Raw genomic sequence first — 72089 nt, forward strand, 5'->3', positions numbered from 1 at the left:
TACAACACTCACACCAGCAGATGGTGCCATTCAAGGGCCCATCACTTTCACACACCTACATTCCTGACACAGCAACCACACCAGCTCATGGATTGCTTGGAGTGGCGTTTGGCTAGCAGTGTGTGTAGTGACCAGCAGCTAGTCACTACTCACTCACTGCCAGCCAAGCGCCAGTCCATGTACACCACCAGCTGAGCACCAGTCCACGCACACTGCCAGCCAAGCTCCAGTCCACACACACCACCAGCCAAGCGACAATCCATACACACTGCCAACCAAGCGCCAGTCCACGCACACTGCCAGCCAAGCACCAGTCCATGCACACCACCAGCCAAGTGCCAGTCCAAACACACCGCCAGCCAAGCGCCAATCCAAACACACCACCAGCAATGCACCAGTCCACGCACACTGCCAGCCAAGTGCCAGTCCACGCACACCGCCGGCCAAGCGCCAATCCAAACACACCGCCAGCCAATAGATACAAATCTACTAGCACATAATCTGAAACTAAATACACTACACAAATGCCAACCTTGAAACTGAACAAAATATATTAAACAATAGAGGCCAGGCAGTTCACTTTACCACTCATGGATGCGCCCCAAAATTATTTTGTGTGTGGTACATTCTAAAACAAGCAGGCACACACAGCCGAGGGTTAGAAGGACACTCGGGCATTATAATACGAGTCTCCTTCCGCGTACCTCTTCACCAACAGACTCTACATCTCCTACTGGGAAAATCTTTTGAGCGCGTGGGAGGAATGTGATCAGGAAAAAGGCGATCTTTCAATCTAGCCACATCCTCCACCACTCCAACTCTAGGAACACTTGCCTGCTCCACTAGAACAAGGCTGCCTATTACAGACTCCTGAAACTTAGCAAAGGTCATCTTTGACTCAGGACAAGAATCCTTGAATACAACAAAAGCATTAAAGGTTGCCAAGTGGAAAAGATGGATTGCCAACTTCTTATACCAAATGTAAGCCTTACGAAGAGCAGCGTAAGTTTCCAACCTCTGATCTACTCTATCAACTCCACCCATGTGCCTATTAAAGTCTAAGATGCACACAGGTTTGCGCACTTCAGCAACCTGACCCCAAAAAGTCACAGGTGACGTGCTTTCATCATGGATGGTATTCAGCATGTAGACATCTCTCCTGTCTAAAAACTTCACAGCTAGAAGCTTCTCGCAACGAAACGCACTGCACTGTCCCCGTACAAGCTTTTGACAAACAAGTTATTTTGGGAAACCTTTACGGTTAGAGCGGATTGTGCCACAAGCAACAGTGTCCACTTTGGCCAATTCCCTGAACAACCGCACACCATTGTAGAAGTTATATACATATAAATGGTGGCCTTTGTTAAAAAGTCCTCTACCAAGTTCCCACACAATTTTCTCAGTCACTCCAAAAGTGGACGGACAACCAGGGGGGCTACTCCTGCATTCCTTACCAGTGTACACCCTGAAATTAGAGACGTATCCAGTCCTACTGTCACACAGCATATACAGCTTAATTCCATAGTGTGCCCTCTTACTAGGAATGTATTGCCTAAAAACCAAGCGGCCCTTGAACAACACCAAAGACTCATCCACTGCTTTTTCTTTCCCTGGACCATAGATCTCAGAAAATCGATCAACAATGTGATCAATGACATGCTGAATCTTAAAAAGACTGACACAATCAGGGTGATCTCGTGCCAACGCTAAACCATTATCGACAATAGGCAGCATCAGAAGCAGAAGCAAATACCTATCACGACTCATGACTGCCGGAAATATAGCTGTTGCCATCAAGGGACTAGTAGACCAATATGAAGACATTGATGGCTTCCTTAGCAAGCCCATCAAAAAAGTTAAACCCAAGAACTTCTTCATCGCTTCCAGATTTGTGGGAGTCCACCGGGTACCTCTTGAGTGGGGCTTAAGGCTGGCACTGCTGTCCCTCAAAAACCGTTTGGCATACAAATTAGTCTGCTCAACAATTTCTGCCAAAAATACATCGTCCATAAACAACTGAAAAAAATGTATCGGCAAAAGGTTTTCAGTAGTCACTCTACACCCTGGAACACCAGTAAAGTATGGCAATGCCGGCTGCACCATGCCTGGGGCAACCCAGAGGTCAGCACTTTCAACGGGAAGCCTTGCAGCCCCAGGCTGCAGCCCAGATGCCTCTTGCCGCACTATGCCAACGGTAAGCCTTGCAGCCCCAGGCTGCAGCACAGATGCCTCTTGCCGAACTATCGGCACATCAATGTCCTCCTCTAACACATACACTTCATATGCACTAAGAGTAGCTTCATCCGCACTAAGAGTAGCTTCATCATCCGATGATTCCATGTGGAGAGAAAACTCACTGCCTGAATCTTCCCCTCCCTCCTCTGCCTCAGATGCAGAGTCAGTCTTTGAACCATGGTCAGAGGAAGACTCAAAAAGCATACCAACAACCTGCTGAGCAGTAATCCTGCGGCTAGCCATTATCCTTACTAACAAAGGAGACTGCACAAACAAGTCAACAACAACCAACACTGTGCAAAATAAGTAAGTAAAAAAAATGTGTGCCTTTACCACAAAGATCTATATACTCAAAAACTATCTGATTCACTTGCAAGAGACAGCTACACTCACCAGCACCTACTCTGCAGAGACGCAGCAAAAACCAACGATATCCCACTAGAAAGAAAAAAACAAAACCAATTACTCACAAGGCAACAAAATACACATCGAGCACAAATGCAAAAAGTTTTGACACTCAAAAAACAGAAGCCAAACATACTGCTATTATTACACCATTTGCAAAAAACACATTCATGCAGACAAATGAAACTCATGTACATTGTACAAAAAAAAGTCTCTTACCAAACACATGCAACTACACAAACAGCAGAACCACCAGTAACGAAACCGCAACCTGGAACAGTCTAAAGAGCAAAAGCCTTGAACTAGAACAAAAAGGGAGAAATAAAGCATTACAATTGTAATTCACAAGTAATAAAACAATTGACGTTATAACACGCTATGTCACTACCCAATTGGTCAATCGGCAAGATGGGCCTTCAAATAGGGCTAAGAAAAATGGGGGTGATCTTGCCCAAGGGATCGGGTGAGGTTGTCTGCCAGGCCAATCTGTCCCTCAGGTGGGGCAGAAAACAGCAGACAGAAATGTGCCCCGCTTGCAAAAGTAATAAATCCCTGGTGCCTAGTAGGGTTTTCTGCCTCCCCCCCGCCTAGGGCAGAATGGCCAAAAAAAGGGGCAGATCTGTCCCCAGTAGCGGCAGAAAAAACATTAACCAAATGTTACCCCCATGGAAGCAACCATGTCGCTTCCATTACACACAAAACAAAATCAAATCTCTGGTGCCTAGTGGGGTTTTCTGCAGGGGCAGAAAGGGCAAAAAAAGGTCTGATTTGCCCCCGGGGGGGCAGAAAACACATATAAAATAAATCTGCCCCCTGGAAGCGACCCTTGGCCAAGGGGTTGCTTCCTTTTTAATTTAAAAGAAGTCCCTGGTGTTTAGTGGGGTATTCTGCCCCCCCCCCGGGCAGAAAGGCAAAAAAACAGGCCAAGCTGCCCGGGGGGGGGGGGGGGAGGGGGCAGAATACGCATACAAAAAATATATTGCCCCCTGGAAGCGACCAACTAAGTTTTACATAACACCCTGTGGTCTAGTCGGGAGTGGCAGCGGAAGATCTTCCGCTGCCACCCCCCTTTGTGCCAACATGTTGGGCTGCCTATGGGGGGAGCGCCAGAACTTCCCCCATGGGTGGGTGCCATGACGGAGCGGTTTCGTCATGAGCATAGCCCAACCGATGCTCATGACGGAATTGCTCCGTCATGAGCATCGAAGGGGTTAAAGATGTTTTTGCGTCAGTGGAGCTGCCCTGAAACTGCAGAGCGCCCTGTTAGTGCCATAAACCCCTATGGCCAGACCTTGCCAGGCATCGCATAGTGTACTCTGAAGGTGCTTTAAGTCTACCTCGTGCTGGGACTTGACGATCCTCTCCATAGTGGCTCAGCCCCCTACTACACTGCATCAGCTCCTCTAAGTATTTGTTGCAACATACAGGGAAGTGTGGAGTAAATCACCCTCCATCTCATCACCATGATCCATAACCCAGACTACATGATTGAATAGGGCACAGCTTTCACAACTGTGCGGCACCATGATGACGGATAGCGGCTTGCACCTGATGCAATCCAATAGCCTAATCCAGAAAATCTTGTAGTGTGAAATATGGAGGTGCCCTTTTCTGCTTGGCGGGTCTCTTCTAGGCGGGCCCCTGCCTACAGAGCTGTGCCCACCCTATGATTCTGTGCTTCCACATTATGCAGGAAGGGTGGATTTGACCAACCCCTCTGCCACTCGAGGCCCTTCTCTGCAGACAATTGCCGCTCCTCTGTAACTGGAATATCTGTCACCTTGCAGATGATAGACAGTCCCGGTGTCAGTCAGACACATTATCTCACAGCACTATTATCCCAGGGCTGAAATCCTCATTGCCTCATGCACCTGGGTTGTGAGAACAAGTATTGAGTGCCTGAGTGTCCACTGTGTACTTGTGGCTCATCAATCATGGCCATTACATTTATATCTTCCTGATGATTTGCTCCATCTGCGAGTGCCCCCAAACCATAACTCTAAATGCTCTCAGACACTTTGAATCCAACTCCCTTCACCACAGTGGGTGCAGACCTTGGCCCCTAAAGATCGATGGTCAGTCATTATTGCTTCTGCACTTGTCACTCCAGTCCTTGGGACAATGGTATGCACCAGAGCCAAAGTGGCAGACCCACTGGAACAATCCCAAACTCACTCCATATCATCTGACTGCTTCCTTGTATTGACTACGGAAGACTTTATCCCACCAATTGTACCAGGCCATCAATAGATAAGATAGATGCCATACTTCAAGTGATCAGAGTCTCCAGAATGCTATCGAACAACGATTGGGTGTCTTACCACAGACACCAGTCATCTCAAAGACGATAATAAAAAAATTGAGTGACATAGTCAAATCAAACAAAATGGCCATTACCTCACTGACTCCTTGGTAAAATAAACAATCTAAGGCCATGACCCTCCTACAGCGGCAAATGGAAACTTTGCAGGAGCATGCAAAAGATGTGGAGGGGCAAGCACACCGTAATAATGTCAGGATAATTGGTATACCAGAGGGACAAAACGCCGTAATACCACACAATTTATCCAGGATCGGCTCTGCAACCAAGTAGCACCGACAGGCCTGTCCGAACTGTTTACGGTGGAAAGAGCACATAGAGTGCCTACAAGGAGACTAGCTCCAGGTAAACCACCTTGACCGTTTGTAGCCCGTATACTAAATTACAAGGATAGAGACGCACTTCTCAGAACTGAGAGGGACAACAAGCTGATCCTCATGGATAATTTCCGTATCCCCATTTATCCTGATTATATACTTGCAGTTCAACGTAAAAGATCATCCTACCAAGCAGTAAGGAAACAACTGCACACTGTAAGAATTAAATTTGCCTTATTATTTCCAGCCAGGCTCAAAGTGATCCATGAGCAGGATACTCAACTAGTGTGGCACTGGGTGGAGCAACACTTCTCCAACTCCCGGAGACCCAGCACATCACAATCCATGATGCCCAAACTGCAGAGACCGCTCGCAGCCGAAGAGGAAGGGCACTTATCAATGCCTGGAAAGGTATAGCTCCATCTCTACAACAAGCATGAGAAAGTCAAATAGCTGCACTGCTATCCGCATCCAATTATTCCAATTATCAGTCCCCGTCTCTGATTAGACAGTGCAACAGAATCCGACTCAGGAGGTAGCTACGCACTGTTTCGATCGTTCATGCTACAGATGGCTGACAAACTGTTGGGCTAAGCACTATGTAAGTACCTTGTTCTTTTGGGAATACCCTTGACATCAAGCAGGAAACAAGGAACCCATAAAATACCAGCACTATTGACTTGTTATTCTGCTGGGAAACTGTTTCCCCTCCCCACCAGATGAGCTACTATCCATTATCAAAACTACTACCTACATTGCATAAAGCCCACGCATGCTCAGCATCCTCAGACGATCTGTTGAACTCTATTTCCAGCTCAATCAAAGCCATTCTTCCATATTTGCATTCTCATCCATTACTGCTCAACCTATCGCTGATGATGTGCATAATCCTATAATTTGTTCATTACTGAGTACAACCAGATAAACACTCTGCATGATTCCCTGTCTTCATGGTGACTTCTGACAGTGTGGTGCTTCTTTGATTTACCCTCTTGACGGCGTTCCGGGCCCGGGACGATGGCATTATAAAACTGGACTGCCTACACTAACTGAAAGACTCCCATAGGCTATAGGCCATGTACTTCAAGAGCTATAGCACAACATTTCTTGTTGTTTCTTGGTTTCTTTTACAGTATTGGTCGAAAGAGTTTCCTTCCCTGGACCTTGCATTGGGGGTTGTTTCTGGTTTTGTTCCTGTTTGCATATATATATAATATCGTCACTACAAGACAAGGTTGCTCTCAATCACCACTCCTCTTTATGTGGGCATTAGAACCCTTAGCACAACGATTCTGACATGACGCCCACATCTGAGGAATCCCAATATGGTCCACTACCTATGCAATATCATTGTATACTGATACTATGATTCTCTATGTGAATGATCTCCGCACGGATATGGCCAAGACTGCCAAAGTGATTGACACATTTGCAACACTCTTAGGGCTATATATCAACATCGAAAAATATTATGCATTCTAATTCAACGCTGTCTATGATAGGCCCTTCTTCTCCTTCAGCGACATGAATATACAAATTACGCCCCCTGCATTCCGATACCTGGGAATATAGGTTTATCGAGATAAGGTGGATGTTCTGAAGGGCAATCGTCCAAATACCATCACTGCTCTTAAGTCCCAAATCAGTTTCTGGAATACTCTACCACTCGCGGTGACGGCCAACTATAGTCCTTGGCAAAATGGTGATGTTCCTACATCTACTTTATCATACTGGCTGTAATTCCTGCTCACATTTTCAAATTACTCAATAACCTGTTAATTGATCTAACATGGGGCAATAGCCGCTGCAGGGTTAGTTTAAACCAAACTTCAATTGACGCCTGACAGAGGGGATATGGGTGCCGCAGATTTCAAATTGTACTATTTAGCTGGGAAACTGCAGTGGCTGTCATACCAGCTGGTCAGACATCGGCTACACCATAGCCATGCTACATTGAAGCAACCTCCATAGTATATTCTGTCCAGGCTCCTCCTTACCAGCTGACAGCCCTCTACTACCGCGGATGGCCTTTGCATACTGGAAAATGGCACTTGACTGCACCGCTCCTCAAGTACCCTATGCTCCAAACATACCCCTCCTCAGTCTCCCCACCGTATCTGGGAACCAGACTGTGACTGTGAAAAGATTACAACCCTGGATGCAAGGGCGGGTTACCAGGTTAGGCTACCTTTTTACGAATGGCCTCCTTCTGAACCATATTTATTTAGTCACATCCAAGGCCTGCTGAACACACTTTTCTTGACTCATGCCAGCGTCACCTGGTATGTGCGGTTTTACAGGGTGCCCGAATGCTCTAAACCCCGACACATGAATTAGTCCAGGCACCACATACAATGGGAAATGCAAGACACCTGATGCGCTGGATAAAGCGGGGCCTTCGTACACACCTTCTGCTTTCTCTGTCCACATTACGAATGCAAAGGGAGGACAACTTGTCCCGTGGCCTTCAAGACAAGGAATGGGCCTTCCTTCTAGAATATCCCAGGAAAGTCTCACGTAATTACCAATTTAAATTCATTCAATTTTCCATATAACATCGGGCTAACCTCAAGCTGCACAGAATCCACACCATGTTCCCTTCAGCCCCATCTACATGACTGCGGTGTCAGGCCCCAGATGCCAAATTTCTGCACTTGTATGGGACAGCCCCTAATTATCGCCTTACTAGGCACACATTAGTGCCACCCTGGGGGAACTCACTGAACTGAACTACTGGCAATAGATGAAGCACTGCATTTTAGGCCTCTTTCTGAGACCCAAAGGACATAAAGTGATGGCTCGTTTTGTGGAGCTCGTGCTCTTGTTAGCAAAACGCCTATTAACAACCTGCTGGGAATCCTCAACATCACCTTTAGTTTCCCAATGGCGAGCAGAAGTAGAGAAATAGGGACTTGCAGAGATTGGGGCATTGTGCCGAGAAGAGTACAGCGGTCTAAGGAAGAAGCCCATAGCCTAGAATGGGATGCAGTATTGGAATCCTTCAAAGCATTGGACCCGATAGATAATTAGAATGCACAACCCGCACACCTCAGCAGAAATCCACTATCACCTGCATTGCACCAAGACTACAGCACCACATGTGTGATACACAAGGGCAGCATACCAGTAGGAGTGAACTGGGTCTAACTCCCCATGCTGCAACTGAGACCGGAACCAGGCATACTCCTAGTTTCTGTTGATTATACTCCCACCACGCCATCATGGTTAGGCTAATGCAACAGACACACTTCTGTTCACTATGGCAATGTCTAGTTTATGGGTGGGTAGGGGGTATTAGTTTGAACAAGTCTTTATTTGTATTTTTAAGTGCACCTTGATGAATCCACGGCACTGTTCAGTAAATGCTATAATGTTGGGTATGATACTATGCTGTAAGATGCTTAACAAGACCACTTCTAATGCACGTTAATGTAATGTGTTGAACTGCTGTGGTTTATCAGAATTTGTCACCAGTGTCTATGAAAAAATGCAATTCAGTTTGTTTTACAAAAAATATGTCTAATTAACCTTTGCACCACTGCACGCGAACCCACAACGTCATGTTTTTAGTAACTTTTGACCTGTCTGAATTAGAATATTTTTGTTGCTAAAATCTGCAGATTATACAGCAGCAGATGCATTAAGTGGCAAATTCGGCAAATCCATATTTAGGTGAAAAAAGCAATGGCTGTGGAATCGCATAATTCCAGTGGGCCTGGCTATATTCTTTCTGTGGGACAGAAAATATAGCATTCCTGATATCTAGATTGACACCACCAGAGCTTGAACTACAGCTATGAAGTGTTGGCATAGGCCATGACATTGGACCATTTTGCTTTCTAAGCAGTTGGAAAGAGGTTATTGGTTTTAGCTTGAAGTTATGTTGGTTCATAGCAAATCTTTACTTGATGGGGTAACGAAGGGACTTTGAGAACTGTACCAGGAAGAGGCAGGGATGTTGTGATTAAAGATAGTTTATAGTTATCTGGAACAGGAGAGAAAGAGGAAGACCATTTGAAGTATAAGAAGAGCAATTCAGATTTAGATGGAGTAGGTTAATGGCATGGGAAGAAATCCAGCTATTCAGATTATTGAGGAAAATGTTTAGGCTTAAAAAATAAGAGGAATTAGAGATTTTCAGGTAGATATGTTTCTGGTCTGCATGTTCATGAATGCAATCATGTTATCTTGTAGCAATGTTCATATCAACATCATACCAGGTTGGTACACCCAGCGTTTAATTCATAAACAAATATGTGCAGTGGCCCACTGTTTTTCTTAGAAAGCCACTTCAGTGCTGCTGAATGCCGGGGGTGCTGAAAGGCAAGGGGGCTAAGTCTTGATTCTATCTGATGCTTGTTTCTTCCTCCACCTACACTCTCAAACTCTTTATCAGAACTGCTCATGTTCCTGGATTTATCCTCTTGTAACTATTTACTTCTTTCTCTTCCCCATTCTTTCTCACTTTTCTGCCTTCCTGTCTCTTGCTCTCAGCCAAAGTCTGATGATGAAAAATAAGTCCCAGTCCAAAACAATGAGTGCCAGTGCCCACAATGTGTAACCTGTAGCAGGAATTAAGCACTGAGTACACCACGACTAACCAGTAACTGAAATTTAAATGCAAGGAATGAAGAGAATCAGTTTAATGCTTGACCCCTCAATCCGCATCCTGGAGGAAGAGTAGTAGGTTTGCGATCAATGGTGTCAAATTCTGCTGAAAGCTTGCAGCCAGATGTCAACTTTATCTAAAATATTTAGGATTTCATAACAAATTTGAAAGGTTGATGTTTCGGGAAGCCAGTTAAAAGGAGTTTAGGATCTTATTGTCGGAGTGTTGTGATAGAAGTCATGGAGAGTCAACCTTCGCCATGATTTTCTCAGGAAGAGAAGTTTGCAGACCGGTCTTAGGCCATGAAACCCAGCGGGTTTGAGGTGTAGTTTCATGAGTAGAGGTCCCTATTTGGCCAATTTGGGGGAGAAGGGAACAAGACCTCTTATAGGGATGAATTAATGAGACTTAGAATAAGTGGACCCGATTCACAGAACTAACTTAAGACAAAATCCTAAACTTACTACCATTTTGGTATTCTCAGAAGGCACTTACTCATTTTGGTATTCACAGAAGACACTTACTCATTTCGGTATTCACAGAAGTTAGGAGTCCTAACTTTAGGACTCCTAAATGCATTCTGTGAATACCGAAAGTCTTAAAGTTAGGATTTTTCTCAGTTTAGGAGTAGTAAAGTTAGGACTCCTAACTTTACTACTCCTAAACTGAGAAAAATCCTAACTTTAAGACTTTCGGTATTCACAGAAGGCATTTAGGAGTCCTAAAGTCTCTACCATTGTTTTTCTTTTTTTTCTTTTTAGTGTTTTTTAGAGCGCAAACTTGACCCGTGAGGGTATCGGAGCGCTTTACAAGGTTTACACAAACAAAAATGTACAGAAGTGAACAAAAAAGCTTTAAAAATACGGCAGTATACAAAATGATTGGAGAGGGGCAGGGGTGCTGGACACATAGGGGAAAGAGGGACGTGTGTGTGGCTACAAATACAGGTAATCAGTATAAAATCCCACAGTTTCTTGGTGGAGTGAGTAGGTGATCTGAGGACCAAGTGATACTCTTAGATTAGTCAGGCTCTCTGTGGTGGTTGAAGGTAGAGATTAGGTGAGGAATTTTCCCATGAGGAAAGTTTTGGCCTCCTTTTTGAAAAATGCCAGAGAAGGTATTCTTCTGATGGCGGGTGAGAGAGAGTTCCAAATTCTTGGTGCGGCCCCGGAGAAAGCCCGATTGTAAGTTTTTTTTTTTCCCCGAAAGCGGGCCGGTTAGAGCAAGAGGTCTCTGGCGGAACGGGAGTTCCTGCTTCCTCCTGAGACCACTAGTTTCTGTGCAAGATGAGCAGGGGAGTTTGCGTATAGAGCTTTGTGTGTAATGCAAGCCAGTTTCAGCTGTATTCTGGCCTCTAAGGGGAGCCAGTTCAAAGCTTTCAGATGTGGAGTGATGTGGTCGAATTTCCTAGTGCCGGTAAGTCTTCTGGCGGCCGCGTTGAGGCAGGCTTTTAAAGGTGCCAGGGAGATCTTGGGTAAACCAGAGAGGGTGGAGCAGCCATATTCCAGCCTAGAGATGACTAGTGCTTGGACTGCCATTTTTAGGTCGGGAGCATCAATGAAGGGTTTCAGCTTCCCTAGGTAGCTCAGGTGGAACCTGGCTGATTTAGCCATTGAGTTAATGTGGTCCCGCATGTTCAGGTTGCAGTTGAGGATTATTCCCAGAGATTTGGCCGAGTCCACAATGGTCGGTGGGCAGTTTAAGGCTGTAATGGCCTTGATCCACATCTGAATCTCCGGGTTGGCTTTTGTAGGGGATATTAGGAGAAATTTGGTTTTCTTTGCGTTGAGTTTGAGTTGGTTAGAGGCGAGCCATTGGACGGTTAGATTCAGGGCCTCATTCAGGGAGAGGATCTCCTTGAGCGATGAAATTTTAATGTATATTTGGGTGTCGTCAGCGTACATATGGTAGGAGATGTTAGCGGTGCGAAGAACTTCGGTAAGCGGCTCTAAGTGGAGATTAAAGAGGGTGGGGGACAGGGTTGATCCTTGGGGACTCCAACCGTGACCGGGGAGGGAGCTGATAGGTTGCCGTTAATTAGGAATCTCTGTGATCGGTTGTGGAGGAAGGACCTGAACCATTCTAAAACAGAGCCATCCAAGCCCATCCTGAGTTTGAGGCGTTTGAGTAATTTTTCATGGTTGACCGTGTCGAAAGCCGAGGATAGATCTAGAAGGATTAGAAGGCAAGTTTTGGTCTAGGGCTTGGAGGGCATCGTCCACGATGTGGAGCATGGTAGTTTCAGTGCTGTGCCCCGGTCTGAATCCAGATTGGAAGTCATCGAGTAGGTGGAAGTTGTTGATGTGTTGACTTAGTTGCAGTTGAACACACTTCTCTAACACTTTGGCTAACAGAGGGATATTGGAGATAAGTCTGAAGTTGTCAGGCGAGGCTGGATCCAGCTATGTTTTTTTTAAAATGGGGAGGACTTGGCCATCTTTCAGCGAGTCAGGAATCGATCCCTGTTGGAGAGAGGCGTTGATTATCGCAGTCCAGCTAGGAACAATGGATTGTGTGGCAGCAGCGAGACAGTTGGAAGGTAGGGGGTCATTAACGTGATTATTCGGGTTTAAGGTAGAGAGGATTTTAGAGACGGAGTCTTCGTCATAGTACTTGAAGTCGGTCCAGCGTGCTTGATTTTTAGGTGAGATAAAGAATGGGGGGATTGATTCAGTAAGGGTAACAGAGGCCGGAATCAGTTTTATAACTATATACACATGTGTTTGCCTCTGAGCCCATAAATCACCACGTTATTTTGTCTTTCAGTCCTTTTTATTGACTGAGAGTATCAATCTTATTTTTCTTTTTTACATTTGCTTTAAACAGAGTAAACTCTTCATCATTAGACTTCTTTATATCTTACATTATTCACACATTTATCCTGTACATATTATTTACACATTTTGACAAAAACATAAAACAAATGGTGTGACGTTTGTGCAAATTAAATCTCCACTGGTTTGTTTTTCTTCACAATACAGTACAGAATTGTCCAACTATTTACATCTTAGGGACCTTAAATAAAATGGTCCTCAAATTTCTTAGTCTTTTTTGGTCCTAAGCAGGGTCAGAAACACTCGTTATGATGCTTTTATGAGGGAACCTTAGATTTGTTATATTTCCTGTTCTGGGGAAGCAGGGACACTTTGTTAACTTTCCCTGTATATTCTGGTTCTCTGCTTGTCTGTAGCCTACGCGTTTCGACCTTTGTGTGTGGACCTGCGATTTCTTGGTAAGGTCTTCTTCAGGGCTTGTTGTATTGTTGGGTGGACATCTTTCTCCTGTAAGGGTGACAGTGTGCCTTATTTTCAATATGCATACTTTATAATACGTCTTAATAGAAAGTCACATAAAGTGGACTTACGTACCGTGTTTTCTAGTGTACAAGTTTATCTTGGACTGGCAATATCCTTTGTCCTGTAGGGATATATGTATCTTTGTTAGGACAAGGTTGTCTAAATGGGCTTAAAACATCTCCATCTTGTTATAAGCCGATTTCAATTTTTTGTGTATGAGAACCTACCCAGCTGTGTTCCGAGTTGAGGGGAATGCTGATTCAATTCCGTGCTGGCTTCCGCTCTGTCTATTCCTATGGTTTCCGGTAGCTGTTGAAGTTTTTTAGAGAAAGACCTTTATTTTAGTGGTTCGCAAGAGGCAACTCGTTTCTACATTATTGACATGCATCTAACCCGTACTTAGGTCCCTCCACCTACTGCGTGGGAAAAGGGGGTTGTTTTATATGTGCGAGGAACAGTTAGTTTCTTTTAGTGATAATGGTCCTTTATTTGTGCGAGGGACAGTTAGTTTCTTTTAAGTAATAAGGGTCCTACACCCTGCTCTTATCGTAAGTCCATAACGTATTGTGGCAAGGCTGGCTCGAGTTCTATTCTTGTTTCCTATCTGTGAACCTTCGTCCCACACCCTTTTGTGGTGTTAGTCTTGACGTCTAGTTCTATATTCCGTTAAATCTTACTTGTCGGAAGAGAGGGGATCTTCGATTTTCATATTCTTGCCGCTCGTTCTCTCCGCGTCCTCGCCGTTGTGGAGCTTCTGGTGTTCCTGTACTCAGCTCTTTTGATTGGTTTGACGTATGCGTGACGTGCCAACGTCCTACGTCATGTCGTTCCTGTTGCACGGAACCCTCCGGGAAGACCCATAATCTCAGGGGTTAATTCCATTTTAGAACGACCTGCAAAATATGTGGACACCTTTCTAAAACCCCTCATATGGGACACCCCAAGTTACATAAAGGATACCATGCAAGCAATCAATATGCTGGAAAATCAACCCTTTGATGAAGATAACGAAATATTAGTAACGTTGGATATCGTGAGTCTGTACTCAAACATCCCACAAGAAGACGGTATTGAAGCTCTAGAAGTCTTTCTAGAAAAACGACCTAGACCATACATTGTACCCACCTCTTCGATATTACAGCTAGCAGAAATATGTCTAAAACATAACTTTTTTACATTCAATGACATACAATTCCTACAAACCATGGGTACAGCTATGGGTTGTCCCTTCGCGCCGGTAATGTCTATAATGTTTATGGCCCTATTTGAAGAGAAGTGGATTTATAATAACAACCCCCACGATGGACACATTAAAATCTGGCGTCGATATATCGACGATGTGTTCATGCTCTGGAGAGGGAACGAAGAACAACTTGAAACATTTGTGACATGGCTCAATGACAGAAATCAAAACATACAATTCACCATGAATTTCAATAAAACAGAGATGAATTTCCTTGATATCCTGGTGAAACATGAAGATGGTCATCTATATACTACACTATTTACAAAAAAAACTGATAGAAACACTTTTTTACATTTTTCAAGTTTCCACCAGCGCAATCTACGCGAGAATTTACCGTTCAGTCAATTCCTAAGGATAAGGCGTAATTGCTCAAAACAGGAAGACTACTTTAAAAACGCGACAGAACTTCTTGAAAAATTGAAAATGCGAAATTATCCGAAAAAGCTTCTGAAGAAAGCATTGAAAAGAGCCTGGTATACTCCTCGTGAGTCTCTCCTCACTCCAAAAGACAAGAAGGAAGATACACCACTGGTCTGTGTAACAACATTCTCAGGATGCACCAATGAAATACAGAAAATCATCTGAAAAAATTGGAACACAGTCAAGGATTTGTCACCATTCAAACAAATACCTATATTTGCTTTGAAAAAAAACACGAGCATAAAAGAGAAGCTAGTACGTGCAAACACAACCATGTCAAAACCAGAAACAACACTAAGAACTATGTGGTCATTGCCACCAATCAAAGAACACAGAAAATGTGGGAACTGTACCTCGTGCGAAAGCACTCTTGAAGGAACAAAATTTACATATGGCACCAGGTTCATCAATCATGAAAACTTCACGAACTGTAACACCCACAATGTCATATATTGTGTGGTTTGTCCGTGCTCATTAGCATATATCGGAAAAACGTCCCAAGCTGTAAAAAACAGGATTTCCCAACACAGGTCGCGAATCAGATGCAGGATACCTAATGCACCCATGGTTGCACACTGCATTGAAAGAAATCATGGTCCTAATGAAATAAAATGGACAGTATTGCGCCACATAAAAGGAAAAAACACAGACTCTCGCCTATCCAAGACAGAAGCCAAAACTATAATGCTCTTGGGAACAATTGAAAACGGATTGAATGAGATGACAGAACTCGAAAACATATTATAGAGCAAATGTACACATGTTTTCTTCCACCTCTCAAATCTTCGGGCTAACCTTTGAAGTACAATGTGCACCAAAACATGCTGACTATTGACAAAACAAGCTAGAAATATCATTATATTACCTTATATAAAAAAAGTTATCTAATGTGCCAAGAAGCTCGGAACACCTGAAAATAGAAAAGTAGTTGCCTTCATGAAAAAAACGGAGAAAAAAAGAGTCAGTTCGTTACAACTACGAGAACGCTAGTAAAACTTTATCAATAAAACCAAAAAAAACATCACCATAGCAACACTGACGCGAAGACACACTACGAAAAAAGAGAGAAGGGCTTGAATCAAATATCACCCGTGCAACAGGAACGACATGACGTAGGACGTTGGCACGTCACGCATACGTCAAACCAATCAAAAGAGCCGAGTACAGGAACACCAGAAGCTCCACAACGGCGAGGACGCGGAGAGAACGAGCGGCAAGAATATGAAAATCGAAGATCCCCTCTCTTCCGACAAGTAAGATTTAACGGAATATAGAACTAGACGTCAAGACTAACACCACAAAAGGGTGTGGGACGAAGGTTCACAGATAGGAAACAAGAATAGAACTCGAGCCAGCATTGCCACAATACGTTATGGACTTACGATAAGAGCAGGGTGTAGGACCCTTATTACTTAAAAGAAACTAACTGTCCCTCGCACAAATAAAGGACCATTATCACTAAAAGAAACTAACTGTTCCTCGCACATATAAAACAACCCCCTTTTCCCACGCAGTAGGTGGAGGGACCTAAGTACGGGTTAGATTTATGTCAATAATGTAGAAACGAGTTGCCTCTTGCACAACCACTAAAATAAAGGTCTTTCTCTAAAAAACTTCAACAGCTACCGGAATCCATAGGAATAGACAGAGCGGAAGCCAGCACGGAATTGAATCAGCATTCCCCTCAACTCGGAACACAGCTGGGTAGGTTCTCATACACAAAAAATTGAAATCGGCTTATAACGAGATGGAGATGTTTTAAGCCCATTTAGACAACCTTGTCCTAACAAAGATACATATATCCCTACAGGACAAAGGATATTGCCAGTCCAAGATAAACTTGTACAATAGAAAACACGGTACGTAAGTCCACTTTATGTGACTTTTTATTAAGACGTATTATAAAGTATGCATATTGAAAATAAGGCACACTGTCACCCTTACAGGAGAAAGATGTCCACCCAACAATACAACAAGCCCTGAAGAAGACCTTACCAAGAAATCGCAGGTCCACACACAAAGGTCGAAACGTGTAGGCTACAGACAAGCAGAGAACCAGAATATACAGGGAAAGTTAACAAAGTGTCCCTGCTTCCCCAGAACAGGAAATATAACAAATCTAAGGTTCCCTCATAAAAGCATCATAACGAGTGTTTCTGACCCTGCTTAGGACCAAAAAAGACTAAGAAATTTGAGGACCATTTTATTTAAGGTCCCTAAGATGTAAATAGTTGGACAATTCTGTACTGTATTGTGAAGAAAAACAATCCAGTGGAGATTTAATTTGCACAAACGTCACACTATTTGTTTTATGTTTATGTTTTTGTCAAAATGTGTAAATTAATATGTACAGGATAAATGTGTGAATAATGTAAGATATAAAGAAGTCTAATGATGAAGAGTTTACTCTGTTTAAAGCAAATGTAAAAAAGAAAAATAAGATTGATACTCTCAGTCAATAAAAAGGACTGAAAGACAAAATAACGTGGTGATTTATGGGCTCAGAGGCAAACACATGTGTATATAGTTATGATTTTTAGGTGAGGGCAGTATGGGCGGTGCAGGCAGAGGGGGCCGGACAGGAAGGGGTTGAGAATATGTAGCGGCATTGTATTCATTTCCTAAGGCTGTGATTTTATCAGCGAAGAACGAGGAGAACTCCTCGGATGATATTAAGGACTTAGGAGTTTCTTTCGATGTTTTAGCCAGCTCATTTGATTGGTGTTTGACCATTTCAAAGAGTTTGCGGGGTCTATTCTTGGCATTCCCCAGTTCCGATATGAAGTATTCTTTTTTTTAATTGAGGATGTTCTTGTTGTAGGCGTTTTTCGCCTGGCGGAGAAGTTTTAGATGCGCAGCAGAGGGGTGCTGTCTCCAAATTCTTTCCGATTGCTGCAGGGATCTCCTCTCCATGTTGAGGGATCCAGTGAACCAGGGGTTTCTATCTTTGATTTCTGTTTTTTTTTAGTTTTAGTGGGGCAAGGTCATCCAGAATGTTCGATATAGTCGCTGAATAATGATCATTGAGGTCACTGACCGTAGTTATATGCGAGGGGGTATATCATAAGTTCACTGTGGGTAAGTCCCAATGTATGAGGCTCTCCCACAGTAAAATGCTCAACAATTAGGTGCTCAAAAAGTGAAAAATCCGGGTGGCTCAGATGGTCAGAATCACCTTCTAACACATGCCACATCCAGGTGATTCCTACAGGGAAGAATTAGCCACTCTACATGGGTATTCTTCCCGTAGTCAGTGATAACTAGTTCTAAGAGGTTCTGACCAGACCCCCCCTTACCAGTTATCCGCTAAGACCACCTATTTGTTTTGGGCCATATTCAGTCTATCTGCCCCCCAGGGGGGGCAGAAAGCCCACTAGATACCCGGGACTTTTTGATACTGTGTAATAGGGGTGGGGGCTGCCCAATATGGGCATGTCAATGCCCCCACGCCCCCTCCAGCAAAATGATTGTCTTTCTGCCAGTAGCCCCCAATCTGCTCCCCCGGCGGGGGCAGAAAGCCCACTAGAAACTAGGAATTTTGTTTTAAAAGCAAATTAGTGGTTGGGGCTGCCCAATATGGGCATGCCAATGCCCCCAAACCCCCCTGCAAAATTAGTCTTTCTGCACCCCTGGGGGCAGAAAGCCCACTAGACACCAAGGTTCTTCCCTGATGAATTTAGGGCTGGGGGTAACCCAAGATGGGCATGCCAATGCCCCCTTCCCCCTCCCCCCACGAAATTCCAGTCTGTCTGCCGCCCCGGGTGCAGAAGCCCCCAATCTGCACCCCCGGGGTGACAGAAAGCACCCTAGATGCCAGGAATTCTTTTTTTAAAGGCCCGGGGTGGGGGCTGCCCAGAATGGGCATGCAAATACCCCCACCCTACCCCCCAAAGACAACAAAAGACTTTTTGCCCCCCCAGGAGGTAGATGGGGGCAATAGCCCCTGATCTGCCCCCCGGGGGGGGCAGAAAGCCCACTAAGTACCAGGGATTTTTTTATATATAGGTAGGGGTGTGGGCTGCCTGGAATGGGCATGTCAATGCCCCCACCCCCTCAAAAAAAGCTAGTCTTTCAGCCCCCCTGGGAGGCAGATGGGGCAATAGCACCTTATCTGCGCCCCACGGAGGAGGCAGAAAGCCCAGTAGCCACAAAGGAATTTTTTTTCCAAAGTTCGAGGTGGGGGTTGCCAAGAATGGGCATGTTAATGTCCCCACCCACACCAAAGGGATGCCACAGTCGTTCTGCCCCAGGAGGCAGATGGGGCAGTAGCCCCAGATCTGCCCCCCGGAGGGACAGAAAGCCCTCTATGCACCAGCGATTTTGCTGGCTTTTTTATACTCAGGGGTGGGGGCTAACCAGAATGGGCATCCCAATGCCCCTGACCCCCCAAAAGAAAATCCACAGTCTTTCTGCCCCCCTCTGGGGCTTATCGGGGCAATAGCCCCCGATTTTCCCCCCTCTCCAGGGTGGCAGAAAGCCTACTAGGCACTGACTTTTTTTTGGAATGTGTCTACCTGTGGATTTTGGGTCCTAGCTCTGCCAGCACCTAGGGAAACCTAGCAAACCTATAAATGTTTGAAAACTAGTCTCCCAGGGTAATCTAGGATGGGGTGACTTGACTGGCTCTCACCAGGTTTTGTTACTGCAAACCTAAAAATGTGTTTAAAAAAACCCGTTTTCCTCACATTTCTGTGTTGGAAAGTGCAGTAATCTGCATGGATCCACACAATTCTACCCACCCTGCGTTCCTCGAAGTCTTGCGAGAAAAATGGTACCTCACTTGTGTGGGTAGGCCTAGTGCCCACAACAGGAAACGGCCCAAAACACAACGTGGACACACCACATTTTCACAGTGAAAACTGACCCTTTTTTTGCAAAGTGCCTAGCTGTAGATTTTGAACCCTAGCTCTGCTGGCACCTAGGGAAACCTAGCAAACCTATACATTTTTTTAAACTAGACTCTCAGGGTAATCTAGGATGGGGTGACTTGACTGGCTCTCACCAGGTTCTGTTACCCAGAATCCCTTGCAAACCTAAAAATCTGTCCCAAAAAAATAAATTTTCCTCACATTTCTGTGGTGGAAAGTTCTGGAATCTGCGTTGATCCACAAAATTCCACCCACCCTCCATTCCCCAAAGTCTTCAGAGAAAAATGTTACCTCACTTGTGTGGGTGGGTTAAGTACCTGCGACAGGCAAGGGCCCAAAACCTATTGAGGTGACATCAAAATTGCCTATCACAAACCAACCTAGTTTTGCAAGGGGAGTCCCATGAGTTTTTGGACCCGGGCACGGCGGCCATCTAGGGAAACCTACCAAACCCATACATTTTTGAAAACTAGACACCTGGGGGAGTTGAGCGAGGTATGGCTTTCATGGGTCCCCCAACATTTTCCTACCCAGAATCCCCTGCAAACCTCAAATTTAGCTGAAAAATCACTTATTCTCAAATTTCTGTGTGGGAAAGTTCTGGAATCTGCGTGGATCCAGAAATTTCCTACCACCCAGCATTGCCCTAGGTCTCCCGATATAAATGGTACCTCACTTGTGAGGGTAGGCATAGTATCTGCAACAGGAAATGGCCCAAATCGTACTGTAGAGAATTCAAAATTACCTGTAACAAAACTACCTGGTTTTGGGTGGGGGGCACCTGTTGTTTTGGCCCTGGGCTCACTGCCATCTAGGGAAACCTACCAAACCCACACATTTCTGAAAACTAGACACCCTGGGGAGTGCAATGAGGTATAGATTGCGTGGATCCCCCAACGTTTCCCTACCCAGAATCCCTTGCAAACCTCAAATTTAGCTGAAAATACACATTTTCCACATATTTGTGGGTGGAATCACCATGCCAGCACAAATGTCCTACTCCACAGCGTTCTCCTTAGTGTCCCGAGTAAAATGATACCTCACTTGTGTGGGTGTCCAAGGCAGAATTGGCTAAAAACGTATTATTTTTTAAATGTAGCTCCTAGATTTTTGGGTGCTGTACCCTAAATCCCTAGGTTTTGGGCTCTTCACAGTTACAGGCCCTTGCCCCACCCACACAAGTGAGGTATCATTTTAGTCAGGAGACTGGGGGGAATGCTGTGGGGTAGGACATTTGAGCTGGCATGGTGTTTCCACCCAAAGATATGTGAAAAATGTGTTTTTTTTCCAGCTAAATTTGAGGTTTGCAGGGCACTCTGGGTAGGGAAACGTTGGGGGACCCATGCAAGCCATACCTCGCTGGACTCCCCTGGGTGTCTAGTTTTCAGAAATGTGTGGGTCTGGTAGGTTTCCCAAGATGGCCACCGAGCTCGGGGCCAAAAACCCAGATGACTCTCCTTGCAAAACCAGGTTGTTTTGTGATAGGTCATTTTGATGTCTCCTCAGTACGTTTTGGGCCCTTGCCTGTTGCGGGTACTTGACCCACACACTCGAGTGAGGTACCATTTTTATCGGGAGACCTCGGGGAACGCTGGGTGGTAGGAAATCTGTGTCAGTCTGGTGATCCTACAACTTTCCTACACAGAAATTTGAGAAAAAAAGGATTTTTCATCAAAATGTGAGGTTTGCAGGGGATTCTGGGTAGAGAAACGTTGGGGGATCAATGCAAGCCACAACTTCCTGGACTCCCCCGGGTCTCTAGTTTTCAGAAATATGTGTGTTTGGTAGGTATCCCTAGATGGCCGCCAAGCCTGTGACTTTGTGGCTCCCCACAGATTTCATAAGTTTTCCTCAAAGAAATGTGAGGAAAATGTGTATTCTAAGTCAAAGTTTGAGGTTTGCCAGGGCTAATGGGTAATAAAATCTGGGGTAAGCCATGCAAGTCAACCCCACCCTGGATTCCCCTACAAGTCTAGTTTTCAAAATGCCCAAAGGCAATAGGGAGGTGCAGAGGAAATTGGACGGTCAAGCACAAGCCCCCCACTTCTTTGCTAAATTAGCTCTGTGAGTGTGTTGTTCTGTACACATAGCAACACATCACTGATATTGGTATTACAGGTCAGACATTGGCAGCGGCCTCTTTAGGATATGCAGGCCTGCACCCATCAAAGTGGCATGCTCATCATTGGGCCATGCTCCTCGCTGAGTGTGCGCTGCAATGCCCATCGGGCCTCTCAAACGGAGCTCTTTGTCGGGGATCTTTAAAACTCAAACTGTTAAAAATCAAGCAGTTGAGTTATGCCCTATGCCTAGCTCTGGGAGGACTGTGGTAGATTGGCAAAGGGAATTTAAAATTACCTTTCGGTTGTTCAAATTGCTATTTACTTTTTACAGAAAACTCATGCCAAGATTAAAAAGAACAATCAGAACTATTGAGGAGATAATGAATCTTTGGTTCTTAAAAAGGGCTCAACATGTTTCATGCCTTAGATGCTCCTATGGGTCACTGGCAGTTTATCAGGACCTTCTGTTGGTTCTCTAATCTACCGTAGAAATGTCTTTGTGTGTGTATGATCCGATTTCCTATGTTCTATTTGCACAACTCTGGTGACAGTGAATGGTACTTGAAAACAAAATGTAAATCACAGAGTCTTAAATTAGAGATCAGGGGTCTGTCGTACCTGTTGGGAAAAATTCATCAAACGAACATATAGTAAATATGAACAAATATAAATGCATATACAAAGTGAGGCAAAACTGTGCAGACTTCTGCCCAAACATGTGAATTGTGTGATCACTGCAACCTTCAAAACTGGTCATAAATAGCACCTTAATATCTGAAGTAAATGTTCTCATCCATTGATAAAAGTTGATGGGCCCCTTAGAGTGTTTTGGAGTCACTTCTTGAACTTGAAACTAACCATAGATGCATATTTAAAAGGTCAACATTCTGGGTGCCTGTTTCCAAACAAATGGGCTACAACACAATATATGTTATTGGTGGGATCATACTTACAGTATGGAGAAATGTGGAGAACCTTACCGCTCGATTTTACCTTGAATGTAGCAGGGTTTGAACGAGTGTCGGAATTTACTCCGAGTGAAAGAGGCGTTAATAACGTCTCACCATGACGTGGATGCCAGGGCGTGGTGTGAATGCATCAAGGGATGCAGGGGTCATTATAATTAGGAATACTGCATAACCTTGTGCGTGATGTTGCTGGCGGGTGCCATATTGAGAGTAATTTCTGCAGATATAGAAAGCATTTCTAGTTTTGCAATTTGACGTCCGTGATGAAGGGTGTATCGACAATGCCTTGTGAAATCTAAACTTTGAACAGGCAGACTTCAAATAGGTCTCCAAATTAGATCTCAAGCCTCCCTTTCAAAATATCTGTAGAGTTGAATGAGAAGCAATACAGAGTTTCTCATGAGACGAAAGGACCCAGCACTGTAGTGAAAAAAACCTTACTAGTAAGTGGTTAATATTATAGATTGTGCAACAGCTTAACATCATACTTTGAGAATGACATTTCGCTTTTCTGCCAACTGCCAATCATAGTCTTCTAAACTAGAGAATACAATCAACTCCTATAGCGCCAAATTTTTAAAGAGATGAAGAAATACTTTCAGCATGTGGCAGGATGTGGTACTAAAGTCAGAGCTGCCAACTTTGTAACTGGGAACCAGGTTTGAGTCTCGGTGTCGGCTCAACATCCTGTGATTCTGGGCAAATCGCGTAATCTCCAAGTGACTAAAAAGAAATTAATGTGTCCTGGTTTAATTTAACAGGTGCTTATGTAAAGCACTCCAGTACTTTCAGGATGAGCTCACTCTATATAAAAAGCTATTAAAAACAAGCATTGGTAAATGCATTAGGTTTCGCCTATGAGATTAATAATAAGCAGTTTTTTGTTGTAAGTTGTAGTTTGCTGTATAGTTGTACAATATAAGTTGCAGAAAGTCTCATAAAGTGTTATGACTTGTTTTTGTACAAAAAGGCAATATATTATGCTGTTACTAGTGGCATAGTGCGGATAAATAATTGCAGCATTTTGAAAAAATGAAATTTAAGAGGGAAATAATAGAACTAATTAATGAAACAGCAATATTATTTGTTTGGAGGAGTTCTGACAACTTTTGGGCCAGTGTCACTGCACCTGCTTCACCAATCAAATCATGCCCCAAGTGCCTGCAGGATAATTGCATTTGTGACTGCCTGTTTAGTAGTAAAATATTGCTAAATTTGGTTTTTAGAGGATTTCCTAGAGCTTTCGGCCCCAGAGTCACTGCATCTGCTGCACCACACACTGAAATCATGATCCTTGTGCCTGCAAGACAACTGCACCTATGACTGCCTGTTTAATACTTAACCTCTTCACTGCTAGGCCTTTTCTCCCCCCTGTGCCACGCCTTTTTTGGCTTTTTGGGGTAGTTTGCGCTTAAACCCCCCATAACCTTTTGTCCACATAAGGCATCCATACCAAATTGGCGTCCCTTTCTTCCAACATGATGAGGATTCTAATATACCCAGGGTTTGCGGATTCCCCTGGAGGGGATCGAGAAATTAGGCAAAATGCAGCAAAATTTTGAGTTTTGGGAGAAATGGGGAAAAAGTGCTGAGGAAGAAAGGGTCTGTTTTTTCCCCTGGAAATGGTATCAATTAAGGATTTGTGGTGCTAAAATCACCATCTTCACAACTTTCAGGAACAGCCAGACTTTTTTCAGGAAACCAACATTTTCTACACAGTTTTGGCATTTTTCTGGGACACAGCCTATTTTTACTATTTTTTGAAGCTTTCAACTTTCTTCCAGTTAGCGGTTAAAATGGGTGTGAAACCAATAATTGATCCCGGATAGCTATACATTTCTAAAAGTAAGCAAAATTCTAAATTCAGCAAGGGGTCGTTTGTGTAGATCATTCAAGGTTTTCTTATAGAAAGTAACAGTTGAAATAAAAGAATATTGAAATGTAGATGAATAAACAGCCATTTGTGCCTACATTTTCACCTGTAACTTCTTCCAACTGTGGTAGATGTTTGAAAGCTATACACCATTACATCTGCAGTACCCTTCTGGTTGCAGAGATATCTGAAGCTTGTAGGTTTACCAAGAACCCGAGGAACTCCGAGACAATGCCCGAGTTGCACCTTGCAATGGTTTTTCATTGTGTACCAGGTATACAGTAATTCATTTGGTAAAATATAAAGAGTGAAAAATAGGTATCAAGGAAACCTATATATATATCTGAAATGGGAGATATGGAGTTTAGAAGCAGGGGTTATTTGTGAATCTCTGAATTTGTGGGTACACATATTAGCATGTGAATTCGATAGTATTGTTCAAAATGACTTCTTTTTTACACACTGTCTTACATTTGGAAGGCAGAAATGCATTGTAAGACAAATGGTAATAACACTTGTTCTACTAATCTATATTCCCCTAAGCAGCAGTGGCCGGAACAGGTACACACAGTGGGGTGGAATGGGGGGGGGGGGGGGGAGTCGACAGATGACAGAACAGGTATAATTAAATAAATAAATAATACCTATTCCATCGTCTGTTGGCTTCCCCTCTGCCGCTCCCTGCCCCACCTCACTGCCGCACCACGCTTACCAGAGCCAGCCACCACTGCCCCCAAGTCTCTTGATAAAAATGTTACCTCACTTGTGTGGGAAGGCCTTGTGTCTGTGACATGAAATGGCCTAAAATGCCACGTGGACACATCACTGTTTTCCAGTGAAAACTGACCCTTTTTTTTGCAATGTGCCTAGCTGTGAGTTTTGGGCCCTAGCTCAGCCGGCACCTAGGGAAACCTAGAAAACCTGTAAAGTTTTGAAAACTAGACACCCTGGAGAATCCAGTATGGGGTGACTTGTGTGGCTCTCACCATATTTGGTTACCTAGCATCCCTGGGAAACCTCAAACTTTGTGAAAAAAAAAAAAACATTTTCCTTACATTTCTGTGATGGGAAGTTCTGGGATCCATAGGGAGCCACACAATTCCACCCACCCAGAATTCCCCCAAGTCTGCTGATAAAAATAGCACCACCTTACTTGTGTGGGTAGACTTAGTGCTCGCAATAAGAATCAGCCTAAAACGCAGTGTGGACACATCCCATTTTTACAGTGAAGACTGACCCTTTTTTTGCAATGTGCCTAGCTGTGGAATTTAAGCCCTAGCTCTGCTGGCACCTGGGGAAACCGAGCAAACATTTACATTTTTGAAAACTAGACACCCAGGGGAATCCAAAATAGGATGACTTGTGTGGCTCTCATAAGGTTATGTTATTCAGAATCCCTTGCAAACCTCAAACTTTGTAAAAGAAAACACATTTTCCTCACATGTCTGTGATGGCAAGTTCTGGAATCTGCAAGGAGCCACACACGTCCACCCATCCAGCATCCCCCAAGTCTGCTGATAAAAATGGTACCTCACTTGTGTAGGTATGCTTAGTGCCTCCAACAGTTAACCTCCCAAAACACAAGGTGGGCACATCACATTTTTCCAGTGAAAACTGACCCATTTTTTGCAATGTGCCTAGCTGTGGATCTTGAGCTCTAGCTCAGCTGGCACCTAGGGAAACCTACCAAACCTGTACATTTTTGAAACCTAGACACCCAGGCAAATCCACGATGGGGTGCCTTGTGTGGCTCTCACCAGGTCCTGTTACCCAGAGTCCCTTGCAAATGTAAAACTTTTAAACAAAAAAACAAATTTTCCTCACATTTCTGTGATAGAAAGTTCCTGATTCTGTGGGGAGCTACAAACTTCCACCTACTCAGCATTCCCCCAAGTCTTCCGATAAAAATTGTACCTCACTTGTGTGGGTAGGCCTAGTGTACGCGACAGGAAATTGCCTATTATACAACGTAGACACATGACATTTTTTCAGTGAAAACTGGCGCTTTTTTTGCAATGTGCCTAGCTGTGTATTGTGGGCCTAGCTCTGCCGGCACCTAGGGAAACCTAGCAAATCTGTATTTTTTTTTAAATTAGACACTCAGGGGAATCCAGGATGGGGTGACTTGTGTGGCTTTCATGAGGTTCTGCTACCCAGAATCCTTGCACACCTCAAACTTTGTCAAAAAAACACATTTTCCTCACATTTCTGTGTTGGAAAGTTCTGTAATCTGCTGGTAGCCACAGACCTCCACCCACCCACCATTCCCCCAAGCCTACCAATATAAATGGTACCTCACTTGTGTGGGTAGGCCTAGAGCATGCAGCAGGAAACGGGCTGAAACTTATTGAGGAGACATCAAAATTATGCATCACAAAACGACCTGGTTATTGCAAGGGGGCACCTGTGTTTTTTGTCCCGGGCTAGGCGAGCATCTAGGGAAACCTACCAAACCCAGACATTTCTCAAAACTAGACACTGGGTGGAGTCCAGGGAGGTGCGACTTGCGTAGATCCCCCACCCTTTTCCTACCCAGAATCATCTGCAAACCTGAATTTAGCTAAAAAAAACCCATATTTTTCTAGATTTCTGTCTGGGATCACCGCATCAGCACAAATTTCCTACCACCCAGCAACCCACTTGATCTTCCGATAAAAATTATATCCGGGTGTCTGGTTTTCAGAAATGACTAGGTTTGGTTGGTTTCCCAAAATGGACGACGAGCCCGGGACCAATGACGCAGGTGACCCCCTAGCAAAACCAGGTCGTTTTGATGCCTCCTCAATAAATGTTAGGCCCTTCCCTGTCGCGAGCACTTGGCCCACCCGCACAAGTGAGGTAGCATTTTTATCGGGAGACCTGTGGTAATGCTTGGTGGCAGGAAATTTGTGTGGGCCCGGGGGTGCCACAACTTTCCCACACAGAACTGTGAGGAAAACGTGATGTTTGTTTAGCTAAGATTGAGGTTTGCAGGGGATTCTGGGTAAAAAAAACGCTGGGCCAATCCATGCAAGCCACAGCTCTTCCCCACCTCCACAGGCTAAGAGTTGTTTACAGCAGAGGGATTAGGTGATCGTGTGCCGAGGATGTAACGGTTATGTCCTTGGCACACCAGCACCACAGCTGAGGACTTAACCATTACATCCTTGGCACTGAAGAGGTTAAATTCAGCAATATTTGGCGTTAACAGGAGTTTTGACAACTTTTTGCCTTAGTGCCACTGCACTTGCAGCACCATTGAAATCATGATGCTAGTGCCTGTATTTGTGACTGCCTCTTTAGTAGTAAAATATAGCAATGATGGGTATTTAGTGGGGTGCCTATAGCTTTTGGTCACAGTGTCACTGGACTAGCTGCACAATTCAAATCATGGCCCTCATTAAGGAAGAGGCTGCAGTCACAAAACTCGAGGAATACTTTTAAACCAGGCACATGACTGTGTTTACAAACTAAGACTGTGTGGCAATTGTCTTGTGCAGTAATATTATACAGAAACTATCCCAAAGTATAAAGAAGGTTAAAACTTCCCTTCAGAGCACCACGGAGTGTGCTGATGTAAGCACTGCAATCACTTTGTTCGGGTTTATGTATATTATCTTTATTTTTAACGTGCAATGTTTATTACAACATTTAGAATTTGAGCACAATGACCTAATAGATTAGGTTGTCAAAATCGATCTGCTAATGCATAATAAGTGCAAAGAAGTACTGAGGCATTCATAGGGAATGCCACAAACGTTTGAAGGCTAAAGCATCTGCTTTACACAATGAGGTAATGAAAAGAAAGCATTCCTAAATACTGTTAGAATCTGTCTGCCTTTTCCGTGGGAAGGAATCTTATCTTATAGTATAACAGTCCCTGCAGTCTTGACAGTGAATGGGACTTAAACAGTGTGAACAGCTTTAGTAGAAGATAAGTATTGTAAATGTGTGCAGTCAGGAGAAGATAAGTGCCGGTAAATAGTAAATGCTGTGCAGCCTTAACTTAAGGTAAAAGTTCCACCCAATAAAGTGTACTGGAATGTGTGCTTGGGCCTCTGGATACTAATAAGAAAGGGCCCTTTTAAGATATAATAAATACAATAGATTTCATGAGCAAAGGAGAAGCGCTGTGCCGGCGAAACCTAACAAACCCAAACCTATTGAGTTTGTAGACGCTAGTTTTAGGCTGGGAGTTGAACGTTGTTTTTGTATGACTAATATACCTCGAATTGGATATAGTATTTGAGATGAATGGTCAGGAATTGGCAGGCTGTTGTTTTCACTGAACTCCAGCTTTATTTTCCTTCTGCTATATTGTAGCTGATATGTTTAAAGGTTCCAAAGGCCTGCTAGTTGTTGGCTCAGAGAGCGAAGACCCAACTTTCTATGTAAGGGCAACACACACCTGGCAAAGACGCCAAAACTTGGTGCCAAGCTGGCAGAACAACTGATCTGCTCCATTTCTCTGAACCTAGCAATCTCCTTCAGATTTCATCAAGCCAATTTAGCTCTCGGTGTCGGACAGTTAAGTCTAATTAGCTGTGTGTTTTACTGCAGAGGTTTCTCTTCTCTCTCTGCTCTTCAAATGTGTGAGGGAGGGGGCCAAAGAGCAAGCACTTGACTCAGGAGCAGAGCTGGCTGATAAAAGCGTTGCCCGGTCTCATCCACAGGTTATAGGGAGTTAGCCCAATGTCTCTTGCGTGCTTGCTCTCCGTGACCTCTCTGAATGAGCTTACACACTGGGAAGAAGTCGAACTCCCAGTGGAATAGTTGCTGCTCTTTGAAATTGCATGGCAAGTTACCAATAAAGGTTTGTGTAGCATCTTTACAATATGTGATATGGTTTAAAGGTAACAATACAGAGGTCTACTAGTTCCCAAACCCATAGTAAGTAACTGGCTCAGCCCAGGTTTTTCCTTTGGATTCTGAGGGCTGTAGTTCTGATTTTATAATGTTAGCAACATAACTACAATACCCAAAATACTAAGAAAAAAAAACTGCACTAGATCAGGTACTCATGTACTCGTCTTGGAACGTGAGAGGTGCAAATGGAAAGCCAAACACCCTTAGACCAAGAGTGTCCAGTGCAGCTCCTGATCCATGCCAGATTCTCCATATAGGACACTTTTACATACAAGGAGCCATATTTAGGGGTCTATTAGGATGGAAAACCACCCTGACCGTCATGGAAGCGGTAAACAACCGCCCGCCGGTACCGTGGAAAAACCGGTAGGCATCTTAGGATCAACTGCCAAAAAACACAGACCGCGGCGGAATGGGGCCAAGAAAAACTGCCCATAGTGGGCGGAAATGGCCAAAATCCATCCGCGGCGGTCGGATTCGTGGCAGAAAAACACCAACCCGCCGCAAGTGTAGCTGAGACACCGCACGGGAAATTAGGATATCCCCGATGGTCCGCTGTTTCCGACCACCGCGGTTGCAAACAGTGATGAATGGGAGATCCGGGGGAAGAGCTGCAGCATAGCCACCGCTGTGGACGCTTCGTGAAAAATATGGCGGCCGAATGAGAAAACCCACAATAAGGCCACACAGTGCACAAAGCAAACTAGCCATGCCCCCCAAAAACACACCCCAATGTCACAACTACATGGCAAAAAGAAAAATATAAATCCCAGGACAACCCACGCAACACACCTGACAGCACTCCCCCATATGGACACACCCACATAGCTGAGTATAAAACCAGCCCCTTCCCTGATCAGAATCCTTTGCAATACTCCAGAAGTGAAGGGACATACACCCCAGCTGAAAGGAGAGGCAAAGAACACAACATCACTGACCACACCACATATAGCACCACCACCACTTCCACGCCTGCACTACTAACCCTCTGCACATCACACACCATACACATCACTACCACACCCACCACTCACACCCCTGTACCCACAACCACTTTGCACACCATGGCAAGACGTAAAATGCCCAAATTCACACTGAGTGAGTTGACAGTCATGGTAGATGAGATAGAGTGGAACCACAACTGTTTGGTAACCTGGTCCCACAGACACCATTAGCCACAAGAACACAAATGTCAGCAGGGATAGTCAAGAAGGTCAATGCAGTAGGCACCACCCCGCGATCAAAAAAGGAAATCATGAAGCGGTGGGATGACTTGAAGAGGGTTGTCAAAGAGAGGAGGAGCAAGAACCATGAGCTGGCTGACAGGACTGGCGGTGGCCCTCCCATTCCACCAAAACCATTCACTCCATAGGAGGAGAAGGTGCTTGCCATACTGCATCCAGAGAGTCTCACAGGAGTACCCGGGAGAGTGGAGGCTGGTAAGTACAAACAAATGACTACCACCACACTGCTATGTACTGTCTTGCTCAACTACAAAGCTACACCACCTAGGACAAATTCCATCCATCTGCACAACACACTCCCAAAACATGTCTGATAGATCCAACATTCACTCACTCCCATTCACCCCAAACATAGCTAGCAACATTACCATGGGGGCATGTGTACAGGCAGCCAGCACTACAACTCCCACCAGCCCCCCTTGTACCACAGTATCAGCAAGATGGAGCCCTCCCCTGCCCCACCCAGAAGCATGTGTCAGCCATTACATTACCCTCATCAAACTAACAGGTAGCTAGCCATCTTCCCTGGGAGGGTGTTTGTGAGTGGGAGGCCTGTACCACTATTCCCACCATGAACCCTGTCCCACACCTGAGCAGGATGGAACACTCACTCACACCCAAAAGCATGTGGCATCCATTGCATTGTTCACCTCTACATAACAGGTAGGTAGCCATCTTCCCTGGGAGGGTGTTTGTGGGGAGGCCTGCACCACTACTCCCACCATGCACCCTTGTCCCCCAGTACAGCAAGATTGAGCTCTTTATACCACCCAGATACATGTGGCATCTAATGGATCACTACAAACAAACTAACAGGTAGGTAGACATATTATTCTGTCTTGTGACACCACTGAGCAGGATGTAAGCCGCCACCACGCACACACAGATGTGTCACATAACAAAGCCAAATGTGAAAACATAACAGGTAAGTAGCCAGTACGTGCACCTAGCCATTCATCACAAAAAATGGTACCATATGACAACACCAGCCCTCTCATTTCACAAATATGCACACCAGTCCTATTGCCACACACAGTGTGCACACAGCTAAGCAAAGGAAACTGTCACACCAACCAAAGTGACACACCAATGCACATGTAGAAGAAAGTCTGTGCACAATCATGCATAGCACCGATTGATATGTGCAGTGCCATGGGGCCAGAGCAACAAGGACCATTTGAAAAATAAGAAAGCATGGTTAGTGGTACAAAGCCAGACATGCACATGACAAGACTAAGGTATGCAGGAGATGACAATGGCCAGTAATTGTACAGAATTAAGGCAACCAATCAACACAATAATAAATAATAATGTATATGCTGTCAAATTGAACCAAAGACAACAATAGTTATGACAAAAATACAAAATGAATTCTATTTAGAAAAGAAAAATCAGACATTGTAACATTCATACAAAAACGTGCATGTCCTACATACACACTTCCAAACATGCTTTCAATCATACAGAGACATTATATTTATTAACAGATTATACATAAATAACAAATAATGTTTTAGAAAGAGTTTCAATTAAAAACAATGTGGCACAAATTAGATTGACTAGAGTATTCTACGCGGGTTTCAGCACACCAAAGTGCCTTCGTCAGGAAAAAATGGCCACGGAGAAGGGACAATGTAAGTTCTTAAGTATTTTGGAGACCTAAATCGTGCGTCAAAGCATCAGCGATAATTCTGGTATCAGAACAGAATAAGCTTGAAGGTTTAAAATCAAAGGCAATTTGATAATCTCACTAGTTCTAGTGAGGCGAAATAACAGTGAAATCTCCAAACAGGATGGTAGTGGAATGCTGTGTGTCTCCGATATGGAGACCAATTATTGTAGAGTATCAAATGCATAGAAATGCGGGATATCACAAATCTTGAACAACGTGACAATGGCCAGTCCATGGCCAGATGTGACGTCTGCCAGGTCAGACAAATCAAAAAAGAGTCCTCACTGAAATAATATGTTGCGCTAGTCCCTAGATGTCAACATGTCCCTGTAATCACAAATTATGCACGTGGCGCATGGTATGTATTGACACCTCACACCATGGACAAGTAATGCATGTATCACAGCATCATGTCAGGAGGTACAGTAGTGCACATAGAAAACAATGTGATGATCTTTCAACTGTGAATGACACACAGCTAACACAAAGCTTGCGGGGTGCACTACAATGATCATTTCCCATCTGACCCACAGGTGACCAAGAACTGACTGCAGATGACAACACCAGCAACCTGCAGAGCCAGTCTCACCCCCCCCCCCCCCCCCCGGAACATCGACTCTCGGATGTTGACTCCCAGGATTCTTTGGACGAGGAGCCTGAAGCCGGCCCATCTGGTGTTCCAGGGCGCAACAGGTCCCAGGACCCCATTGTCAACCCCACCACATCTGCTGCTACAACAACCTTCATGCAGACCCCTGATGTTATGGCTGGTGCGTCCTCCACCACCATCACCACTACCAGAGCTGCCTGCAACACTCTCCCTGTCCCACAGAATGACCGCCCCACCCCACCGACTGAGGATGGCGGGGAGAGGATGCGGGTGCCGACAGTGAAGAGGCTACAGGTCCGTGGCAGCAGGGCAGGTGGGGGGGCAGGGTCACCCACAGATGACCAGAGCCTGGGACCGAATCCCTGGAGAAAATACAAAGAGTCCTTGGGACATATGAACGGGCCCATGGACAAATGGGCCGGTCAGAACAAGATTCCAGTGAGCTCCTCCTGCTAATGAGGTCCATGGACACCCGCATGGGACAAATTGTGGACCTCTTGGGCCAGCTAGTGGCCGTACTGAGGGACAGGCCTGCACCACAACCAACACCTCCGCCTCCCACTGGTGGTCCGCAGGATGACAGTTCACCATCCTCCCCTGCGGCCACAGAGGGGTGAGTCCTCAGACACCACTAGCCCCCCAACAGAGGCCCCGCCTGCCAAGCGGCGAAGAGGCCGTTCAAAGAAAACCCTGGGAGTATCTGTTGACAAAACACCTGCCAAACGCCAGTCACGGAGCCAGCCATGATGGCAACCCTCTTCCCCACTGCACTGACTTTTTGGACTGTCCTTCCCCACACTGTCTTGTGAATGGCATCTGTCTGTTGGACTGGGTCACCACATCTATGTGGTGACTACTCGATTATCTCATGTACCATAACTGTCAACTCACTGCTGCACTAATCACCTCACTGTAAATGTTCAACCCCCCTCACATGTCACCATTGCAAATAAACAACTCATTACACACATGTTGTAGTACCTGCTCTTTATTCCAGGATATACAGTCTTCCCCATGATTACAATGTACCAGGAGACTGGAGTGTATGTAGGCAAGGAGAGGTTGAAGGCACCTAGGAAAACACAATAGAACAACATTCACTAGTCTGGGTGTAGCATCACAGACATCACAGTACACTTCACAACAAGAGAATCCCACATGCACACATCACAATGGGCAACATGTGTCAACGTACACATCCTGTAGATGTTCCTAAATGAACTGTCCCAGAAACATTGTCAGCCACCACTGAGTCTACAACCGGCTGCTGCCACAAATCTCACATACACCTTCACAACAACAGCAACATCATCAGACAATGGGTACGTTGTACATTGCCGGTGATGAGCTGTTGATGCAGGTCAACACCTTCCTCCTCTCCACTGTCCTCATCACTAGACATGGGTTGGTTTGAATGCGGGGGCCTTGGGTCCACATCATCATCCAGGATCAGTGGAATCTCCTTGCGAATTGCTAGGTTGTGGAGCATGCAGCATGCCACTACAATCTGACACACCTTCCCAGGCGAGTACATCAGTGCATCCCCGGTCTTGTCCAGGCAGCGTAAATGTGACTTAAGCAAACCAAAAGTATGCTCCACCACACAACATGTCCTCCCATGGGCATCATTGTAGCGGACTTCAGCCGGGGTCCTGGGATTCCGCAGTGGGCTCAGCAACCAGGGACGGTTGGGATATGCAGAGTCACCTAGGTGTGACAAACACAAATAAACATTGCTTTGTCGCTGAGGCAGAGGGCAGCAGGTCACACACCCAGTACACCATATGACTAGGTATACTTACCCACAATCCATGAATGCTCAGGAAGCAGATTAGCCATCAGCTGGGGTACAATGCTGTTATGCAGGATGTATGAGTCATGGGCTGAGTCTGGGAATTTGGCATACACGTGTGAGATGATCATATCTGCCTGGCACACCACTTGCACATTTATGGAGTGGTAATGTTTACGGTTCCTGTAGATGTGCTCACGTGCCTGTGGTGGCACAAGCCCAACATGGGTGCAATGAATGGCACCAACAACATGGGGGATGTGTCCGAGGGGATAGAAATCTCCCTTCACAGCTGCCAATTCAGGCCCCCTGGGGAAATGGATATATCTGTCCTTGTAGATCATCATGGCGGACAGTACATCACGCAGCACCATGCTGAACATAGGTTGTGACATCCCACCTGCACTGGCAACCGTGTGCTGGAATGATCCAGTGGCAAAAAAATACAGGGCCGCCATAACCTTATACGTTGGGGTGAAAGCTCTTGGATATGGTCTGCGAGGCTGCAGGTGGGGCTCCAACATATCACAAAGGGTTTTAGGGTGGCTCTATCCAGACGGCATTTCTGGATGATCGCCTCATCCTCCATGTCTTCTAGCACTGTCAAGTGACAAAGCAGATTTGGCCTCCTCCTAGTTGAGATGAAAGTGGACACATGTCCATGCAATACATCATGAGATGAGCACAGCATCTTACGCTCTGGTTGACACAACGCCAACAATGACTGTCATCAAAATTGAGTTACAGACCAGCTTACATGTAGGGACACCTTCAGCTACACAAATGGCACACTTGTCAACTTACACAAAGCAAGTACCTCAAACACCACCTCGGTCAATGTGAATGCACATAGGGATATGGCCACATTTACCATGGGCAAGCCTGGGAGTATAGCATCCAGCATATGTGTAACAAATCAACCCCACTGTCTCATACCTGGCTGCTGTACCTGACACACCTTCATGCATCATTTGAACCTTGCACACATCAACAACACAATGACCACAGTCTGAGCAGAAAGGACGATTGTGTGCATGATCAGTCATAAGAGGACATGCAAAGAAAAACATGATTCATTGAGGCAAACATTGCTGTGATTGTCACTGCACTTCAACACATTGACATGTGTGCACATTGTAGAGTCCATAACACCACTGTCCTGTGTACAGGACCATCAATATCACAAGTGACATGTGAGGGAGTACATGCCAATCCACGAAATCACATAAAAAAACATGGCATGTGTACTCACCAGTGGAGTGAATGAAACATTGGCATTGTGTGCACAATGATGTGCCATTGACCATGTGGCCACTGTGCACTGTTGATGTTTGCCAGATGGCCATTGTGATTGTATGGCACCCAAATCGCGGTAGCTACCGCCTGGCCCCAGCGGCGTAACTAGCGACCCCCAGCAAAGTTCATCCGCGATTTCTTGCCCAATTGTAACAAACAACTCTTTGCCTGAACCTTTTTTGTTATGTATGTTTTTTCCCTATTTAAATGTACGGGTCACAGGCTTGTGTCCAACTTTGAGAATTTGTTCTGTATACTGCCGCTTAATTACTATATCAGTAAAAACCTATGACCACTGTCCGGCTGGACAAGTCTATGAAAATAAGCACTGATCGGGTCCTTATTTATCCCCTTCCCTATCTTACCTGCTCCTAGGGACCCTTGTTGTTTATAATTACATGATTCCCATGGTCCCAGGCCGACCGTATATGGGTGCTCTTGTTGTTGAATAATCATGTGAATGTATGGCACCCAAATCACGGTAGCTACCGCCTGGCCCCAGCGGTGTGTCACCAGCAAGTGCGGTAGTGATAGACATGGAGACATGCCCAAATGGCGGTTGGCATGCTCTGCCACCCAAATCGCGGTGCCTCATGTGAATGTATGGCACCCAAATGCAGTAGCTACCACCTGGCCCCAGCGGTGTGTCACCAGCAATCCCCATATACACAAGTGCGGTAGTGCTAGACATGGAGACATGCCCAAATGGCGGTTGGCATGCTCCGCCACCCAAATGGCGGTGCATCATGTGAATGCATGGCACACAAATTACGGTAACTACTACCTGGCCCCAGCAGTGTGTCACCGCCATGGAGCATGCCCTTACCACCCAATGGGAACCTTAATCGCGGTAGCATGATGCAATTTTGAAAATCGCGGTAGGTGTGCTCCACCACCGCGGAGCTGGTCATTGGATGCAATTGAAAGATGCACCATAGCGGTAGCGCCAGCCTGGCCCCTGCGGTGTGTCACCGCCATGGAGCATGCCCTTACAGCCAATGGGAACCTTAATCGCTGTAGCATGATGTAATTTTGAAAATCGCGGTAGGCGTGCTCCACCACCACGGAGCCGGTCATTGGATGCAATTGAAAGATGCACATTCGCGGTAGCGCCAGCCAGGCACCTGCGGTGTGTCACCGCCATGGAGCATGCCCTTACAGCCAATGGGAACCTTAATCGTGGAAGCATGATGTAATTTAGAAAATCGCGATAGGCGTGCTCCACCATTGGATGCAATTGAAAGATGCACCATCGTGGTAGCGCCCGCCTGGCCCCTGTGGTGTGTCACCGCCATGGAGCATACCCTTACAGCCAATGGGAACCTTAATTGCGGTGGCATGATGCAATTTTGAAAATCGCGGTAGGCATGCTCCTCTACCGCGGAGACGGTCATTGGATGCATTTGAAAAAGTCAGACATGGAACACCAATTGCTGCAGATTGGCACCTTTGAAACGACCCCAGGGGGCTATATATATGTGAGAGGGAGCCTCACATTTCCACTGCACCCAGAGCCTGCTGCCAGAGACCCCTCACCGGCTGCTGCCTCCAGGGACTGCTGCCAGAGACCCCTCACCTGCTGCTACCTCCATGGACTGCTGCCAGAGACCCCTAATCTGCTGCTGCCTCCAGGGACTGCTTCCAGAGACCCCTCACCTGCTGCTGCCTCCAGGGACTGCTGCTAGGGACCCCTCACCTGCTGCTGCCCCAGGGACTGCTGCCAGAGACCCCTCACCTACTGTTGCCTCCAGGGACTGCTGCCAGAGACCCCTCATCTGCAGCTGCCTGCAGGGACTGTTGACAGAGACTCCTCACCTGCTGCCTCCAGGGACTGCTGCCAGGGACCCATCACCTGCTGCTGCCCCCAGGGACTGCTGCCAGAGACCCCTCATCTGCTGCTGCCTCCAGCTACTGCTACCAGAGACCCCTCACCTGCTGCTGCCTCCAGGGACTGCTGCCAGAGACCCCTCACCACCCAATTCCGCCGCTGTTGTCTCATGTCCACAGTGATGGCAAGGACTGAAGATCCGTGCCAATCCATTCACAAGCAAGGAGCTGGAGGTCCTGGTGGACGAGGTGCTCACACAGTACCCAAGGCTATGTGGTACCCCAAATGTCCTGGTAAGTCCTCAACAGTGGGGGGGAGTGCAGGGGGGACACACATGTAGATAGACTGATACAGTATGTGCCTGAGAGTGTGGGGTTGTGTCATGCACTGCCTAACATGCTATCTCCAGGGGGAAGGTGTGTGTACCCTATGCCACAGGTTTCCCTGCCTGCACATGTATCTTTGAGCGACCTGTGTTGTGTTGTCAGCCATACAGTGACGCAGCAAGTTTATGCAGAAGTCAGGACAGTGATTGCTTGGCTGCATGGCTGTGTGTGCCCCTGTTGTCCATCTCAGTATGAGCCCAGCTGGCCTGCACAGTCCCCGCCCAAAAAGACAAGGACACATCACTTCACTTACAGAGTATTACATCAGTCTTTTCTCATTGCACTCCAGCTATGGGCCATCTCAGCACTGTAAATTGCACACAACCGGCCTTGTGAAAAGGATTTTGGATTTGTGAGATCATTTCCCTCAATGTGACATCCACGACTCAGTTATCTAATCACAGGGCGGGGACATTGAGGGCTGCGCAGTCTTGGACACAGTGAGTCTACCCCCATACACATGTTGAAATGTGATGTATGTCTTGCCCAACCTAAAAATGGACTGGAGATGTGGGCAGGCTACACGGGGGTTTCAGTGCTGGCATCCTGCATGTGTGCGAGATGTGCAGGGACTGTGTTCCCCCTCACACCTGTATGCAGATGTACCATGTGAGATGTATTGTTGTCTCTGTTAGACATATCTGTGGATTTGGGATGAGTTTGTATCATGCTACTGTACTGAGAGATGTAGGTACATAACACTGTGTCACTGATCATTTCCCCCTCTTGTCTCCCATGCCTGCAGCTCAAAGTACACCAGCATAAGGCTGTGTGGAGGGCCATTGCGGCCAAGGTGCGGGCTCTGGGTGCCTCAAATCGACGGCGCACCCACTGCCACAAGAGGTGGGACGACATCAGCCAGCTGGCAAAGAACGTGGTAGAGATGACCTTGGTTGCTGCTTCCTCATACTGGGCTGTTGGCACGGCACTGCATGACACCACTCATTGGCCGTATCTTGGCCATGACACAGCCTGAGCTGGGTGCACATTTGAAGGAGCATCAGCAGCAAGCCAGGGGTGAGCATTCTGGGAAGGGTGATTTTGGCTAGGAGTGGCTGCATGTGTACAGAGCCTGTGCCAGCGCTGGCCTATGTGATGTTGGTAGTGTGACGCAGTGGCTTGTAAGTGGCTGCTGACCTGGGTGCAGGTGTTATGCATTTGCCCTACCTGTACTAAGGTAATTTGAGTACTGTGCATTCCCATTGCATTCTGAGTCGTGGTCTTCAGGTATCGTCTGCATTGGGGTAGTCTGGGGAATCCCACGGGAGGGAACAGCAGTGTTTCCGATCTGAGTGTGCCTTCATCAATGTGTCTATTGCCTGCACTCAGATTTGGGAGGCTTAGACATCAGACACCAATGTGCACCAGTCGTTGGGCCCCAAAGTACAACATGGTGAGTGGCATGGGCTCATGGCCATTGTGGAATGTTATGTTGTAGTCTGTATCTGTGTTGTCCACTCCTGCTCCATCCAGATATGTCAGTGGCAACAAGTAGTGTGCCCCCATCATGGCCCTAGGTGTGCTCAGATCTATTTATGTGTCTGGTTGAACGGAGCCACTGGCAGGGTGTTGTGCTGTGTGGTCATCACATGGCTCACGTATGCCTGAATTTCCAGTTTCCATGCACTGTTTGAGTCAATATAGTGAGTTAGCACAATGGGATTGCACAGGGTGGTGTGCAACATGTAGATTTAGTTATCTTTTGTGATGCTTTGCTTGCATATGTTTGTTATGTTGCTGCCACTGAACTGACCCTACATCTCTCTCTCTCATGCAGCATTTCCTGTGGTCACGGAGGGACAGGAGACGGACACCAGTGGGGGTGAAACAAACACAACAGCTGCAAAGGAGCCCAGTGACATAGATGTCACCAGCGCCTCAGAGGGGAACAGGAGTCTGATGGAGGAATCCCATCCTGAGACTCAAAGTTCCACATCATCTGATGCCAGAGGTGATGCATCCATGTTGGCCCTCCTAGCCACTTCCTCGGGTGCTGCCTGTGTTCGCCCCAGTAAGAGGGGAAGAGTGTCCTTCACCCTGAGCTCCGCTGCTCCTGTCCCCCCTGCTGCCATCAGTGCTGAGTCTGTGGACCTTTTGCTTCAGCTGTGTGTAGGCCAGACAGCTCTCCTCAATGCTTTCATTGACCATGACAAATAATTGGCACAGGTGGTTGCTTTCATGGAGGGCATACATTCAGACGTGGGTGGACTGCACCGGACTGTCCAGGCTTTGTCCTCCACAGTGACGGCAGCCCTTCAACAGGCACATACTCACAGTCCAGCTCCGGTCCCTTTGTCCATCCCCCTGGCATTGGCCACGTCTGACGATAGTGACTGTTAGACTTGGGGGTCTCTAGTTGGCACAGGTATGCACTTGTGACAAATAGGGACCCTCGCCTCCAGTCAGGGTAAAGGGGTACACTCTTAAAATAACCCCTGCTCACCCCCTTGGTAGCTTGTCATGACCAGACAGGCTTATCTCAGAGGCAGTGTGTAAAGTATTTGTGAACACATACAGTAATCAAGTGACAACACTACAGATGGCCACCACACAGGCATTATATCAAAAATAAGTATTCTTTATATAGATTTACCACAAGACAATTAAACGACAAAAATACACAATACTGTTACTTTAGATGGTTGAATTTTGCTTAGTTCTCTTTAGTTCTTAAATGCAACACTTTAAGTCAATGTACCTTTTAGATGCGACACGCAGGGCAACGAAAGTGTTGCAACGATGTTGATGCGTTGAAGATTTTGGTGCAAAGAAATAAAGACGGGAAGATCTTCCAGATGTGGCAGGCTTCTGCGATGTTGCGAGAAGACTCTATTTGATGCATCAGCGGCGACACACTTTACGCGATGCGACGACAGCAGCCTTGGCGGCGACACTCCTCCGACATTTGCGAGACGCTTCCGCTCAATGCGACAGCTTGCAGCGGGGACACACTTTATGAGATGCGATGACAGCAGCTCCGACGGCGACACACTTCTCCGTGGATGCGAGACTCTTCTCTTGATGCGGTACAATGCGTCAGCTACGATGGTTGCGATGGTGACACGCTTCTTCGGCGTTGTGAGACACTTCCTTGATGATGCGAGACGCTTCCGCTCGATGGGACAGCTGCAGCGGCGACCCACTTTACGCGATGCAACAACAACAGCTCCGACAGCGGTACGCTTCTCCTTCTTGAGTCTCGCTTCCTGCTCCTTGCGACAAGCAGTCCCTCAGAAGGCCCAACAACAGCAGCAGGCAATCTCTTTTCCAAGCCCTTGGAGATCCTTCACAAGTTGAGCAAAAGTACACACAAAGTTCCTTTCTCCTCTCTTTGGCAGTAGGCAACCCCTGCAGGCCAATCCCCCAGTTTCAGGGATAGTCTCTCCTCAGTTTCTTCTTGGTTCCTCTCCTCAGCAGAGTTTCTTCTTGTTTCCCAAAGTGATCTAAATTCTTGGGATCAGGGTCACAATACTTGTACTCCAAAATCCTTTGTCCTCTGAGGGCAGAGGGGCCTTTGCCTTGTTCAAACCGGTTCTGGTCAGTCCTGGAGCACTTTGTTTACCTGACTCCTTCTTTCCTTTCAGAGTGCAGGGCAGAGACATCAGACGCACCACAGGAGGTGGAGCCAGCATTGTGGAAGGAAGGCACAGCCCTGTTCAGGTCCCAGGTGCAACTCCTCCCACCCATCTAGATGCAGATCTCTCTATTCACCACTGGGACACCTCACCCTGTCTCCTAGAATTCCCCAGCCCTGTCACTCAAACTCCAGACAGGAAATATACAGCCTAGCAGAGGCAGGTTTGAATGGTTAGACAAGAAAATACCTACTTTCTAAAAGTGGTATTTTGAAACACTGAATGTTAAAACCAACTTCACTAAAAGATGTATTTTATCATCCTGAGTTCAGGAACACTAAATTCGAATTTCTACCATGTTCCCTGAGTCAGTTAAGATTATAAGATGTAATAACCAAACTGCCCATTCTGGCCTATGGAGAACAGGTAGCCTTGCAATAGTGAAAACGAAAATGGTTGGAATTCACTATTAGAACATGCCACACACACCAGGGCATGTCCTACCTTATCCTTACAATGCACCCTGCCCTTGGGCCTACCATAGGGGTGTCTGATATGAAGAAAAGGGAAGGTTTAGTGACTGGCAAGTGGGTGTACTTGCCCAGCCAGCATGACAGTACCAGACTGCATGCAGGCTCTGCAATCGCAGACCTTAGACACACTTTTACAGGCTGCTCCTGTGGGTGGCACAACCAGTGCTGCAAGCCCACCAGCAGTATTTGGATTTACAAGCCCTGGGCACTCCTGGTGCGCTGTACTAGGGTCTGACAGGTAAACCAAACCAACCAATCATGGAATCACAAATTCATACATTAATTTACAATAGGGAGCACTTGCACTGTGGCACTGGACAGCAGTGGCATGGAGCCCTGAGCAACTAACACCAGCAAAAATACATGAGGCAACAGTACAAAATGGAAGAGAGACCCACGCCAAGGTGCCAGGTCTAACATGTGTCCCCTCCAGCTGAAATGTGGGGAGAACTACCCTACCGCCTGGGAGTTCTCATGGAGGGCATACATTCAGATGTGGGTGGACTGCACTGGACTGTCCAGTCTTTGTCCTCCACAGTGACGGCAGCCCTTCAACAGGCACATACTCACAGTCCAGCTCCGGTCCCTTTGTCCACCCCAATGGCATTGGCCACATCTGACGATAGTGACCATGCTCCACAGACCTCAAAGTCACGATACAGCATACAAAGCACACAGCAGCAACAACCCAAGCGGTCCCGGGCGCAGACACCATCCCCACAGAAGACCAAAGCCACCCCAAAGCACAAAGACAAAAGCCCGCCAGGCGACACCAGGGGCCAAAATGCAAAGAAGCAGACCTCAGGCTCACGTGCCTCAGAGGCATCCCCAGCCAAGGATTCTCCGGTCCCTAAAGCATCTCGCAAAGAGAAGCATACAGTTTCTGTGCCCACCGAGAAGGTGGTGCATGCCAAGGGTACACCTAGGAAGGGCTCCAAGGCAGATTCACCCACCACCCGACTCCCATTCCAGGCCCACTGAAGCAGGGGAAGGAGGGCACTAAAGGGGCAACACCTAGTAAACAGGGGATGAAGGGGCAAAGGCAAAGCCAGGCAAAGCGTTCCGCTGGATCTAGCACATCCCCAGAGGGAGTGCCAGCGTCTGCACCTGATGCAACTTTGGTTGTGAGTGTGCCTGTTGTGTCCACACCACTTCTAATTGATCCCAAGGCAGGGAAGCCAGTTAGGATCCCCAAGAAGTGGAAAGGCACCCCTCCACAATCTCCCAGCCACACTGTGTCTCACGTCTGCATGACTCCGCCTCCACGTGCTATTAAACCACCTGGTCCAAGCAGCCATCCGGCTTGCCAAGCCACTGATGGCTCTACCTCAGCTGGGCCACTCTCCCCGGTCAAGTGCTCCGACAGTCACCGACACACAGCCAGCTCCCAGTCTGCCTGACAGCCAAGTCTGAATGGTAGTCACCCTCACACACCTGTCTCTCACACAGGTGGGCCTGTACTGCACATTGCTACCCCCTGACTGTGTTGCTGACCATGGAAAGGTACAGTCACACACATTCCCTGTGCAACTTCTCATGGACATACTCGGCACTTCGTTTTGGCCACTGGCCTTGTTGCTCATTGCTCTGTTCAACTATTCCCTGTGCAGCTCTCATGGACATACTCTGCACCCTGAACTGGCCACTGACCTTGCTGTTTTGCCCTGGCCTGTGCAGCTTCTCATGGATATACTCTGCACCCTGAACTGGCCACTGGCCTTGCTGTTTTACCCTTGCCTATGCAGCTTCTCATGGACATACTCTGCACCCTGAACTGGCCACTGGCCTTGCTGTTTTGCCCTTACCTGTGCAGCTTCTCATGCACATGCACATACTCTGCATTTTGTGCCTTGCTCTTCTCTGCTCTTGGTGCCTATCTGTGCAATATGTGAATAAAGACAGTTGCTCCTGTTGTCGGTTTTGTCAGTGTCCTTACTGAATAAAGTTATTTTGCTGTGTGTATACGGTTTACTGTGCCACATGTTCTGTGTGCCACTTCAACAGCAATGTCTTGACTCACTTACTCTATTTTCTAAAGGGGAGACAGGGACTTCAGTTCTTCCTGACTCTGATACTTGTGGGGGCAATGATGTCAATTTTAAATGGAAAGCAGTTGTCATTTTCTTAATTTGTTCATGTTGGCTATATTGTACACATGTCAGGTTGGGGGGCACTGCCAGCACAGAGTGGGATTCTATCCACAGGATTGCAGGCAGGCTGGCCAGGGTCATCATGTATGTGTATTCTTCCTTTATGTGTGCCCAGTAGTGTATGTGTGTGGTCATCTTGTGATGGCCAGTCATCCTAGTCCCATGGCTTACTTTCAATGTGTGCTCTTGGGTTGTCAAGAGGTGTGCAGTGTGAAGGGGGTGACTTTGCCTGGAGTGTTGATGTGTGTGTGCCACTGCATTGTCAACAGCCATATGGATATGGTTGTATGCACATGTGAGTTGTATGTTGTGCACTGTGCAGTGTGTTGGTGTGTACTTGCAGTTCTGGCTGACTCCTACTTGTTGTTTTTGTCACTTGTGAGTATACAGAGTGTGTGACTGGCAAGTCAGTGTTGTGTTTTGTTGATCATCCATGTGTCTTGATACTGTTTGTGGTGACTGTCCAGACCTGCTGCTCCACACTGCCATTGTGATTGTGTTTTCCCATGCATTGCTGTCACATGGTGCCTTTTTGCCTCCAGTATGGCATGTTGTGTGTGGTGTCATACCATCCCCTATCTGTGCTTCAGATGCGTACCCATTGTGAGTCTGCACTCCCTATATTTGTGTATGGTACACTCCTGCCATGTCCCCTACTGACATGCAAAACACTTCACTTTGATGTCAGCTGTTCCCTTGGTTTACATGTGTGTTTGACTCCCCATCACTTCATTTGTGACACTGTGCTTTGTGGTGCAGTTCTTTGGCCAGGAGCAATGTGTCACTCAGGACATTTCCCCAATTGGTTATATGTGATGTTCTTGTGCTGTTTGGCAGTCATGGTTGCTCATATGCACTTCAACTGTGTGTGCTGCCCAGTCCTCTAGTCAAGTTGTTTCCACCTTTCTGTCCCAGACTTATGCATCTGTTGGTGTTGTGTTGAATGTATGTGTGTTAATTGTGGTACTGCTTCACTTCCTGGGTGTGATGTTGTCTTTGTGCTGTGCTGATTGGTGTTGTGTAGGTTAATGTTATGCCACTCATATCTGTGTGGGGCTGGTATGCTTGGTGTGCACACACTGCCTGTTATGCATGCAGTGCTGTGGGTGTATGTTGCCTTGGCATTGCATGGTGTGCATCCCCTGATGTCCTGCTGTGTTTGCTATGTGATTTTTATGCCTGTGCATCTGTTGTTTGTTTGATGTGGCTGTCTTTTTCTGTGATGGTGCACTTCTTGCCTGTGTTGTGGTATGTTGTGCATTGTTCCTGTCTGATGAGGTAGTACACTCCTGTTGTGTCTGTGCTCCCATTGCCTTTCCACAGTTTAGCTGCACATGGTATGTCTGTTTTTACGACATGTTCTTAAATGTGTTGTTTTTATGTAATTGTGTTTTTACAGTATTGTGCTTTTATGACATTACATGTCAAAATAAAGCTTGATTGATTGATTGATTGATTGATTGGTATGTCTGTTCTTGTTGTGGTTCTGTGTGTGTTTCTGTTGGGTTATGTGTTTGTTTGTTGTTTTTGTGCAGACATTTGTTCTGGCATCCCTGTGTGTGTGTGTGTGTGTGTGTGTGATGTTTGTGGCTACCCCCAGAGTGTGTGATTGTTTGTCTGTGTATTGACTGGAATATATTGCCACCCTTCAGTGTGTTTGACACTGGTGTTGTGTGCTGCTGGTGTGAGGGGGGTATGTGTGTAGATTCCTACTAGTGTTTGACAGTCCTGGAGTGTGTCAATGGGCCCTGTGTGTTGTGCTGCTGGCGTACTCCTGTGAAGTAGTTGTATACATGTGTGGCTGTTCACAGTTTGATTTCAGGGCCTTCCTTTCATCCTTGTGCCTATACATGGGTTGCCTTGCTGTCTCCCTGGTTTGTTGCACTGAGCTGTCTGTGGTTTGACTTCACTCACTGTGCCAGCCATGTGTGCTTTGATGGGCTGGGGGTGTTGTTCTATGTTCCTTGTCTTGCATGTGATGTACACATGCTTGTTGGTTGTCTCCTTGGCCTTCCATTTGGGTGCACCTCACTTTGGCTTTCCTATTTGTTGTGCTCCATTGCTGGTGGCATGTGGTGTGTGTATGTGTCTGTGTGTCAGTACGGGGTATGTCTGTGTTACTTGGCAGGCTGTGTGTCCAGTAGGATGTTTGTTCCTTGTATGTGTGTGTGTTCATTTAGTGCTTGTACTCATTTTTCATGCCATGAGTGTGGTGGTGTTGTGGTGTGTGTGTTGCCCTGGCCCTGTGCTTCTGTGCTATGTGTTCCTCTGCAGCCACTCCTGCTGTGGCTGTCTCCCTGGTTGTTTGGTGTGTGGTGCAGAGTGTGGATTCACCTGGCTTGTTGTTGTGCATGGGGTGCACAGGATGGGTACATGGCATGTGTCTTCAAAGGGTGCTAGTGTGTGGAGGGTGGAGATGTGGCCCTATGCCTGGCGCTGGCCCTGCCTTCTGCATTGTGCGCATGTATTCCCTTGTCTTCACGGCTGCGGTGACATGACCAGGACATTGCTGCATGATCGCAGAAAATGTGTGTCCTTGATGCGGAGGGGTGACTTGGTGGCAGGTGTGTCATGTGTGGGTACACTTGTGGATGTGTTCCTGTCCCCACCAGGGTGTCTGATGTGGATTTTGACCCTGTATCAGCCCATGAGTTGTGTGTTGTGGTTGTGTTATTGCATACCAGCTGCGGCGGTCCATGAGTTGCTGGTGATGTATCAGGTACAGCACCGGAAAAACGTGTAGGGCTGGGTCCATTGCGGTCGTGTCCGGGTGGTGTGGACCGGGACTCTGGTTTCGCGCTCCGCTGTCGAGCTTCCGCCGTTTTTGTTTGAGCGGTTTCTCCGCTGGGGTGAGACTGCTTGTTTGGGGCATCCTAATTTGTGAAGCGGGCGGACGTCATTCTGCACGGTGGTGAGTCTCTAGTGGCTCACACCGCCGCGGTAGCAGGCGCACTTTGATGGCGGTTTGCGTCGCACCACGGCGGACGGGAAATGGGCAATGTTTGGCCATACCAATATGGCAGGCGTGAGGTCCACTGCTCGCTGGCGGTAAAATGCATTTTTCCGCAGTACCACGGTGGTGCCTCCGCCCGCCATCCTAATAGGCCCCTAAGTCTCTTTTTTCAAGACAATGTGTGATTTATTCAGACAAAATCAGTAGTAAGTCATGAGTATTTAGTCACAATAACTCACAAAACTATCTGTGTAAATCATGAATCTAAATGAAATACATTTCCACAATTTTGTGTGATCCTGAGTATCTGTCAAGTGTCTTATCCCCCCTACCCTATGTTATACACCCCTTATTTATAATCACACCACAGCATTTTTAAATGGCAAGTCTTTAATAAATGTATTTCTTGTTACTTTCTTTGTTTTCAACATGTGTTAAATGTAAACCGTATAAACTCAATGAAAGGTTTAATAGGAACAAGTGGAGAAAGAATAACGGAATAATACAAGACTTTATTAATGCAGCTGTGAATCGTCATAGGTGAATCTGACATTGTTAACTATGTTTTTTTCTCAGAGCAGGAGACGAGTAAATAACAAGAGTTGTGGAAAATGTGCATATACCACCAAACTTGAGGACTGAAAACGTTTGCTGCCTTGAGAGTTGAAAAAAAACAGGATGAAAGTAAATGGTTGATATAGATCACACATGTAAACCCCTGAAGTTCTGTAAAAAGTTAACAAGCTGCAAAATGATTTTTTTTTGTACTCTGCTGTAATCACTGACGTTCGATCATTATACAAACATAGGAGTGGATCTCTGTGTCTGAAAGGTTAACAGCAGGTCCAGCAGATGGCAGCAGAATGCAAGGAAATACAAAGATGTACATGTTTATAAAAGACGCTCTGGACTCGGAGTCATTACAACCCCAGTCAAGAAAAAGCACGAATTGCTTTTGCCAAGTAAACCAACCAATTGCTGATTCTGATCTTGGTTATTCTTTGAATGTATTCAACCGGTGTACAAATAACAACAAGAGGAGGGCAGGGGGTGAAGGAGAGGGAAAACATGCAGCTGACAAGCAGGCTCACATAAATAGGTTCCACACAAGAGCACATGAAGACAGTAATTTGCGAAGAGAACTGATAAGAGGCCCTTTTTATTACTATATATTATATACAATAGATTTCACAAGCACAGCGCAAGTGATGTGCAGGCAAAACCCAAACAAGCATCTGCAATGCAATCGGTCTGCCTTTGGAACCTTAAAAGTATTTAGTCATGCAGCACGACTGAAACAGACCAATGAAAGCAGTGGGTGCGCTGTAAGCTCAAAACTAATAACCATATTGGAGACTGGGGACTGCAATATTGAAAATACCGTACCTATGTCATAAACGATTTTAGGGAGAAAAAACTCTTCATGTTTTGTAATGTAAAAATCAAATAATAAAATAAATAAATGTGTTACTCTTTGGGATTAATATTTTATGTTACACTGTTTTCATCCTCTCTTGTTATACTATGTCAACTGTGAATCTTTCTATGAATGATATCAACTGTGAATTCTTCTATCAATGGTTTGTGTTGTAAAGCGTTCTGATACCCTCAGGTCTAGCCGGCGCTGTATAAAACACTCAAAAAAATATATAGGCATATACTAAATAAGTGCAAAAAGACCACCTGAGAACATTAAGGTCTATGGCCCGGGAACATGTTTAGAGTAACAAAATGTGGGAACCCCCATCTGACCTTATACTTTAACCATTATGCCTGGTCAATTAATCATTCTGGTGCAAGAGGTTCAGTGACTACTCAAATCAGTATTAACACATGTTTATTTTTATCACGTCTCATATAACATTAAATTGTAATTTATAATATATTCATTTAGTATGTAGGGCTGGAAATGTACCTCTGAATATCAAAATTGTTAAAAGTCATACACAAGTATATACACAGCATTAGTTTCCCAGTCTTAAAAACATACCAATCACTTATTCAATGATCACCATTCTGACGAAAGAATATATGCAAGGAAATTCTACCAATACAAGTTTGGTTCAGGTGTAACTATTACATAGTAGCATCATTAGTCTACTATGTCATGGATTTCAAAATTCTCTATTAATACAATAGATTTGACAATTAGCAGTATTATATAGTGTTAGAATTCACTTCATTTGACATAAATGGTTCTTCATTTGATTAATACTGTTTTAAACTGTGGCTCCAAAACTCATCCTCAGCAGGCGTTTTGGCGTTCCACCTTCTTCAGGAGTGCCACAAGCCGCATATAGCACTTTAAGCCTGTGAACCTATAATATAAAGATACTGAGCCAAGCATTGCACCAGGGCACTAACAATGAAGTGCGACTAAATAAAAACAGTTTCTTCAGCCACAAAGTCCCCTGAGAGAGTGAAGTTCCATCACCAAAACAGAAAAGTGTTGTGTGTCCTTAATAATCCCAGTATTGAGCATAAATCCAAGTCATAGCCAAGGACGGCGATATCAATTAGTGCCCATTTGGACTTCAGAGTAAAGTAAGGATATAAAATAAAAGAGAGTGTTCCCGAAAACAAAAGGCATGCTCAATTCATTAGTGAAGGACTTACACACTAGTAGCTCAGACACTAGCATGAATACAAATTCCACTTCCAAGATGACCAGAGACACAAGAGAAGAACAATCAAATGTCATCAATAACCAAGCACAATAGGCAAATGGTTCCTCAATAGAGAATATATATGGACAAGTTTTTCCTTGCGGATTATATATGGACAGTCAGAGGTCTTTCGTCTGCTCCAGGGTTGGCATAGGAGTTGTTACTTATACTTTGTTATGATGAGAATGTTCCATGTCCAACCTCTGCCTTAAATACGGCCTGAGTCAAGCATGGGATAAAAGTAATGCTACTTGGGTCAGAAACCTCTTGACTGGCATGGAGATCATAGTGCCACTACTTGGAATATCGCACAACTTCCACGAAATAAGTCAGTTAGATAAACTAATTATTGAACAGCCTGATGAAACAACAGCTTTCTTAGGCAATATTACAAAAAGATTAAAGCAATAAGGATAGCAGCTATTCAGGATAATACTAGTTTTTTTGCTGCACAATCATGAAGGAGTATGTAAGGGATTTGGGCAGGAAAGTAATACCTACATACCTCACAATATGGACAACATCCAACACACAATAAAATAGAAAACATTTCATAGGTACGGAGGCACAGGACAAAGGAAAGACTGTTGGGGGTTGCTGAGTTGGAAGGGGTAGCACCTGGTTGTTATGTACAGGCACTGATGTGAAGGGTGTTAGAAGTGTGACTCCTCCTCCCTTGCGGGTGATGGTTGATGCTAGTGGGGGGAGGGGAGAACCAATAAAAAGACTCTGGAGCCGAGCCTCGTCGTTCGATAGTGCACCACATGCAGTGTGTCCGAGTGATTATTACAGATAGCCTGCTTTCACCAGGCCTAGGCCTCAAGAGCACCCAACAACTGACGATGAGAGTGGTCGAGCCCTGGTGCCCAACCATGTCCTCCTACCAGGCCTTCTGTCCCGTGGTTGCTGTCACTGTTGTACTGCAAGTCTCGTGGAGGGCCTCCCCCACTAGTCCCCTTCTGTCGGCTGAGCTGTCTTTCCTGATGTCGGCTGCGGAGTGACTCTGCTGAGACCGCCACCCTCCGATTGGCTGCAGGTGAGGCCGCTGCCAATGCACCTTGCCCTCTACTGTTGCCGTGAGCATCTTCCCTGACTCGCTGCACCCGTTCCAAGTTCCCGTAGCTATGGGCGTGGCTGTAATCTGCCATATAGCACGCAGGCCTCTCCCTGCTCCGAGCGACATCCTGCCAGCTGCCCTGGAGGTGAGCCCCTCGTGTGAACTTGTTCTCTGCCCGCCAGCAGCGAGGCCAGGTCTATGCATTTCTCTGCTGCTTCCATGGGAATTTCCCCATTTAAAGATTTATAAAGGGGCTTACAACAAAAAATTATAATAATAAAGCAAAAACGAAAGTAAAGGACACCTAGGAAAAATTTAATGAAAACAAGAATTTGCAATGCAATAGGACTCACATTTCTGCGAGACCTATTGCATTGGAAACTGAAGTGCGGGCGGAGGGCAGGGAGCGAGAAGGTCACGAACAACGAGAGTGGGGGGGGGGTGAGAACGCATGGACTGTGGGAGGGGGCGGGTTAGGGAGAAGCCATGGGAAGAAAATAGTTACCGTGCAGCACTCGAAGTAAAGGGGCCAGTAACTTTGGAAAGATACAACTGACGACATGGTCATCATGAGGAGGGACTAACAAGCCTAAAACCAATTGGAAGGCAGCATTTAGGACCTAAGCCAATGAAAAAAATGGGCGGAGAGTGGGTGGAGCTTCCACAAAGCTTCCACACTAAACTGAATACTGCATGCCTCACAAAGTGACCAGCGCATGCGCTGCAACGCTAGACTCAACCTAAAAAGGAATCGTTGCTTTGCACCCATCTTAGGCCTGTTTGCTTGTGCAGGAGGGGGGGGGGGGGTGAGGGGGTGGTCTGTTTTCATTTGACTGACTTTGAGCAGCACTTCATTTAACCCAAAAAGTAAAGGTTGGAGACTTTTCTTGTACTTGCTGTCCTTTAGCCATCATTAGATTATTGATCATGGAGCCATAAAGTGCACACTAGCCCCAGACGTAATTGGTGTCAATCAAGGTGAAGCAATAACTAGTTGCTGTCTGCAGGCATACAAAACTAGAAGTTCTGATCGACATGGTACAGATTGATCAACAGGCAAAGCAAGGGCACTAATGCATGCAAGTAAAATACCCCTGACCCTTCTTTCTCAGGCAGGATAGTGAGAGGGCACAACTGGGGTGCAGTAGTCCTCTCACAATACTGGGCCCTCGTGCCACTGCACCTACTGCACTATTCTAGTCAAGAGAAATTATTTTATTTCCAAGAAATACATTATTACAGAAATATAACACATTTTCCAATTCATTAATATAATACATTTAGAAATATAATAAAATCTCCTATAAATAGGAGTAAGATACGTCAATTCAACTAGCACTTAACACAGTCCTTAAAAGAAATATAAATCAGTTTATAAAAAACCTTCTCAACTAAAGTGCATCTTAAGAGGATCTGCAAATTATATTATATGTATATATATTATATTATACTATACATATCAAATTATTTAGGAGTGCATTGGATTAACCTATTAAATACAAAACTAGCTTCAATTGCTTAGGTAAGAAAAGTGCATCGAACAAGGGCCCACATAGCATAAACCGGCGAGTGGAAAATCCATATTTAAAACACCTTTTAAAAGTACATCTTAGGTAAATCTAAAGCAGAGCAGTTTCATAAGCATACATTTCAGATTTAAGAACAATTGGCCCTACAACTAATAAAGTGCATTGTGCAAGGCCATAATTACCAACATCTTAAACCTGTCGAGCCTTACTTAAGAACACTATTTATCCATATTCAAGGACGATTTCATACCCAGGGTATCCTCCTAATTTAGTCTGCCTCTTCCCCTTTAATTCAAAGATCATCCTTATTCCCTAGGACAGGAGTTAAACGCTATTCTAGGGCAGTTCAGGAGGGAAAAGCCTACTATAAAATGTTACAATGTTGGGCAAATATTGCCTGATGGCAATAGCTACATCTTGATGTCTCAAACTACATGCCAAATTTAACCCCATTTCTCCCTGCTGTATTCCATATTTTTTTAACTGATTGCAGGATCTTCTTCATTTCCTTGATGAAATATATGCAATCCACCAGTAGGTGACTAACTGAATACCTTTTATGTGGCTTAGCTCAAGCAAAGGTATCAAACGATAGTTGGCTGGTTTGTCAATTTTGCCTTTTTTATAAAGAGGCTTCACTACAGCTCCCTTCCATGAAAAAGGATAACTGTAGATTTTACCCACTTGAAGAGCCCACTCAAGATTAGGCCCCACCTCCTGGTGTCCTTCTTAAAGATAACACATGGAAGGCCATCTGGACCTCCAGCCCTAGATTTCATCTTCCTGTGTCACCTTGCGCCACAGGTGTATCATGTTGCATAACACACCATCAGCCCAACCTGCATGGCAATTTTTACAATGGCACAGACAGGCACCCTGTGTGGTTTTTCATCTACTTGTATATATTGCCACTTCTCACGCAACACTTTGCATGTTGGGGTGGGACATGGATGTTGATGTGGCTTTGCAAAACAACACACATGTCCACTATTGCATTTCCACATTTACAAGCAATCATACATGCGGGAATACATGAGACTGCTACGCCACACCATCATTGGAGTTGCAAGGCACAACGAGGTGACAAGTCTCAATTTCTCAACCATTTTCACTCTTTTAATGTGTGCTGCAATCGACAGTACACATTTTAAGAGGTAATCATCCAAAGTGATTCTTTTTGTGAAGGAAGGTGCCCCTTTCTGCAGCAAAGCATATTCTCATCACTACCCAGCCATCCTTGCACCATGGTGGATGTTTGCCTCTGCTGACGCATGGCAGCAATTTGTGTGCCGGCGCAGGGTAAAGCACAGAGAAAAACATATGCTAGCAAATAATTAAATAAGCCAGCTCGGCTATGCAAATATACTTGCAGCAACATGCTGTGTTAGTTTCTCTTTCACAGGACCAGTTGTGCTCAGTATTAACACTTTGCATGGGAGATGTGTTTAGTACCGATGTGACACATCACATTATTGCGTACTATGCACTGGTGCTTATGTTATGACATTGCCTGTTGACAAACTGTTTCACTACATGTATAATTGCTATGTACATGCCTCTCAATATACTTTTTTGATGGCAACTGCTTGAGGCAGGTGCACATGCTAGAAAAGAATAAGGTTTGTACCCATTTTCATAGGGCCGTGCACACGTGCCAATCTGTGTGCCACATCTGTAGATGTTGATAACTTTATGACTCCACATGGCCTGTCTGGATCAGTGATGTGCACACGCAAGTGGATGCTGCACCTTCATTTTTATGATATTTTATGGGTGACGCAAAGGCGCATGTAGACACATGTTGACCACACAGGGCAGTTGGATGATTCAGACCATGATGTTTTAACAGACATACATGCATTTCATATTTGATGCTGTTTGAATCTAATGACCTGTGTACAAAAGGAACACACCTGCAAGTCTTTCATGTGTATTTGTGACTTTATTTGGAACAGTGGTGCTAATTTGTATACATGTAGAATCTCCACATCATGTGAAAAATTGGTTAACAATGTTAGTGCGACGTCTTATCCCTGCAGCAGTGTTGAGGATGGCTCTTCATTCTGCTTCAGCTTCATCATCACCCATTGGTTCAAGAGGCTGTTGTTCTTCATCCCAAAGCACATTCGTTTTGAGACATATATTGTGTAGTATTGCACATACCATGATCATCTTGTAAACTATTTTGATGACTACAGTAGCCTTCCACCTGATAAATTCAGACAACGAACCTGGCCTTGAGCAGGCCAAAGCTTCTCTCTATGATATTTCTTGTTCGAAAATGTGCATGGTTGAAGGCCTTTTGCGAGTCAGTCTGGGGATGTCCAAATGGTCAAGAAATACTCAGGCGCTGGCTGCCAACATACAACGTCCCTCTGGGCGCTCCGTTAAATCTTCGCAAAAGCGAATTTGGGGTTGTGGTAAAGGTTGAATCAATAAAGATTGATGCTATTCGTTGGTTTCAAGGTTTATTAACAGAAACTTTATGGGTAATTCTGTTAATAAACCTTGAAACCAACGAATAGCATCAATCTTTATTGATTCAACTTTTACCACAACCCCAAATTCGCTTTTGCGAAGATTTAACGGAGCGCCCAGAGGGACGTTGTATGTTGGCAGCCAGCGCATGAGTATTTCTTGATCATTCACACTCCTTGGGTTCAGAGAGTGATACCTCTGTGGCACACGACAGCAATTCAACTTCGTGTTACACCAGTGGTTTGTGCACGTCCTAAATTTCGATGTCCAAATGGTGTCATCTGCCACGTCTGTAGGCCATGTCCTTGATCAGCTGTAGGTGGAAAGTAAGAGCCCTGTATTAACTTTTGTACATACTTAATTATACATGACATGTGGTGTATGTCATGTTTGCGAATATTTTCAGTGAGATTGCTATTTAGAAAATAGATGGAGTGTTTAAGATAGAGTTGCATATTGTTTGTGACACATCACTTAAATGGCTGTGTATCATGTAATGGGCATGACAGGGGATGATGCATTGCAGTGCATAATTTTGTGACTGTAATGTGTGAGGTCTTGGAATGTGTAAAGGATACCTGGGTAGGGATTATGTATGATACGCACTTTCCATGATTGTGCATGACACGCCAAGGCACATTTCACTGTGTAAGTGCTGCTAGCTATTTGGCTGTGCATAAGTGAGTCATCTTCAAAGCACAGTGAGGCAACATATTTATATTGATTGGTTTACTCAGTGTGCTTGCCCCTGCGATGTCACACAATTGGCTGACAAGGCCCTGCTCTTGCACCCTTGTAACATGGTGCACAAAAGCCTGCGTTATGTGTAGATTGCTTTTGATCATGAAGGGACACCTTCATTCACAAACACAATCCATTTTGGTGATTTCTTCTTTCCATGCATACTTTACGATGCAGTACACAAGTGGTAAAATCAAGTAGGAAAGATGTATGCATATATCAACATTGTGACTTACTAAGCAAACCGTGGTTTTGCAGAGCATTCCGTCGCATTTCCGGGTTGCATATTTTTACACTTTAGTGCATGCATCAGGATACATGGCTGCTGCTTTGGAACACCAACATTCTTAAGCATGTCACACACCTTACATGCAAACTCTTGCATGAATGGGACATTTTTTGCTGGCACACGGAAAGCCACACATGGTGAATTCATGTGTCCTTGTGAATGTGACCCAGCAGATTATGCCCCCGGTGCATCACACAGTGAGGTGTACCAGCAGCACAAGGAGCCTGTTCAAAATCAGACTTGACTTTTGTGAACTGGACCAAAGAAATGGAAAGTGTGACATGTTACATAGATTGTGCTGCACCCATGGCTGACACTTACACATGCTGCCATGAGTACAGAACATTCAATGAATATGCATATCAGCTTACAATTATTTGCTCCATGTGTCACTGTGCATGTTGTTTCCAAAATGTAATTTTGATAGATGTTTCATGTTTTCTTGAAGGTAGATGCAGTGACTAGGTGCACATGCATGCAAGGTGATGTGTGTTAGCGATGAGACACCCTTTCAAGTCTCAGTAGGGGTAATCTTTGTGGGCACACTGACAGTGCCACATCTTTGAGGTTGTGCAATATTTGTGCGCTGGATGTAGCTTCTGGTACTCAGCTTTTGGGCCTGTGGTACTTCACAGGCATAGGGCCAAGGGTATTTCATCATTTGCATGTGTTCACAAACACCATGAAATAGTGAATAATTCACCTTCAGACAACACCTATGCCTTCTGCTCGCATGTGCATTCAGCATTTTATGAGGTGAGTTACATGCATCTGTGCCCACCTCTGTAATCACAATGTGATGTGAGTGCAAACCTAGAGAGCACATAGGACCATGGCACCCACAGGACACTTTCTGTTATGCTGCTAATGGTGTATGCCCCTTTTGATTATATGTCATGTACTTATAGTGTAGATGTGGGTTAGCCTTTTCACAATCACTTATTGCGTAATTATTAAATGAGGCCTTCAGAAGTGCCAGATGGCCAGCTCTTGTTACAGATTATTGGTATGTGTGTTAATTGATTGTTGCTTACCAGCAAGTAGCCCATTGCCATAGTGCCCATTTTGGAAATATTAGTTGATGATGCTGTTTCAAAATATACATGAATCATGCACACTCTCAGGATATTTGACCAGTACATTGGTGAAGAGTCCCCGATGGTCCACAGTGGCCTAGACATTGATGGAGTGTGTGTACTTCCTGTTACGGTATGGATGGGAAGTTGTTGCAAGAGGTACCAGTTGTACATGCGTGCAGTCCATTGCACCAAGAGCACGTGGGAAGCCTGCGATGCCATAGAAGCCTTGTATAATATCCATCTGCTGATGTTGTGTATTGGGGAAATGAAGGTATTGTTTTGTGAGCTGAATAATGGCATCCTGGACAGACGGGAGGAAGGCTGAGAAAGAGGCCTGGGAGACACCTGCCACTCATGTTGATGTGGTCTGGAAAGACCCTGAGGCCAACATGTGTAAGACCACGAGGAGCTGTCTGCAGTGCAATGTTGCAGACCCCGTCAGTTGGTGGCTGTAACCATGGTGAGATCTGATGCAGCAGGGTCACAAGGGATGCCCTCTTGAGGCGATACATTTTGATGACCTGTTCATCCCTGAGCCCAATGAGAGTGGTGCTTTGGCGGATGCGCTCCCTTCTCCTGTGCTGCATTTCTGGTGATGGTGGTGGGTGCAGTTGTGGTATTTGGTCAGGTGGTGGTTGTCGTCTTCTCGTTCCAACTCTCAGCTGCAAGATTAGGAGGTCCATGCTGTCTAATCTGCTGCAACACTGCTCTGCTAGGTTCAGCTTTTATCTCTATGGCACGTGTCATTTCCTATGCATGGGTTTGTGAGGCATGGAAATTCTATTGCAGTTTAAAAGATGCATGACGCAGCAAAGAGATGTGTCAACGTGGGGAATGTTTATATCCCTGCATCAGTAATGCATTAGATTTTAAGTCGGAACGCCTACCTTGCATATTTTAATACTTACATGATGCAGCAGGTTCTTGTGAAGTTCCATTCCGATGCAGTGCTGTCTTCTGTGACGCATCTCCCTAGATGCGTCACTTTGTAAATAGGGCGTGAAGAAACAAACACAAGTGCGTCACAAAAAGTGAATCAACGGTGGTGCAAGGGGCATGTAAATCTGCCCCTTAATGTGCACTACGCTTACCCTGACAAGGATTGTGGTTCCTGCTTGGACAGTTTGCATACCTCTGCTAACCAGAAACCCAATTTATAACATTGGTGGTAGCGGTGGGATGAGACATGTACTTGTGCATTGCATACAGTGATTGGTGTACACTACTTCCATATCTCAGACCATTACATGCCAATATACTTTTTTCTCTTTTGTTCTCTGTGGCAACTTTTTGAACTTTGCAAATGCACCAGATTCCTGAGGGTGATTGGGGGCAAGTTTGTGGAAGCATATCCCAACTTAAGGAAGGGACACCATACTGGCCCTAGAGGGGAGTGAGTGGATGAGGTATTCTGCCATGAAGGAGGCCCCTACCAGGAAATATGGTTTGACCAAAGAGAGAGGTACAGGCAAATGCTTAGGGACAGTGTGAAGATTTCCCCCAAACCTGGGTGGACTGTATTGATTATTTCTGCAAAGCACTGGATGGTTGGGTCAAGGGCAGTGATGTGACAGATTATCAGTGCTGACATTTTGTTTGCAAACGAGCACATGTTTAGTCTTTGCTTTATAGAGCTGTGCCACCACTTGATTGAGAGTAAGCTCACTGACCCAACAGAGCTTGCTAGAGAGGCTGACCTCTGGGTCAGCACCAGGGTCCACAAGAAGGTGTCTGGAGGAGATCCAGCCAAGGGTGGGTGGGGTCCCCATCAGAAGAAGGTGGTGGGACAAAAACAAAAGTAAGGAGTTCTCTAAAGGACCCCAAACTAGTTGCCAGGATCAGGTTTCCCAACCCCCTACTGAAAAGAAAAAATGGTTACCTACAGGTAAACCTGCAGGGAACGGACCTCTGAGATGTTTTGAATGTAAATAGTAATGACACTTCAAGGGGATCCCAACTGCCCTAAGCGAACACAGCCCCCCACCATTAGGCAGTCACTGGGGATGGCTGGTGCAGTGCTTGGGGAGGAGATGAAACCAGCTAGTTGTGGACATACAGATGAGGTTACCCTAGAGTCCCTGGGTGACAGTGAAATGGTACAGAGAAGCCTCATGCCTAACAATACTAGGAAATATAGGCAGTGGGTTACTATTAATGAGCACAGGGTGGAGGCTCTGAGAGACACAAAAGCCAGCATGATGACTGTCTGGTGTCATCTTGTGTCTTCAGAGCAGGTAGACCGTAATGTGGTCCAACAAGTTGTTGGTGTAGACAACCATGAGAGTTATTGTTTAGTGGCTCAGGTTCCCTTTGAATGGGGGGTCCCAGGTTCCTTAGGAGTAGCTGTGAGTCTGTCCATACCTGTGGATTGTCTGCTGGGCAATGACCTGGAGCATACCACCCGGAAAGTTTAAGGGCTCAAGTCATACTTGGACATGTTGGGGTTCCCTGAGCGGGTGTGCCTAGCAGCACGTGTGGGTGATCAGAAGGACCTGGAGCCTGAAAGAGTGGACCAGGTGCCTGTCAAGAAGAGGAAGGGCAAGGGGTGTTGGAAACCCACTCCTGAAATCCTGGAGGAGGCTGAACCAGAGGGGGATGCACTGGAGCCTACAGAGGAAGAAGTGGCTGAAGTGAGGAACCTGCCTGACCTGACCCATTGGCAGCAGGATGGAGGTCTGTCCAGGTAGGAGTTCTGTGTAGCGCAGAAGCAGTGCCCTACTCTTGTGGGTATTCAGCAGCAGGCCAAGGCCCAGGCAGCTGGTGATGCCTCTGGCAAACACCTGATTTTGTGGGAGAATGCCCTCCTGTATAGAGAGCCTAAGGTTCATGAGCCTGGTGCAACCAGTGTGCTAGTGGTACTCCCAACACTTTAGAACCTTCCTACTGGGTCTGGCTCATGATGTGCCACTGGCAGATAATTTGGGGCAAGACAAGACCTTTAACAAGCTTGTCACCCACTTTTATTGGCCTCAGTTGAGGAAGGCCTCAGATGCATTGTGCAGGTCCTATCCTACCTGCCAGGCAAATGGCAAGGCAGGGGGAAATGCAAAGCTCCCCTGCAACCTTTCCCTGTTGTGAGCACCCCTTTTGAACAGGTTGACATTGACATTTTGGCGTCTCTGGATCCCAAGACAGCCATGGGCAGCAGGTTTGTCTTGGTCTTGGTGGGCTATGCCACTTAGTACTCAGAAGCTATCCTTTTGAGGACAGTGACTACGCCTGCAGTGGTGAGGTGCGGATGGGGATTTTTACCAGAATTGATTTCCCCCAGGAGGTGGTATCCGCTAGTGGTGCCAACTTCATGTCCCTGTACATGAAGTCCATGTGGAAGGAGTGTGGGCAATCTACAAGTTCTCCACTCCTTACCACACCGTACTCTCAAAGGGATGATAATGGGTCTATCTGAAACCATGAGTTGTAAGTGGGACGTCCTCCTGCCATGTCTTTTATTTGCCTATAGGAGGGTACAGCAGAAGAGGATTGGCTTCAATCCTTTTGAATTTCTGTATGGGCACCTTGTGAAAGACGTCTCAGTTTGGTGAAAGAAGCGTGGGAACAAGGTCCCAGGAAGCCACCCAGCATGTATTCAGCTACACGCTGGTCTTCTGCAACTAGACAGCCCTCTTCCGGAACCTCACCCAAGAGAATCTGAAAGCTAGCCAGAACTTGAAATGCTTGTATGACCAGAATACCTCTCTGGTTGAGTTTCATCATGTCCAAAAGTTGTGGGTATTGGCGCCCGCGGAGCCATGTGCTCTGCAGTAATGCTGGTCAGGCACATTTGAGGTAGAGCGCAAAAGTGACGTCACCTACCTGGTGAACTTGCAGACTCCTAGGAACCCTTTGAAGGTCCTGTACATGAACTGCCTCAATCCACACTTTGAGAGGTCTGAGTTGACCATGCTCTTGGCCATTGAAGAAGGGGAGGAATAGGAGAGTGAGGCTCTTCCCGACCTCTTATCGTCCAAAGAACAGGATGGGTCAGTAGAGGGTGTGAGCCTCTCCCCTACATTGACTCGAGGAGCAGAGGGTCTGTGGCCCATTGCTGGGACAGTTTGCATCTCTGTTCTCTCTCACCCCAGGAGTCACTCATTGGTGCACTCATGATATGGATATTGGGGTAGCCTTCCTGTTGAGCACCAAACTTACAGATTGTCTAAAAGAGTGAAGTCCAGCACCAAGGAGGAAGCCTCTAAGATGCTTGAGTTAGGGTTTATTGAGCCCTCCATCAGCCCCTGGCCCTAGTGGTTTTGGTGCCCAACGATGCTCCGCCTGTTGTCACACCTGAACTCCGGCTCTGTGTAGACTACTGTGGGCTCAATGTGATCACCAAGACTGATGCACACCCCATCCCCAGAGCTGATGAGCTCATTGACCGGCTTGAAGCTGCCAAACTCCTCAGCATGTTTGATTTACCGTTTGGGTACTGACAGATTGCCTTGACCGAGGGGGCACAAGAGAGGTCAGCGTTTTCAATACCACAGGGTCACTACCAGTTCAGTGTCATGCCTTTTGGGTTGAGAAATGCCCCTGTCGCCTTCCAGAGCTTGGTTAACCAGGTCCCGGCTGGATTGGAGAACTTCAGTTCCACTTACCTTGACAACATTGCAGTCTTCTGCTCCAGTTGGGAGGACTATGTGTAGCATCTCAAAGAAGTGCTGTGGGTCCTACAAAGTGTAGGCCTAGCTATTAAGGCCAGTAAGTGCCAGATAGGGCAGGGTTCTGTGGTTTACTTGGGTCACCACCTAGGGGCCAGCACAATGCAGCCCCTACAACCGAAGATTGACACATATCTAGCTTGGACCCCCCTCACTACACAGAAAAAAGTGAGAGCTTTCCTAGGCCTCACTGGTTATTACAGGAGATTCATCAAAGGATACAGCACTATTGTTGCCCCCATGGCAGAGATGACTCCCAAGAAGCAGCCACATCAGGTGAACTAGACAGAGGCATGCCAGACAGCTTTTGACACCCCGAAGGAGGCCATGTGCACCGCGCCCATGCGCAAGGCTCCTGACTTCGCCCAAGAAATAGTGGTGCAGACTGATACCTCAGATCATGGCATGTGGACCGTGCATTCACAGCTAATTTTTAAAAGTCCTAGATCAACTTGTAGCATTTATTAGTAAGAGGTTACTTCCCAGGGAACATAGGTGGAGTGCAATAGAATGGGAAGCATATGCTGTGGTCTAGGCACTGAAGAAGCTAAGACTCTACTTGGTTAGGACTCTATTCCAAGTTCAGACAGACTACAGGCCCCTCTGATGGTTAATGCAGATAAGGGGTGAGAATCTTAAACTATTGAGGTGGTCCATCTCCCTACTGGGAATGGACTTTATGGTGGTACATCGCCCTTGAACAGAACACCCCAACGCTGATGGTTTTTCCAGGTCCTTCCGCCTTAGTGAAGAGAACTCCTGATGGGTGGGTAGTTCTCCCCATCTTCCACTGGGGGGACATGTGTTATAATTGGCATCTTTTGGCATGGTTAATCCTGACTTTTTGTCCTTTCTGACCTCCTGTTTTGACTGTGTTCTGAACCTCATTTTTGATGGCTTTAGCACTCACTGCACTCTTCCACTGCGGACCAGTGCTAAAGTGAATATGATCTGTGTCCGAAATGTAATGGCTTTTGGTTTTTCCATGATTGGCATGTTTATCAATCAAGAATACTTTATTCGGTTTCTTGACCGTCAAACCTACAGTAAAAAATTACCACAAGGCCATCAATCATTGTTACACATGATAAAATAGCAACCTATCATTCAATAAACTTTCCAATTGTTAAAGAAACAGTATAGGAACATAGTGCAAAAAAACAAAAAAAATGCAAGACATCCACCTATGTCATGCCATAAAAGAATAAATATACCATAAAAGGGTGTATGTTCTCATCAATCAGAAACATGATATGTACAATCTATAATTACTTTGTGCATATGGTGCAAATAATACATTCTACAGGTAAGGTATACTCTATATCATATAGGTGCAGTTAGAGATAACCTCAAAGTTTTCTCTCATATAACCCAAACATGAAACAAAAAGCGGCTCACTGAAGATACAACATGGCCAGATGTATATGTTCTCAAAATATGCTGCACTTTAAAATATGTTGCCCCCATACTCAGACAAACTGGTTGTAGCCATGCGGTGTGTGTCACGGTATTCAGGGAAAATGAACATATGTTCTGATGTTTCTGGGTCCATGCCCCAAGCAGGGCAAGTCGCTGGGTCCTGATCCTGTCTCCAGTTGCTGCTAAATGTTCTTAAAGGTAAACAACCATATCTAAACATGATATACAGACTTTTTGCCAGTGCCAGAGTAATTTCATTTAAGTGGTTTGCAAAAGCCAGAATTAGCTTAAATTCCAGAAACTGCTTAGTCAAGTGGCCCAGGTTGCCACTTCTAATTTGCTGTTCATGCATATAAGACAAATAGGTCATTTTTAAGCCCAGTTCATCTGCCTTACATATAGTTCAGGTGTATTCCAGAATCTCAGCAGTACCAATTTTTTGATCTTAGCTAGGGCACAATTACATCATGACTCAACCCCATTCGAGCTCTTGGGGAGTCTCTGTAACCTGTTAAATCAGAGTTCAACCAGATTTGTGTCCAGCATAGCAACAACTTAAGTTGCACCAAGTCTGGTATGCATTCAATGGCTCAGTTATATGTTAGAAATGGGATTTTTGGTCAGCTAGGGCATGTGCCAAAGTCGGTCAGAAACCACCACTCTAGTCAGGATAAGGGAGTTACACTCCTAAAAAAAACCCTGCCCACCCCCTTGGTAGCTTGGCACGAGCGGTCAGGCTTATCTTAGAGGCAGTGTGTAAAGCATTTGCACATAAGCAACAGTAATACAGTGTAAGCACTACAAAAGGACACCACATCAGTTTAGAAAAATATCCAACATTTTTATATACTTAAGACAAGACCAAAAATGATAAAAATCCACAATAAAAAATCTTCAGTTATCAAAATATGCTTGAAAAATAGTTCCTTGATGTCGATAGCTCTGTCCGGGGCTATCACGGCATTGTGAGCAAACAAATCAAAACCGTTCTGGCTGACCGCGGCGTCGCGGGCCAGATACGGTGTCGGGAAGACCCGCAAACAATACCTTTTAGAAATGCAGGGCGTCGGCGACCTCTCGTTGAGCTTTAGAAAGCATGGCTTCCGCAGGCGTCGGTTCCGGAGGTCAGTTCAGGGCTCTCTAAGTCACGCGCGTTGCAGATCGAACTCCTCTCTGTTGAAGTCAGGAGCGCGCACGTTGGCAGGCGTGGGGTGCTACGGTTCAAAGTGCAGTGATGCGGTGTGCGGTGCTCTCAGGTCGCGGTGCGAGCAGCGGCTCAGTGGAGGCATCAGGTGGCGTCGTCGGTGAGACCAGGGTTGTGGTGCGAGGTAAATGCGGTGCTTGTCACAGTGCTGGCAGGTCACGGTGCAAGCAGTGGCGTCGTCTTTGCTGAAGTGCTGTCGTTGGTCGATGGCGCCAGCGTCGGTAGGCCAAGGCTGTGGTGTGGGATGAGGGCGGTGCGTCATGTAACTTTACGATCGGTGCCCTTGAACCATTGTGCAAGCAGCGGCATGGATTTCGGCGTGGGGCGGCGGCGTCGGGGATACCAAGGCTTCGTCGTGAAGCGAGGTGGTATGAAGTGCGGTACCCCCAGGTCGTGGAGCGAGCAGCGGCTCGATGGCGGCATCAGCGGGCGTCCTCGGTGAGACCAGGGTCGCAGTGCGGCATTGCGGCAGTGCCCTCTGCAGTGCCTTCAGGACACGGAGTCGGCAACGGCGTCGTAGACGTCGTCGGGTAGTTTTTCTTCTGTTGCAGCACAACACACACAGTCCACAGTGCTGAGGGCAGAAGAGCTTGAAGTCTTTGCTGTTCCTGAGACTTCTTGAACAGGGGGAAAGCTCTACCTCAAGCCCTTGCAAAAACTCACAAAGTAGATTGCAGAAAGTTCAGTCCAGTCCTTTCACGGTCCCAAGACAGAAGCAGCCACTGCAGGCCAACACAGCAAAGCACACAGCAATGTGGTAGTTTCTCCTCACAGCTTCTCCAGCTCTTCTTCTTGGCACTCTTCTTGGTCCAAAAGAGTTCTAAAGTTCAGGCGTCTGAGCCCCAGTATTTATATCCCAAAATCCTTTGATCTCTTGGGCAGAGAGTGTCTGTGCCCAGCCAGAACCAGTTCTGCCTTCTCTGGTGTGACTTCCTGGCAGGAGGTAGAGACGACATTGTCAGAGGCATGCCGTTTGAGGTGCAAGGAAATCTCCTCCCCCTTCCCCAATTGCAGCCCAGGTCTATTCAGCCCTTTCCTGACCCAATTAGACTATCTGACAATCACAGCGAGGCTCGTCTCAATGAATGATGATCTATTTTGCATTGCCTCTCATGTCTGCTCATGCACACATTTGTCATTCCTGCGCTGACTGTGGTCATTGTGTGGTGGATGTGTGCCAGGTTGTAATGACGCATTAAGTTGTGACAGGTACAGCAGCTAGGTATGAGACAATGGGTTTGATTAGTTACACATATGCTGGATGCTATACTCCCAGGCGTGCCCATGTGAAATGTGGCAATATCCCTATGTGCATTCACATTGATCAAGGTGGTGTTTGAGGTACTTGTCTTGTGTAAGTTGACAGGTGTGCACTTTGTGTAGCTGAAAGTGTCCCTACATGTAAGCTGGTCTGTTAGTCAATATTGATTTTGGTCATTGTTGTCGTTGTGTCATCCAGAACCGGATATGCTGTGCACATCTCATGATGTATTGCATTGACATGTGTCTACTATCGTCTCAAATAGGAGGAGGCCAAATTTGGTTTGTCAGTTGACGGTGCTGGAGTGGAGGACATGGTGATGTTGCGATCATACGGAAATGCCGTCTGGATAGAGCCACCCTGGAAACCCTTTGTGATCTGTTGGAGCCCCACCTGCAGCCTCGCCAGACATATCCAACAGCTTTCACCCTTACTTATAAGGTGATGGTGGCCCTGCATTTTTTTGCCACTGGATCATTCCAAGAGACAGTGGCCAGCGCTGCTGGGATGTCACAACCGATGTTCAGCATGGTGCTGCGTGATATACTTTCCGCCATGATGATATACAAGGACAGATACATCCATTTCCCCAGGGGTGCTGAATTGCCAGCTGTGAAGGGAGACTTCTATCCCCTTGGACACATCCCCAATGTTGTTGGTGCCATTGATTACACCCATGTCGGGCTTGTGCCACCACAGGCAACTGAGCACATTTACAGGAATCGCAAGCATTACCACTCCTTAAGTGTGCAGGTGGTGTGCCTGGCAGATATGATCATCTCCGACGTGTGTGCCAAATTCCCAGGCTCGGTCCATGACTCCTACATCCTGTGGAACAGCATTGTGCCCCAGCTGATGGCTAATCTGCTTCTCGAGCATGCATGGATTGTGGGTGAGTATGCCTAGTCGTATGGCGTGCTGGGTGTGTGACCTGCTGCCCTCAGCCTCAGCGACATTGCAATGTCTATTTGTATTTGTCATACCTAGGTGACTCTGCATTTCCCAACCGTCCTTGGTTGCTGAGCTCACTGAGGAATCCCAGGACCCCAGCTGATGTCCGCTACTATGAGGCCCATGGGCTGACACGTTGTGTGGTGGAGCGTACTTTTGGTCTGCTCAAGTCACGTTTCTGCTGCCTGGACAAGACCAGAGGTGCACGGGCATACTCGCCCGGGAAGGTGTGTCAGATTGTAGTGGCATGCTGCATACTCCACAACCAAGCCGTTCGCAAGGATATTATCTTGCTCCTGGATGATGGTGAGGACCCAAGGCCTCAGCCTGCAAACCAACCCGTGTCCAGTGATGAGGACAGTGGAGAGGAGGAAGGTGTTGACCTGCGTGAACAGCTGATCACATGCTACTTCACTTGAAGGTGGGTGACAATGTGCAACATACCCATTGTGTGCTGATATTGCTGTTGTCGTGAAGGGGCATGTGAGAATTGCAACAGCAGCCAGTTGTAGACTCAGCGGTGGGTGGCAATGTTTCTGGGACAGGTCATTTGGGAACATCTACATGACGTGTAAGTTGACTAGGCCTGGGTGGTAAATTCCGTTCCGCTCGCAGAATTTGCGGAATTGGGTAATTTCGTGTTCCGCGGAGAACCCGCAATCGGCCAAAATACTGCGTTACGCGTCTTTGCGGAATTTTTTGCTTGTTCGCTTTCTCAAAATGCGTGTTCGCGAGATATTTCCCCCTGAGCATGCAAACAGCGATCGCAAACAGGAAAAAGCATCGCAAACAAGCAATTTCGCGTGTCCGCGGGGAATTTCTGCGTGTTCGTGGAGATTTTTTACCATTGCGCGGACCTTTGCGTAGCGCAACTACGCAAATTCCGCCCACACCTAATGTTGACACTTGTTGTCCTTTGTGACGTGTGCATGTTGGGTTATCCTGATGGTAGGGGTTGTGTGAAGTCTGTGATGCCACACCCAGACCAGTGAAAGTAGTTCTGTTGTGTTTCCCTAGGTGCCTTCAACTTCTCCTTGCATACATAAAGCCCATGCTCCTGGTACATTGTGATCATGTTGAAGACTGTATATCCTGCAATAAAGACGGAGCAGACACGACAACATGTGTGTAAGGATATTTTATTTGCAATGGTGAGATGCGAGGGGGGTGTACATTTCCACTGGAGGGGGTGGAGCAGTGAGTTGACAGTTGTGGTAAATGAGATAATCGAGTAGTCACCACATTGATGTGGTGACCCAGTCCAACAGATAGATGCCATTCACAAGGCAGTGTGGGGAAGGACAGTCCAAAAAGTCCATGCAGTGGTGAAGAGGGTTGCCATCGTGGCTGGCTCAGTGACTGGCGTCTGGCAGGTGCTTTGCCTCCAGATACTCCCAGGGTCTTCTTAGGACGGCCACTTTGTCGTTTGGAAGGGGGGGCCCTGCTGCAGGGCCAATGGGGTCTGAGGACTCACCCCTTTTGTGGGTGCAGGGGAGGATGGTGAACTGTCATCCTGCGGCCCACCAGAGGGAGGTGGAGGTCTTGTTTGTGGCGCAGGCCTTTCCCTCAGTACCACCACTTGCTGGCCCAAGAAGTCCACGACTTGTCCCATGTGGGTGTCGATGGACCTCATCAGCAGGATGAGCTCGTGCAACAGTTCGTCCGATCGGCCTGTTCGTCCCTGGGCCTGTTCGTATGGGCAAAGGACTCTGGTTTTTTTTTTTTTTTTTTTTTGGAAGACCTTTATTTTGTACAGCTGTGTCATCTTACAGTATACATTCGCCACCCATGGTGGCTAATCAAGGAGACATTAAGCAGATGCTTCCAGACATTATGACACAGCCACTCAGCCGGCAACCCGGGGGTCCGGCGGCGTTGTACATGGTGGTATTGTTACAGTCATTAGGTAAGTACCTTGATAAATTACAGGTCTAAGTTTTTTTTTGTTTTGTTTATTCCTTATTCTTAGTGTCGGTAACAGTGATGACGCAGTACTCCAGCCTGCATTGTGGCTACTGCGGTCGTCACCCAGGCCCTGATTGAGAATTGCCCTAAGTGTCGTGGTTAATCTTAAACGTGGGGGTCCCCGGGCAGCTCAGTGTCAGCGTCGTGTTCGCAATGCTGGCCGGAGCATGGCAGTAGTGTTTCGGTATAGCTCACTGAGGCAGGAAAGCCAACGCTTAAGTTCGGCAAGTCTAGCCTACAGCTTCATAGTTAGGGTCCATGCACGGGGTGTATGGCGCGCATCTGTCCCCCCAGCGCTGCGCCCCTGAGGCCACCGGTTATCGGGGTTATGTCCAGTATTCAACTCTATGCCCCCTTGTCAAGATCACACTGAGAGCTCTGGACGTACCCATCCTTGGTGGGGTGCGTATGTCATCGCATCTCTGCTGCCAGAGAGCGGTGTGTGCTTAATAGGGTGTCGCTCCGGGGATACCGGACGACGCATCCATCCTCTGTTATCCGCGATAAGATAGGAATCTGGTCAGGGAACATGGCCAGCAAACAAACTGTTCCCTACGCTTGTATGGCGATAGGGAGAGTAGGGGTTAGGGTTGTAAAGTCAGGTGGGGTCAAGGGGGGGGGAGATCATCGTGTGCAGCAGCGGGGGGGTTGGCAGCTGTCCAGTGGGGCACAGCGGGGCTGTGCACTGTGTGCAGGAAGCAGCGGACGGGAGGAGGGGGGGAGGAGCCCCCAGGCAGGTTGTAAACCCAAAGCTTCGACGCCCACACTGATTTTCTTGGTACGCAGGATGCTCTGCTGCGTTGGGGGGAGAAGGGCAAAGTGTGGCGAGGTGGTTATGCCTTCTCATCTGTATTCCCAACTAGATGTTGTGTGTGCAGCTTCGAATCTTGGCACCAGCGGTCGCTTGGCGCGCGATGTCTGCGCGGTGATGCATCCCTGATGTCGGCCTCATTTAGGGCGGGAGCAGAGGCCACCAGAGGCGAGCAGGGGGGGTTGGGAGCTGGCTCCGCCACAGCCTTAGGGCCGTCTCTGCCTGCCATCAAGAGATCGGGTAGTTCTATAGTCTCAGGTTATCCCTCGTTCCTGGCAGGCCAACTGGAATGCTTTAAGGAGGTCATCCCAAAGCTGGGCGATGGGGAATTTCCAAAGTCCCGCGGTTTCCTCCCGAAGGAGCACCGTGCTCTCCGCTTGTGCCCAGTTGATGAAGGAGGCTTTCCAGTGTCTAATGTGCGGGGGGGTCGTGGCCTTCCAGTGTTTAGTGAGCAAGCGCTTGGCCGTTATAAGTCCCAGATCCCAAAAGCGTGCCTGCACTTTGTTGTTTTTTGTGCGCTTATACAAGCCTAATAAGCATGCCTTCCATGTGCGTGGCAGTTGCTCATCAGTATCGCCCGCGGGTAGTGTCAGTGTGTCGTCCCAATATGCCCGTATATCAGGGCAGTGCCACAGCATATGCAGGAGGTCTGCTCCCAGTAGCAAGCAACGCTGGCAAGCTGCGTCCGTCAGTGAGAAGTATCTATTTATCTTGTCGGGTGTGAGGTATGCACGTTGCAATATGTAGTATTGTATAATTTTAAAGCGGGGATTACGGGGGATGGTGGTCGGGCCAGCCAGGATCAATGTCCATTCTTTATCTGTCCAATCTCTTCCCCTGTCTGTCGCCCAGCGTTCTCTCAGCGGTAGTGTGGATGGTTGCGAGTGTGCCTGTAGAGCTTGCGCTAGCCAGTGTATGATGTGCGAGCCATTGCCCATAACATGCAGGTATTGTATGAAGCTGTGCATCGGGAGTTCTTCTGTGATGTCGCCCCAGGAAGTAGTGAGCGTGCGCAAGAGGGACGCGTGCAGTAGGAACTGCCCCATCGGCAGAGCTGTGCCATCAGTCAGGTTTGCGAAGGTTAGCAACTCCCCATCTGCGTATAGGTCACTCAGCGTGTCCACCCCTGCACGCTCCCAGCTACCCAAGTGGGCTTCGGTAAGCGGACCCGTCGGGCCAGGTGTGCCTAAAAGTGGTAAGATCGGGGCATAGGGCTTAGTTGCCTGTGTGAGACGAAGGCACTGCAGGAAACACCTGCGTGCCACCGCCAGGTATATCTGGGAGGGGCACTGGGTGCGGGTGATCGGATGGAACAGCGTGTTAATTCGCGTTCGTGCCCAGGCAGCTGTGTTCGAGGCGGTATCCTCGAGGTGCTTGCTGCTCAGCCATCCCGCCACCCATTGCATCTGTGCCGAGAGGTAGTATAGCTCCATGTTTGGGACTGCCAAGCCCCCCGAGTCTGTGGGCATGTATAGTTTGGTCAGCGCCACTCGTGGTCTCCCCTTGTTCCAGATGAGGCTGCGCAGCAGCACCTCTAGATCGCGGAATAGCTTGGTGGGAACATACGTGGGCATGTTTGCAAAATAATAGAGCAGTCGAGGCAGCACAATCATCTTGGTCAGCGCAATGCGGCTAGGTACATTGAGGGGTAGGGTGTTCCAGAAGCCGATTTGCGCTCGGATGGAAGCTATCGTTCGAAGGAGGTTGCCCTCCAAGACGTCTGTTGGGTTTCTGTATATTCGTATCCCCAAGTAGCGAAAGGTGGTGGGGTACCACTGCAGCTTGTCCCCGCCCATACAGATGTCACATTCAGGCGTGTCCGGACCGAAGGGGTATGCCCCCGATTTGGACCAATTGACTCTCAAGCCCGACACTTCCTCAAAGGTGCGGAAAATGTCAGTAAGGGAGGCAGAGATATCAGTTATATCTCTGATGTATAGTAATAGGTCATCCGCGTACAGTGACACCGCATGCAGGCCATCCGCTAATGAGATTCCCCATTCCAGTCCATGTGCCCTGAGAGTCGCGGCCAGGGGTTCCATGGCCAGGGAAAACAACAATGGCGACAGGGGGCAGCCTTGTCTCGTGCCTCTGCGGACCCGGATGGCGTCTGAGAGGAGCTGGCCCGTGCGGACTCGGACTGTCGGGCTGCCATAAAGCAGGTCGACCATGGCCCCGTACCCTCCCCCTAGTTGGTACTTCTCCGTAACTGCTCTCAGGTACGGCTACTCGACCGAGTCAAAGGCCTTCTCCAGATCCAGTATCAGGCTTCCCGCTCTGGGCCATTGGTGTGTGGTTACTCCTGCACCCGAAAGAGGCGTTGGATATTGTGAGAAGTGTGGTGTGTGGGGACAAAGCCATTCTGGTCTTGGTGCACCAGGTTGGGCACATGGGGGGCCAGCCTCCTGGCTAATACAGAAGCCAGTATCTTGTAATCCGTGTTTAGCAGCGCCAAGGGGCGGTAAGAGCCCACCCGT

At 46.5% G+C, this 72089-nt stretch overlaps 1 long non-coding RNA gene across 1 annotated transcript; it reads right to left on the reverse strand.

The window, feature by feature from the left end:
* Positions 1-2629: 2629 nt before the first annotated feature.
* LOC146856692 (uncharacterized) lies at positions 2630-51747 on the reverse strand. The gene is made up of 3 exons (XR_014979489.1): positions 51733-51747; positions 33973-34063; positions 2630-2673 (listed from the first exon to the last, which is right to left on the reverse strand). It is a non-coding gene; the product is annotated as an uncharacterized LOC146856692 (long non-coding RNA).
* Positions 51748-72089: the final 20342 nt, after the last annotated feature.

Source organism: Triturus cristatus, chromosome 3_2 (assembly GCF_964204655.1).
Source record: "Triturus cristatus chromosome 3_2, aTriCri1.1, whole genome shotgun sequence".
Taxonomy (NCBI): Eukaryota; Metazoa; Chordata; class Amphibia; order Caudata; family Salamandridae; genus Triturus; species Triturus cristatus.